General features: G+C 47.3%; 1 protein-coding gene and 1 non-coding gene across 3 annotated transcripts; both read left to right on the top strand.

Annotated features, from left to right (window-relative positions):
- The first annotated feature begins 21,403 nt into the window (after positions 1-21,403).
- On the top strand, positions 21,404-56,241 carry MICOS10 (mitochondrial contact site and cristae organizing system subunit 10). 2 transcript variants are annotated; one of them, XM_068968997.1, is made up of 4 exons: positions 21,404-21,525; positions 52,936-52,983; positions 53,955-54,054; positions 56,007-56,241. In XM_068968997.1, exons 1-4 carry the CDS (start codon positions 21,462-21,464, stop codon positions 56,167-56,169), a joined length of 375 nt encoding a protein of 124 aa, XP_068825098.1. In that variant the 5' UTR covers positions 21,404-21,461; the 3' UTR covers positions 56,170-56,241. The 2 variants fall into 2 exon arrangements, with proteins under 2 accessions (XP_068825098.1, XP_068825099.1); XM_068968998.1 differs by having other exon boundaries at positions 53,955-54,064.
- Positions 56,242-67,110: 10,869 nt separating this feature from the next.
- TRNAE-UUC (transfer RNA glutamic acid (anticodon UUC)) lies at positions 67,111-67,183 on the top strand. Its single transcript has one exon. It is a non-coding gene; the product is annotated as a tRNA-Glu (tRNA).
- Positions 67,184-71,000: the final 3,817 nt, after the last annotated feature.

The raw sequence follows: 71,000 nt of genomic DNA, 5'->3' as shown, positions 1-71,000 counted from the left end.
AGGAGATTTAGATATTCACTGATCACTGCAAGCAATCTCTAATAGCTACATCCTCAGTAAGTGCTCACATTAATTTATTTTTTACTATTTTCTATTTCTTTTCAACCTCATCAATTCCCCCACTCCTTGCTCTTGTCTTTGTTACGATTCCCTAGTCTCATTCCTTCACTCAAGGATTTCATGGAAAGTCTAACACAATCAACCTATTTATTAAGCTAAATTCAGACATGTATTATGCAAACATTTATTGAGCTATTACCATGAGCCAGAAGTGTCTAGGCACATGGATACATCACTGAACAAGAGTCACATGTCTTAACCCACAGCAGGTAGCATTATAGAGTTTAGACATGCTGCCTCACATGAAGTCCTCTTTATTGATTTGAAAGAAAGTGAAGTCGCTCAGTCGTGTTTGACTCTTTGAGACCCCATGGGCTGCAGCCTACCAGGCTCCTCTGTTGGCGAGATTTTCCAGGCAAGAGTACCAGAGTGAGTTGCCATTTCCTTCTCCAGAGGATCTTCCTGACCCAGGGATTGAATCCTGGTCTCCTGCCTTCCAGGCAGATGCTTTACCATCTGAGCCACAGGGAAGACCCCTTTACTGATCTAGAGAGAATCAAATTAATATTTGACAATATTAACTTCATATCAGCATATTGAACATAAGTCTATGCTGCCTTCCTGTAGAAGACCCTGTCTAAGGTGGGCTCGGGAGCTCTCCAATCCCACCCCTCCCCCTGAGAACTATCTTCTCTCGACGGGCAACGCCCATTCACAGTTCCGTGCTTTTCACACGCTCGCCCCTTTCCACCTGACAAACTCCGATTTGTTCTTTGGGGCCTGAGTCAAATGTTCGCTTCTGACGAATACTGTATATCACTTATATCTGGAATCTAAAAAGCACAACAGACTAGTGAACATGACAGTAAGGAGGCAGACACAGATATAGAGGACAGACTAGGGTTACCAGTGGGAGGAGGGGCGAGGAGGTAAGGAGTACAAACGATTAGGCATAGAATAAGCTCTAAGGACCTATTATGCAACACCAGGAATACAGTCCACAGTTTATAATAGCTATAAATGGAGGATAAGCTTTAAAATTTGGAAATCACCATAGTCTGCACTTGTAACATGGGTTATACTTCAATTAAAAATATGTCCACTTCCTCCACGAAGCCTCCTTAGATTCCCCCATGGTAGCTGCCTACTCTACTTGAGCCCTCCAGGGGACATCTGCTCATTTTCCTGATCAGCCCCAATGTCTTAGTTGTCCTTTTGGGAGTCATCCCCTCCTTGCTTTCAGTCCAGTGGGCTGATCTTAACCCTACCTCACCCCTCATTCCAAGGCTGAGCACATGATTAGGGCTAGCCAATCAGAGTATTCCATTCCCTTAGCCCCAGTCATTGGTTCAGGATGGACGTAACCCAAGCCTGACCAATGAGATTCAAGCCTGGGACTTTTTGTTTGAGCCAGCTCAAACTGGGTTTCTGTCCCTTGCAATCAAGACTTCGGTCTAGAACAAGCAATCTCTGAGTAGATTGTTTTCTCATCTCTCAGTTACCTTCTGTCTTTCACCCTACACTATGAAATAACCCAGGGCAAGGATAGGTTCTTTTTCATGAGATGACCTGGGGTCCAAATCCCTTCAGACAAATGGCAGTTGACATAGTCCTGGGATGAGACTGTCAATAGATTCTTGTCTGTTCTGTGTGAATGTGAACTGCTTGTGGCCCTTCTTCTTCTTTTATTTATGTTTATTTATTTATTTGGTTGCACTGAGGCTCAGCTGCAGCTCATGGGCTGGGTTGATCTGAGGTATGTGGGATCTTAGTTCTCCGACCAGGGATCAAACTAGCATCCCGTGAATTGCAAGGCGGGTTCTTAACCACTGGACCACCAGGGAGGTCCCTGGCCTATCTTTCTGGGAAGGATGGAAAAAAACACATTTGCCAGACTCGTGACCCCAGACTGCGCATCCGAGGCTGTGTTTATCGGCTGCAGCCACAGCCCCACATGTGGCGTAAGAGCTGCAATTTGGTGCCACTCCTTGGTGAAGTCTGCAGTAGCCCATAGTTGCCTTCCAGGCTCTCTCTGGGCTTTGTAGAGAACACACTGGTGAGCTCACCCATCACTGGAGATTAATCGCTCTCCGCTTTTCCTTGTCATTCTCCAGTGTGTCGGTAGCTTCCAGCAACAGTGATCCCACTCCAAAGTCTTTAAGACTCCTCATATCCCATTCCAGTTCACTACCAGTGAAAAAATTTTAAACCGCACCGTAATTGCAAGCCAGAGGCTCCTGCTGCTCCACAGCCGCCACTGGCAGGGTGTTTGTTGCCAGGCAACTAACGGGCGATCCAGGTCTAAAGTCCCATTTTCCTTTGCTTCCTGAGACCCCTTCCAGGATCAACGGACCTAGGCTGGGTTCTCTGTGAAGCGGATTCTAAGTCTGACATTTGCATGTAAGAAGTTTTGAGGAGAGAGGCTCTCAGGAACAAAACCCACGAGCGAGAGGAACGGAACTGGGCAGAAGGAGAGGCTGCACTCCGATGAAACTGCTCGCAGGGCTCCAGCAGAGTGGGGCTCCGGGGCGCAGCTGGGCCTTCTGATGAAATTGCTCGCAGGGCTCCCGCAGAGCGGGGCTCCGGGGCGCAGCTGGGCCTTCAGACTGGCCCTGCCTTGAGGCGAGGGGCCTCAGGAGTTACACTCCTTCCTGGATCGGTCACTGGATGCAAGATGCCTTTAGGAAGGGGGCTTGATCTTGGGCCAGGCGCCACCCCGTCTGTTAATGTGCCATGGTCCTGAACTGGGGGATTTGAGCCGACACCACTTCACCCTCTGTGGAGAGCCTGCATTTCCGTACGCACGTGCCCATGCTCCATGCCCACCTTACTTCTGACTTTTTATTTATCTTCAGTTTGAAGCACAAGTCATTTACAATGTTGTGTTGTTTCAAGTGTACAACAGAGTGATTCAGTTATATATAACTGAATGTATACATATATATATTCTTTTTCAGATGATTTTCCGTTATAGGTCATTACAAGATATTGAGGATCATTCCCTGTGCCATACAATAGGTCCTTGTTGTTTACCTAGTTGCAATTTTTTAAATATTTATTTTTATTTATTTATTTGACTGCTCTCTCTGCTTAGTCGCTCTTTGCAACCCCACCGACTGTCGCCCACCAGGCTCCTCTGTCCATGGAATTCTCCTGGCGAGAATACTGGAGTGGGTTGCCATCTCCTTCCCCATTATTTGACTGTAAGATCCAGGACTGGATCTTAATTGTGGCAAGTGGGATCTTTTAGTTGCGGTATGCGAACCCTTACTTCTGGCCTGCGGGATCTGATTCCCTGACCAGGAGCTGAACCCCTGGCCGCTGCACTAGGAGCAAGGAGTCTTAGCTACTGGACCATCAGGGAAGTCCGGGCCTATTTTATACGTCGTGGCGCATGCGTGTTAAGTCGCTTCCGTCGTGTCTGACTCTGTATGGCCCCATGGACCGTAGCCCGTCAGGCTCCTCTGTTATGGGATTCTCCAGGCAAGAATGCGGGAGCGGGATGCCATGCCCGCCTCCAGGGGAGCATCCCCACCCAGGGATGCGAGGCTTGCCTCTTCTGCCTCCCCCACTGACAAGGTGGGTTCTTTACGAGTAGCGCCTCCTGGGAAGCCCACACATAGTAGTATGTATCTGTCAGTCTCAGACTCCCCTCTTCTCTCCTCCCGCCACGTACGTTTTAAATACTAGCCTCTTCTCATGTTCAGATGCTAAACATGTCTCCTTTCAGTCTGTCATCTGTTAACTGTCTCAGTGTCATTTGTTGAGCAGGGTTCCTTAATCATGATATAACCAAACTAACAGATTGCCTTCCTTAAGGATTTGTCCCTATTGCCTAGGTTAAAAAGATATTCTCTTACAGTCTGCTTTTTCATTAATATATGTTGACCTTGACTATTTAGGTCTTTAGTCCTTCCAGAGCCCACCGTGCGCGTGGAGTGGGGTGTGGGCATCTGCGTTTCCCCCTTTCCTTCTGTACAATGACAGCTTTCCCCTCTCGTCTTGAACTCTCTGCTCTCGGGTTTCTGCTCTCACAGGTCTCAAGAGGCAACATCTGCAGGGAATCACTGACCTCTTGCCATTTGTACTTCTTGGTTGTTACAAAGTTCCCATTCATCCCGCCTCTGTGAAGAGCTAGGCTGTTTGGACCACCTCCCCCTCTTGCGGCTCTGTGTGTGCCCTTTCTAACTTATTATTTATCCGTTCTTCCTCTGTCTCTTCCTCTTCGTTCATCCCTAGGGTTTCATTGACTTAACTTCCTCTTGCAGCCCCGTATAATTGGTGCAATTTAAGGCTCTATCCTGGTCTTTGTATGTTTATCCCTTGTAATTCCACGTTCTTTGAGAAATTCATCCATTTTCAAGATTTTAATACCTTCAAGTGGGTGAGACCCATACTGGCAAATCCAGCCCTGACCTCTCTTGTGAATGCCAGTGACAAATTTCAAACTGAAAATTGGACTTTTCTTAGTCCATCTGAATTCAAATTAATCTTAAACGTGAAAGTGATTTTATGTGATTTGCCTATATTTTATATGCTTCCAAATCCTCCAACATTCTGTCATAGTGTCTTCCATAAACTAGGTCTTCACCATGTATTTATTCACTGCATAAGAGGATCTCTCATGTTTAGCTATATTAAAAGTCAAAATTAAGTATTTTTATCCACGGTTCAAAAGATCAGAGTCACATAAACTTTCAGAAAAAAGCTCAGCCTCAAGTCAGCTCATCTTCTTCCTTCGGGACATGAGTGGCTGTCTCCTGGTTGATCACATCCTCCTATCTTTTTAAAAATTTACTCACTTATTTTTTGGCTGTGCTGAGTGTTCTTCGCTGCATGAGGGCTTTCACTCGATGTGGTGAGCAGGGGCTCCTCTCTAGCCGGGGCGCACAGGCTTCTCAGTGCGGCAGCTTCTCTTGTTGCAGAGCACGAGCTGTCGGTGCTGTGACAGGCACTGCACTGAGTCTGTAGATTGCCTTGAGTTGCTCTTCAGTGGCTCGGTCATGTCCAGTATTCCAGCTCTTTCCGACCTCATGGAATGTAGCACCTCGGGCCTCCCTGTCCTTCACTATCTCCTGGAATTTGCTCAAACCCTTGTCCATTGAGTCAGTGATGCCATCTAACCATCTCATCCTCTGTCGTCCCCTTCTCCTCCTGCCCTCAATCTTTCCCAGCATCAGGGTCTCTTCTAATGAATCGGTTTTTCACATCAGGTGGCCAAAGTACTGGAGCTTCCGCTTCATCATCAGTCCTTCTGTTGAATATTCAGGATTCATTTCCTTTAGGATGGACTGGTTTGATCTCCTTGCGGTCCAAGGGTCTCTCAAGAGTCTTCTCCAACACCACAGTTCAAAAGCATCAATTCTTCAGCACTGTTTTCTTTGTGGGCCAACTCTCACATCTGCACATGACTATAGGAAAAACCAGTTTTGACTAGACGGACCCTTGTCAGCAAAGTAATGTCTTTGCTTTTTAATATGCTGTCTAGGTTGGTCATAGCTTTTCTTCCAAGGGGAAAACGTCTTTTAATTTCACGACTGCAGTCACTGTCCACAGTGATTTTAGAGCCGAGGAAAATAAAATCTGTCACTGTTTTCATTTTTCCCCCATCTATTTGCCATGAACTGATGGGACCAGATGTCATGATCTTAGTTTTTTGAGTTCTGAGTTTTAAGCCAGCTTTTTCACTCTCTTCTTTCTCCTTCATCAAGAGGCTCTTTAGTTCTTCTTCACTTTCTGCCATAAGGGTGGTGTCATCTGCATAATCTGAGGTTATTGGTGTTTCTCCCGGCAATCTTGATTCCAGCTTGTGCTTCTTCCAGCTTGGCATTTCACATGATGTACTCTGCATAGAAGTTAAATAAACAGGGTGACAATATACAGCCTTTATGTACTCCTTTCCCAATTTGGAACCAGTCCGTTGTTCCATGTCTAGTTCTAACTGTTGCTTCTTGACCTGCATACAGGTTTCACAGGATGCTGGTGGGTGGTATGGTATCTCCATATCTTATAGAATTTTCCATAGTTTGTTGCGATCCACACAGTCAAAGGCTTTAGTGTAATCAATGAAGCAGAAGTACATTTTTTTTGGAATTCTCTTGCTTTTTCTATGATCCAACAGATGCTGGCAATTTGATCTCTGGTTCCTCTAGCTTTTCTAAATCCAGCTTGAACATCTGGAAGTTCTCAGTTCACATACTGTAGAAACCTAGCTTGGAGAATTTTGAGCATTACTTTACTAGCGTGTGAGATGAGTGCAATTGTTTGGCATTGCCTTTCATTGAGATTGGATTGAAAACTGACCTTTTCCAGTCCTGTGGTCACTGCTGAGTTTTCCAAATTTGCTGGCATACTGAGCGCAGCACTTTCACAGCACCTTTTAGGATTTGAAAGAGCACAGCTGGAATTCCATCACCTCCATTAGCTTTGTTCATAGTGATGCTTCCTAAGGCCCACTTGAATTCACATTCCAGGATGTCTGGCTCTAGGTGAGTGATCACACCATTGTGATTATCTGGGTCTTGAAGATCTTTTTTGTACAGTTCTTCTGTGTATTCTTGCCACCTCTTTTTAGTATCTTCTGCTTCTGTTAGGTCCACATCATTTATGTCCTTTATGAGCCCATCTTTGGATGAAATGTTCCCTTGGTATCTCTAATTTTCTTGAAGAGATCTCTAGTCTTTCCCATTCTATTGTTTTCCTCAGTTTCTTTGCATTGATCACTTGGAAAGGCTTTCTTATCTCTTCTTGCTATTCTTTGGGACTCTGCATTCAGATGCTTATATCTTTCCTTTTCTCCTTTGCCTTTGGCCTCTCTTCTTTTCTCAGCTATTTGTAAGGCCTCCTCAGACAACCATTTTGCCTTTTTGCATTTCTTTTTCTTGGGGATGGTTTTGATCACTGCCTCCTATTTAATGTTATGAACCTCCATCCATAGTTCTTCTTTACAAATTAAGAATCTGAAGTGTCAAGTACCACCCTGAGGGCATCAAAGGAGCAGTTTATAGTTGACAACAGCTCAGAACTCAGACTCTCATGAAGGGAGGTTAGTTTTCACTTTTCAGATGAGGATTGAGGGGAAAAATGTCAAACGGGACTCATCCACCGTGAAGCCTTTCTTTTTTTTAAGAAAAAGAAATTGATTTATTTGGCTGCACTGGGTATCAGTTGCGTCACACAGCAGCTTTGGTTCCAGCATGCGGGATATTGCTCCCTGATCAGGAATTGAACGCAGGGCCTCTGCATTGGGAGCGTGGCGCCTTAGTCGCTAGACCGCCATAGAAGTCCGTCCCAGCATGATGCTTTCAAGCGTCCTGGGCAGTGTGTACACGCCGGCGCAGGGATGAGACTCCGAGCCGCCACAGCGCCCCGGTTTGCCTCGGGAGCCCTTCCAGACCCCCTGCTCACGTCTTCTCCTCGCTGCTCCTCGTTCACAGACTCCCTCTGTTCCGGCCTCTTGCGATGCGCCCTGTCCTGCACGCGTCCCTCCGTTCCCGCCCCTTGCGATGCGCCCTGTCCTGCACGCGTCCCTCCGTTCCCTAGATGTCCCTCCAGGCTCGACTCGCTCTCCCGGCCCTCGGCAACCTCACCAACCCAAGCCGTGGCTTTGCCCTCGGCCCTTCCCTCTCCTGCCTTGCTCCAGGGGTAGGAAGTACCCCGTCTGTGGGACGCTGGATGGGCCTCCCTTTCACCAGGACTGTGAGGGCCGTGGGAGCCGGCCAGGTTCAAGACGGCGGAGTAAAGCTCTTTCTCCCTACCCCATCTCTAAAAATCACTCAACAAGAAATGAAACGCAAGTGTGGCTTACGGAACCAGGAGACAACAGCAACCCCTAACCACAAGAGATGAAGTAGAATCAAAGCACCCCAGCCGGTTCTGACCACGGTGGACATCAGGTCACCCCCTGAAAAGTGTCAGGCTAGATCTTAACGACAGAGAGTTCGTCATATGCGTCTGTTTATTCCTGGAGCTTAGCATGGGACTGGCCAGATCAACTCCTCTTAAAACACTTGTTGAATGAATTACATCATTATATATATATATATATACATATATATATATATATATATATATATATATATATGTATATATATCACGGGCTTTCCATAGGAGACACTGGTTTGATCCCTGGTCTGGGAAGTTCCCCTGGAGAAGGAAATGGCAACCCACTGCAGTATTCTTGCCTGGAAAAATTTCATGGACGGAGGAACCTGGTGGGCTATACAGTCCATGGTGTTGCAGAGAATCGGACAGAACTGACTGACTGAGCACGAATATATCATATAAAAGCTATCAGCATATGAAAGCATATTTTTCTCTAAAAAGAACTGTTAAGAAATGTTTACTACATTGCTAAGTAGTTTACATTGCTAACTGCCATCATTTCTATTAGCCAGAGGGCTCTTCTAAACCCACACATTAAGGAAAAGAACTGTAAGCAATTCCCTTGTCTTGATGCTCAGCGTTTCATTGCTTCAAGTATTTTTCAAAACTCATAAAATCTGCTCTTTCATCAGCTCAGTTTTAGTCTTTCATAATCTTGACATAGGAACTTGGTTCCTGTGGAGGTCAGGACTTGACCACTGCATTCAGCCCGTTGCAATCATTAGGAACCAGGTAACAGCCCTGACATTTAATATTTAATTGTTTTTGATCCATATTAATTAGTCACAGATGCACACTAGATTCCTATTTAATTAAATACTCTTGGGAACACATTGTGGGCTCAGGGATTCTAACCACATCAAAAAAGGAAATGTTCAAGTTTAAAAGTTGAGCCCTAGAGACACAGGCATCCATGGAAAGGAAATTCCAGATGTCTCACAACCTCTCTCTATTCTCAGAATCAAACCTCCTACTTCCAGCCCCCTGGAATCTAAAAATCTTAGCATTTCTAATGAAAGCTCCCAGGCTGCAGCCTTCTCCACTGAGTCTCTCTTGGATCGTCAGTTTGACCCGCTCTCCTGAATCATCCCTGTCCACACACAAACATGAGTAACTTCTCCCAACCTAAGAAACCCGCCAGCAACTCCACCCCTTCTCAAGCTGTTGCTCCGTTCCTTTGTCCCTCCTTGGAGAGGCGCCTTGAAAAAACAACGTGCCCTTCCTGTCTCCAATCCTCCCCCTTTTCTCTCTCAAATCCACCGTCTTCACACTTTGGCTCTGGCTCCTCCGAGGAAATTGTCCTTGTCAGTGTCATCAAAGCAACTCCCTGATGCTAAATCCAACGGCCAGTTCTTCATCTCCATTTGACCCAGTTAATCATGTTCTTTTTCTTGAAACATTTCCCTCTGATTGGCTTCCAGAATACCATTCTTTTTGGCTTTCCTCCCACTGATAGCTATTCCTTCTCATTCTTCTTTGCTGGGTCATCCTCAACTCCACAGCCTCTGTTAGAATGTAGGGAGGGAGGGATAAATTGGTACACTGGGATTGAGGCATACACACTACCATATGCAAAACACATAACTAGTAAGCGCCTCCTGTAGAGCACAGGGAACTCTGCTCAGTACTCTGAGATGATCCTTGTGGGAATAGAATCCAAAAAAGAGCACGTATGTGTGTATGTATAGCTGATTCACTTTGCTGTATAGCAGAAGCTAACACAACAGTGTAAATCAATCAACAATTATATGTATTCCAATAAAGATTAATTCTGAAAAGGTGTTAAGGGTGCCACAAAGCTCAGTCCTTGGCTTTCCTTTCTCTCTGTCCATACTCTTTCCTTGGGTGATCTTAATTTTAACAACAAACAAAAAAATAATTTTTTTTTTTTTTGCTATACCATGACGCTTGTGGGATTCTAGTCCCCCAATGTTCTATTTCCAACACAATGATCAGAGTAGTCTTTGTCAGACGCAAGTGAAATGGTGTCACTCCTCTTCTCAAACCTTCTGATGTCTTCCCAGCTCACTCAGAAGAAAACCAAAGTCCTTGCCAGAGCCTACGAGGCTCTGTACCCTCTGCTTCCACCCCCCTGATACCATCTCCTGTCTGCACACACTCTCCAGCCACACTGGGCCTCTCACAGGGTCACGCAGGCCCCCACCCCAGGGCCTTTGCACGTGCACCTCTCTGTGGCTGCAAAACTCTCCCCACAGTTAACTTTCTGGTTTGATTCTCAGCCTTTCAGAGTTTTCCATGATGCCGGAGATGCTACTGTGCACTGGTGCCAAATTGAATTTCAGAGACAGAGTTTTGGATGAAGTAGAAAAGAATAGCTTTACTGCTTTGGTAGGGGGGGGGGGCGGGGCAAAGGGAAACAGAGCAGGCTCCTGGCCCCCGGAAACTGGGTGTCCAAACTCCTGAGGATTTGATGAGGAGCTTTATAGCAACAGTTCAAGATCAGGGCATGTCCAGGGCCAGCCCTCTTCTCCTCTGGCCTCAGATCATCTTCTTGGCAAGCTTTTCTGCTTCCTTTAATTTTGCCTCAGGTAATTTCTTGACTGCTCCTCCCTTGACTTGGGGCTGTCCTCATCGCTTAGTCGGTAAAGAATCTGCCTGCAAGGCAGGACGCTTGGGTTTGACCCCTGGGTCGGGAAGATTCCCCTGGAGAAGGAAATGGCAACCCACTCCAGTATTCTTGCCTGGAGTGAACAGAGGAGCCTAGCAGGCTACAGTCCATGGGGTCGCAAGAGTTGGACATGACTTAGCAATGAAACCGCCACCCTGGATTAGCAACTGTTTGAGTCTGCACTTCGGAACTCAGGGAAGGTCAAGAAGGCAGAAGGAAACCTATTTTCTACAAACAAGAAGTGGGGACTTGTATGCAGGAGGGCACAACGTCCTGCTCTGTTTCAACCTTATGTGGGAGAGGAGCAAAGAGTTGAAGGGGACCGGAACCATTCTCAAGTGGCTTTGAATGCAAAGTTAAGGAGCTAAGTGTTTATTCTATAGGCAAAGGTGTCCAAGTAAGAATCAAAGTCAAGTTTCCATTGAGAAATGTCTTCCAACTAGAACCTCTGAATCAGCATTTGCTCAGGGGCTCTAAATATGTCCCCAATGGGAGCAAGAAAAACCAGCATTAAAATATATATATATATTTATTTGTCTGTGTTGGGTCTTTGTTGCAGCCTTTGAACTCAGGTGTGGCATGTGGGGTCTAGTTCCCTGACCAGGGATTGAACCCAGGCCCCCGGCATTGGGAGCGCAGTCTTAGCCACTGGACCACCAGGGAAGTCCCAGAAACCAGCATTGTGACAAAGGAGCGAAAAAGCTTAGAAAAACATGTGTCCTTGAGAAGAATCTTCTAGGTCCTTTCAGGAAGTTGATGAGAGAAGGTGGTCTTCTCCAGAGTCTCTGCTTGAGAGCTTCTGTGCTTCATGATGTGGTAACTGGGGGCTTGGAAATGGGATTTGAAAACCAACAGGAAGAGCAGGGAAAAGTTGGCCTTCTCTTTTGGTGCTCTTGGGTCAACCCTACCTGGCTCAGCCTCTCCCACCTCTTGACAACCAATGTGGTGAGGTCAAGGAGGTCAGTGAATGTGGGAGCCACCACCCTCTGCTGGAGGGACTGGCCTCATCCCCAGTGTATCTCGAAATTCTGACCTGTATTGGGCTCCATGTCAACGGTTCTTAACCTTCTTTGAGAACCAGAAGAAAGCTACAGACTCAAAGGAAAAACAAATGTACTCATACATAAAGATTTGCATAGAGTTTCAGGGATTCATAGAAAGACCCTTTGGTGAAACACAGCCATCAACCTCCCAGGTAAAGCTGTGCCTTTAGAAGCAGACACAGCAGGAGTGCATGCTGTGAGCGCAGTCGTGTCCCACTCTTTGCAACCCCATGGACTGTAGCCCGCCAGGCTCTGGCCATGGAATTCTCCAGGCAAGAATGCTGGACTGGGTTGCCATTTCCTCCTCCAGGGGATCTTCCCAACCCAGAGATCGAATCCGCATCTCTTGTTGTCTCCTGCACTGGCAGACAGATTCTTTACCACTGCATCACCTGGGAAGCCTGGAACCTAAGAACCAATTTAGGGCTGAGACACTCTAGCTGTGAAACAGGAGAGAAATTTAGAGGCGACCCAGTCTACTTTTTGTCAAAAATGCCTCCTTTCTCCCCTTGTTTAGAAGTATTTTCTCTACCAAAGAGATTGCGTTGATCAAGAAAGCCTTTATGCACTCCCTAATCTTTTTTTTATTAACTCAGAAAACAGACAAATGATATCCAGTTACACAATAATGGATGTGTTCATATAATCCAGGTCAAAATCAAGGGGAACTTGACATTGAATTGGTCAGGGGAGCTCTGTTGTGGAAAGATGTTGGAATGATTTTGGTTGGTCCTTGAAATATCAATATTCAAGCTATGTTGATTACACCTATGCCAACAGTCACTCAGTTACATGCTTAGATCCAAACGAAATCGGTGATGCTATCTGTCTTAAATTCACGATCTCCTACACATTCATGTCAAATGCAGGTTATGGCAGAAAATGCACCTTCAATCACACGTTTTAAAATGTTCCTGCAGACTCACTCTAAGGTCAATTGAAAGAAATAATGAGCACAAAGCTGTGATTAAATCCGCCCTAGTTGTTATTCTTGGGCTTCACACTGGGAGCCTCTGGAGAGAGGAGAGGAGAACATGGAGCATCAGCTGAGAACCACTGAGTACCTGGAGTGGATAGTGCTGAGGAGGTGAACATGGAAAAGGCGTCATGCTTGCTCCCCCTGCCTTCATTCACTCAAGAAAAGTCATCAGATGGCTCTAATGTAGGAGACAGGAGAAGAGAATGGCAACCCACTCCAGCATCCTTGCCTGGAGAATCCCATGGATGGAGGAGCCTGGAGGGCTACAGTCCTTGGGGTTGCAAAGACTCGGGCACGACTTAGCGACTCAACAACAGCAATGCACCAGCCACTGCAGGTTACTGGGAACATAAATGATCATGAAACGAGGGAAGGCCTTGCTTTCGTGGGACTTACTATCTGGTGGGAGAAGCAGAGTTGGGTGATGGGGGCGGAGAAGGGAGGAGTAAATAAGCTCGGAAGGAAGCAAAGGAGGTGGGCAGAGTTAGGTAGAGAATGGAGGCGGGGCAAGGACCTCTCAGAGGTTTAGGATCAGGGTCCTGGCAGAAAACACATGATCCATTCCAGCTAGGAAGTGGAGGAGAGTTTGTAAAGTTACTATTTACTAAGCTAGAGGAATGGTATGGAGAAGACAATGCCATCAGACTCCAGAACTCTTGCCTGGAAAATCCCATGGAAGGAGGAGCCTGGTGGGCTGCAGTCCATGGGGTCGCTAAGAGTCGGACACGACTGAGCGACTTCACTTTTACGTTTCACTTTCATGCACTGGAGAAGGAAATGGCAACCCACTCCAGTGTTCTTGCCTGGAGAATCCCAGGGACAGGGGAGCCTGGTAGGCTGCCGTCTCTGGGGTCGCACAGAGTCGGACACGACTGAAGCGACTTAGCAGCAGCAGCAGCAGCAGCAGAGGAATGGTATAATACCCTGGGGTTAGCAGCAGTGGGAGCCCCCACGAGCCTTAGGCCGAATGGTAAGAGCGGGAGAGAGCTGATGGGGAGGGAGGCGCATGTGCTGGGAGCTGCTGTGTCTACATGGTCTCCAGTTGGTGGCAGAGGAGCCTGGCATCCAGCTCTCACGATTCCCAATCTAGTGTATTTCCCTGCTAGTTTAGATTCCTCGGGGTGTTATAACAAAGAACCATAGGCTGGCTGGCCCAAAACAACAGGAATTCACTCTCCCTTAGGTCTGAGGGCTAGAACTAACTCAAGGTGTCAGCAGGGTTGGTTTCTTCTTGGAGACGCTGAGGTAGACTCTGTTCCACGCCTCTCTCCTGGCTTCTGGTGGTTGCTGGCAATCCTCGGCACTCCTTGGCTTGCAGCAGAGAACTCTGATCTCGGCCTCCATCATCACATGGCCATCTTCCTTCTGTATCTACCTGTCGTTGTATGTATCTCTTCCTCTTCTTATAAGGACACTAGTCATTTTAAATTTGGGGTTCCCCTAATTTCATTATGATCTGATGTTAACTAACCACATCTGCAATGATCCTGTTTGCAGATAAGGTCATATTCTGAGGTTCCAGGAAGGACATGAATGTGATGGGGGAGACTATTCGTCCCAGTACACCTGCTTCAAAGGTAGAAAACGTTAAGTCTGCAAAGTGTCTCTGTCATCTTCTCTTCTCCTTCAGGGACCCTTTCATTTAATTTGAATCCCCCATTCCCGCTATATGTTCAGAACATACGGTCTGGTAGCTTAGTCGCTTAGAAAAGCAAGGATTACACCCATGAGATGTCACTACACACCTACCAGACTGGCAAGTATTTTAGAGTATAATCTGAAAAATCAGTTCTCGTGCCATGTAACCCAGCAATCACACTCTTTGCCACATATCCCGACAAAACTATACTTCAAAAAGATACATGCACACCTATGCTCTTAACAGCACTATTCACAACAGCCAGAACATGGAAGCAACCTAAGTGTCCATCAGCAGATGGATGCACAAGAAGATCTAGCGTACGCGCACAGTGGACGGTTATTCAGCCAGCAAGAGACCAAAACAATGCCGTCTGCAGCCACATGAACGACCCTAGAGATTACCATACCAAGTGAAACAAGCCAGATAAAGACGAACATATATTACTCACGTGTGGAATCTAAAAAGGGATGCAAATGAACTTATTTCCAAAACATAGACTCGAAGACATAGAAAACAAACATATGGTTACCAAAGAGGAAAGTGGGGAGGGATAAACTCAGGATTAACAGAAACACACTACTATATATAAAACAGATAAACAACAAGGACCTACTGTATAGTGTAGGGAGATATATTCAACAGCTTATAATAACATAAAAGGGAAATAATCTGAAAATAATTTTTATATATATAATTCCAGGGTATTAGGTTGTGGTGGTTTGGTTGCTAAGTTGTGTCTGACTCTTGCAATCCCATGGACTGTTGCCCGCCAGGCTCCTCTATCCATGGGATTCTGCAGGCAAGAATACTGGAGTGGGTTGCCATTTCCTTCTCCAGGGGATCTTCACAACCCAGGAATTGAACCCGGGTCTCCTGCACTGCAGGCAGATTCTTTACCGACTGAGCTATCAGGTATTCCCTGAGTATCAGGGAAGCCCCAGGGTATTTATATACATATAACTCCAGGGACAATTAGAACATATAACTCCAGCAACAGTTAGAACTGGACATGGAACAACAGACTGGTTCCAAATAGGAAAAGGAGTACGTCAAGGCTGTATATTGTCACCCTGCTTATTTAACTTATATGCAGAGTACATCATGAGAAACGCTGGACTGGAAGAAGCACAAGCTGGAATCAAGATTGCCGGGAGAAATATCAATAAGCTCAGATATGCAGATGACACCACCCTTATGGCAGAAAGTGAAGAGGAACTAAAAAGCCTCTTGATGAAAGTGAAAGAGGAGACTGAAAAAGTTGGCTTAAAGCTCACCATTCAGAAAACGAAGATCATGGCATCCAGTCCCATCACTTCATGGGAAATAGATGAGGAAACAGTGTAAACAGTGTCAGACTTTATTTTTGGGGGCTCCAAAATCACTGCAGATGGTGATTGCAGCCATGAAATTAAAAGACACTTACTCCTTGGAAGAAAAGTTATGACCAACTTATATAGCATATTCAAAAGCAGAGACATTACTTTGCCAACAAAGGTCCGTCTAGTCAAGGCTATGGTTTTTCCAGTGGTCATATATGGATGTGAGAGTTGGACTGTGAAGAAAGCTGAGCGCTGAAAAATTGCTGCTTTTGAACTGTGGTGTTGGAGAAGACTCTTGAGAGTCCCTTGGACTGCAAGGAGATCCAACCAGTCCATTCTGAAGGAGAGCAACCCTGGGATTTCTTTGGAAGGAATGATGCTGAAGCTGAAACTCCAGTACTTGGGCCACCTCATGCAAAGAGTTGACTCATTGGAAAAGACTGTGATGCTGGGAGGGATTGGGGGCAGGAGGAGAAGGGGACAACAGAGGATGAGATGGCTGGATGGCATCACTGACTCAATGGACGTGAGCCTGGGTGAACTCCGGGAGCTGGTGATGGACAGGGAGGCCTGGCATGCTGCGATTCATGGGGTTGCAAAGAGTCCGACACGACTGAGTGACTGAAATGAACTGAACTGAACTCCAGGGAAAGATTGAAGGCGGGAGGAGAAGGGGACGACAGAGGATGAGATGGTTGGATGGCATCACCGACACGATGGATATGAGTTTGAGTAGGCTCCAGTAGTTGGTCATGGACAGGGAAGCCTGGTGTGCTGCAGTCCATGGAGTCACAAAGAGCTGGACACAACTGAGCGACTTAACTGAACTGAATTTATATATATGTGTATATATGTGCTTCCCCATGGCTTGGTGGTAAGGAATCCACCTGCAATGCAGGAGATGCAGGTTCCATCACTGGGTCGGAAGATCCCCTGGAGGAGGGCATGGCAACCCACTCCCGTACTCTTGCCTGGGAAATCCCATGGACAGAGGAGCCTAGCAGGCAATGGTCCATGGGGTTGCAAAGAGCTGGACATGACTGAAGCAACTAAGCAGGCATGCATATATGTGTATATATTATGTATGTGTATATATGTACATATATGTACCTGGATCACTTTGCTGTACACCTGTAAATCAACATACTTCAATTAAAAAAGAAACACAAAAAATGAATTATGGATAGACAATAATGAGTACTATATAGCAATGAATTGAGAATGGGCTGTACATACAATAACATGGATAAATAATGAGCAAAAGAACACAGACTGTATAATTTTACTTGTGTAAAGTTCAAAACTAGGCAAAATTAAATCACATTGTTTAAGGATGCTTAATCAGACTACATCACTTAAAAGCAAGGAGGGACTTCCCTGGTGGTCCAGTGGTTAATACTCTGCAGGGGTCATGGGTTCAATCCCTGGTTGGGGAACTAAGATCCCGCATGCTTGGTGGGGCCTGGGCGGGGGGGTGGGGGGTGGGAAGAATAACACAGAAGTCAGAATAGTAGGTATGCTGGCCGAGGAGGGATATGACCTGGCAAAAGATACCCCAGAGAGAGGGCTTCTGAGGCGCCAGTAAAGTTGTTTTTACAATAATGTGTTGCTGCTGCTGCTACTGCTAAGTCACTTCAGTCGTGTCCGACTCTGTGCGACCCCATAGAGGGAAGCTCACCTGGCTCCCCCGTCCCTGGGATTCTCCAGGCAAGAGCACTGGAGTGGGTTCCCATTTCCTTCTCCAGTGCATGAAAGTGAAAAGTGAAAGTGAAGTCGCTCAGTCGTGCCCAACTCTTAGTGACCCCATGGACTGCAGCCTACCAGGCTCCTCCGTCCATGGGATTTTCCAGGCAAGAGCACTGGAGTGGGGCACCATCGCCTTCTCCGACAATAATGTGTTACAGTATATTTATGCTGTAAGCACGTTTCTATATGCTTGTTATATTTCACACATACACATGTTTCAAGAGAGAAAGTGGGGAGGACAGCACCTGGGCTTTGGAACCAAATGAGGAAACTACTTACTAGCTTTTCTGACTTTGAAAGTATTGCACAAGGGGCAAACAATACAAGAGCCCTCTTGGTGATGGTGGTGGCTCAGTTGCTAAGTAGCCTTTGACTCTTTGCACCCCATGGACTGTAGCCTGCCAGGCTCCTCTGTCCATGGGATTCTCCAGGCAAGAATACTGGAGTAGACTGCCATTTCCTTCTCCAGGAAGACCCTTCTTAGAAAAAGAATATATGAAACAAAAAATGCAAATCGCCCTTTAAGAAAGGAATTAGACTTTAATTGAAGGGGAACTAAAAAAAAATACTGGAATATAAAAGGCTTTTATTTATGCAGGTGCTGTGCTATAAAATATTTTAGTTTGTGTTGTTAATGAAACTGGATTTACAACCTAGTAAACCAAACAAAGAGCTTATGTTTAGTTGATTAACAGTTGGGGTTAAAATCTACTCAACTTTTTTCCACGTTTTTTCTATTCAATGTAAAACGGTATTGGTTCTCTTACTGTGAAATTGCTCTAATACAAGACTGTCTTTACCAATTTGAAAGGCAAACTTCTATCTTTGTGAAATTTGCTCCATACAACTGGGAGAAGTTCTAATGATGGTAATAATAGCTTGTACAAAGAATTCCAATTAGGAACCAAGCAATTCTTTAGGCAGTTTGTAGTTGCTAAAATGTTTGGACATGACACTACCATCCTTTGAGGACTTCCTTACTTTGTGATACAAGAACAGATTCCAGGGTCATCTGGAATTTTTCTGGCTTGAACCCTGAAGCCTCGGTTATTTTCCCAAGGTGACCTGGGTTCTTTAAATAGAGAATGGTATTTAGAAGCCAAGATCTAGGCTTGCTTATTGCTACTGGTGTATCGTTGTTTTTAGGCCCTCTCAGCAGACAGGATTGGGAAACACATAGGATCAGGAAACACACATTTCTGTATCTATCTCTATTTTTTAAAAGCACAGTTATTCTGCTGTGTCTGGTCTTCGGTGCGGCACACGAGATCTTCATTGCGGTGCGAGGATGCTCTAGTTATGGCACAAGGGCTTAGCTGCTCCATGGCAAGGGGGATCTCAGTTCCCCAACCAGGGATCCTTGCACTGGAAGACCGATACTTAACCGCTAGACCACCCTATCTCTATTAAATACAGTGAATTCATACTGATACTCTCAGTTCCAATCCAACAGCAAAAAAATATTTTCAAGCTTTTTCCATGTTTGTAACTCCCTGCTCCAGCACTGAGAAATCTATTTTTAATCATTTTGAGTATAACTAAATTTATATTGAGTGTATTGCTGAGGTTTTTTTGTAGTGATGTTCCTAAAAAAATTTTTCCCCCACTTGATCTTTTTTCTCCAAAAACTATAAAAACTCCAGAGTCTTCATTTATTTTATTCATTCAACCAACATCTGTTCATCAAACAAACACTATGTGTCACATAAGGTTCTAGGGCTGGGGATATAGCAGGGAGCAAACCATCATATTGGGAGAGGAACCGTGGAAAGAAAATAACAGATACAAACTAGGAAAAAGCTGCAATCTGAACCCAGACAGCCTGGCTCCAGAATTCATGCTCTACCATCTGCCTCTGATTGCTTTCGTAATTTGCTCTCGGCCTTCTACAAAAGTTTACAACCCTCTTGAATCCAATAAATGCGCCTGTCAGCTTCTAAATCTACACACTGCAGAGCCTTGTGCATCTTCCACGTTACCTGACGTCTCTGAGACTCAGTTTCCAAATCTTTGAAAATTAAGATACTAAAATCACTTGCTGTGAGGATAAATGAAATGAATTGCCCGGTGCTATGTGCAACACATCATAGGGATGCGGTGAAGTTAACTGTCCTTTTCAACACAAATACTGCACTACAAAGTTCCCCCAGAAAAGAGACTGTTTTCTCTAACTCAATCAATCATTTATATATTCATTCTTACATCCATTCAAAAAGCCGTTATTGAAAATCAATATATACTAGGCTCTCTGCTGGTCGTCAGGGATATAGAAATGACATAGGCCCATTCTCAAGGAGCTCACAGTCACATCCAAGAGTCATACAAACAATTACCACGCAATCTGATATGCTGCTCAGATGAGGACTGGATGAAGAGAGGTCATGGAAGAAGGCTTCCTGAAAGAAGGGGCCCCGTCACAGCAAGGACTACTAAAACAGTTCTGCTCTTAAGGATGCCAAGAACAAACGAAGAAGTCAATGAGTGAATTAATTCAATTCAGCTCAGAAAATATTTCTTAGAAGCTCCTATTGTCCAAGGCCTTGTGCTCTGAATTGGGAGTGTGCAGATGAGCAAGGGGCAACTCAGGCCTTTAAGGAGCTTCTAGTTTTAGAGGCAGATACAAATATCTATCAACAGGTGTTTCAGTACAATGTAGACTCCATGGGCCAGGTGAGCTCCTGCCGCAGTAGGGAGGTGGAGGGAGGCTCCAGGCTGTATTAGTGGATGCAGAGGGTCTCTAGGTTTCCTAAAATGAACTCACTGAAGCTTGAATATAACCAGTAGATGAATAGGGGTCATTGACAGCTTCCAATCAGAGGAATGAAAATGAAGTGTTAGTTGCTTGGTCGTATCTGACTCTTTGTGATCCCATGAACTGTGGCCTGCCAGACTCCTCTGTCCATGGAATTCTCCAGGCAAGGCTATTGGGAGTAGGTAGCCATTCCCTTCTCCAGGGAATCTTCTCGACCCAGAGATCCAACACGGGTCTCTCCCACTGCAGCCAGATTCTTTATCACCTGAACCACCAAAAGTGAAAGTGAAGTCGCTCAGTCATGTCTGACTCTTTGCGACCCCATGGACTGTAGCCTACCAGGCGCCTCTGTCCATGGGATTTTCCAGGCAACAGTACTGGAGTGGACTGCCATTTCCTTCTCCAGTGGAATCTTCCCGATCCAGGGATGGAACCCAGGTTTCCCTCATCGTGGACAGACGCTTTACCGCCTGAGCCACCAGGGAAGTCTGAACCACCAAGGAAGCCCCATAAGAACAAAAGGATCAAATCTGTATTTGCTGGTAGGCTAGAGGAAGGAAACGGGAAGGGAAAACTAAAGGACCCCGGCGAAGAGGCTGAATTATGAATAGGAAGGTTGATCAGGAGACAGAATTTAGCAATGCTTGCAATTACTTAGGGAGAATATGTACAGAGGATTGACGGCACTCCAATGAACCAACACTCCAAGCAGCTGGGAGAGGAAGCAACCGGCGACGGCCCTCTGAAGAGACGAGTCAGAGGAGGAGATTTAGCAGACTGGTGTCCTGGAGCCAAATGAATAAAGAGAAGGCAGCGACAAGGGGGATCAAGAACGAGAAAGCGGCTGCGTCCAATGCCGTGCAGAGGTCACAGGCGTCCCCTGGTTTGGCAATAAGTGACCTTTGCCTGGGCAATTTCTGTGGTAAGAGGTGACGGCGGGAGCTCCACGGCAATAAATGAGGGAACGTGGGAGGAGAAAAAAGCCAAGGTGAGGCGACGAAGGAAGAGACCCTAGCGCGGTGCCCTCACTCGCCCTGGGGAATTTCCAAGGCCGGAGTCGGGAGCTGGTGTAGTGAAAGGAACCTTCCCAGACAGGGCTCTGGATGCCGCCTAGGAAACCTGTCTGCCTCGCAACCCTTAGGTAGGCGCAGCTCCAAGGTCAGGGTCACCTCAGGCCTCTGCCACCCGTCACCTTGACGACCAACTGCCAAAAAAAAAAAAAAAACCGGAAATAACGGAAGTAGTCAGATCATCTCGCGATATCTGGTGCGCCGGCGCCGTCAGCCTTCCGGGCTTGGGACCGGCGGCCGGCTATCGCGAGACTTGCCTGGGGGCGGTGGGGGAGGGCCTCTGAGCGCGGGGCCCGACGGTCCGGAAAGCTGGAGCGGCTGCTGCTGGCGGGGGAACATGTCGGAGTCAGAGCTCGGCCGGAAGTGGGACCGGTGTTTGGCGGACGCCGTCGTGAAGATAGGTGAGGGGCTCCTTGTCGTGTCCGGCCGGCGCCGCCGGGAGCCGAGTCGTCGGCTCTAGGGCCCGCTGACTGGGAGGGTGGAGGAGAAGCCCCGCGAGAGGTCCACTCGCGGGGTGAGAGGTCAGGCCGTGCGGCCTGCTCCAGCCACTCAGGCCGGGGCTCGGGGCCCCCCGGGGCCCAGGTCACTTGAGCGGGCTGGGGAACACGGGCCACAGGAGCCTGGGGACGCAGCCCGAAGTGGGAGGGGTGCAGCTGCAGCAGCCCCGAAGAAGGGGGGGTCGCGTCGGCAGGCGGCCGGACAGTTGCGGGGAAGCGGCGTGTGCAAGGGCACAGGGGCCAGGGGCTGGGGGTTCTCCCTGGGGTCACGGCTCTCTGAGGCCACGTTCCTCCCCTGCTGAATTAAAAGTGCCTGCCGAGAAGGTCATCTGCAACCTTTTGTAGATTCTGCCAGGCCTCACGTGGGTCGCTCCCATTCCCAACTTGGAACCTGACTTATCAGCCTCGGAGTAGTTTGAGGCCTGAAAGCGGGGACATGAGTGCTGTTCATCTGGAAGGAGAATCGACTCGGAAAGTTAAGAAGCCGATTGGTCCCTTTTGAGCCCGTCGTGTCTCGTGTAGCTTTTCACATGCGCTCCGTGACGACACAGACTAAAGTCAGTGCTCGGAGGGGAGAGTTCAGTCGCTCAGTCGTGTCCGACTCTTTGCGACCCGGTGAACTGCAGCACGCCAGGCCTCCCTGTCCATTGCCAGCTCCCGGAGTTTACTCAGACTCAGGTCCATCGATGCCATCCAACCATCTCATTCTCTGTCGTCCCCTTCTCCTGCCTTCAATCTTTCCCAGCATCAGGGTCTTTTCTAAGGAGTCAGCTCTTCGCATCAGGTGTCCAGAGTATTGGGAGTTTCAGCTTCAGCATCAGTCCTTCCAGTGAATATTCAGGACCAATTTCCTTTAGGATGGACTGGTTGGGACTTGGAACCTGATTTATCAGCCTCATAGTAGTTTGAGGTTAGTGCTGGTCATCTGGAAGGAGAATTGACTTGGAAAGTTAAGAGGCCGAGTGGTCCCTTTTGAGCCCGTCTTGTCACCTGGTGTAGCCTTTTAACATGTGCTCCGTGACGACCTGGACTGTGAAGTCAGACTGTGAAGTCAGTGCTGGGAGGGAAGAGGAGAACTTTTGCTGAGTGCCAGACTCTGCTCAGTGTGCAGTGAAGGAATGTGATCAGGGCCTGGTGGTGGTTTAGTTGCTCAGTTGTGTCCGACTCTTCGTGACCCCATGGACTTTAGCCCACCAGGCTCCTCTGTCTATGGGATTTCCCAGGCAAGAACACTGGAGTGGGTTGCCATGCCCTCCTCCAGGAGGTTTTCCTGATCCAGGGATCGAACCCGGGTCTTCTGCATTGCAGGCAGAATCTTTACCAACTGAGCTATGAGGAAAGCCCATTGATTAGGGCCCAATCAATGGCAAAGTTGGGAATTTAACCCAGGTATTTTGGTTTCACGTCCCATGCTTTTCTTCAATACTTTTATTACCTGAATTTGATATTTTTGTATGAAAATCTTAAAGTGTATTTAAGAGGATTTAGGATTGTGCTCTTGAATGAAAATATTGGACAAGAAGTAAAACTGTAAGCAGGAATGTTTCCTGGTTTATTCACTGTTGTAGCTTCAGCCCCCAGAAGAGTGCTTAATAAACTATGTTGAGAATGAGTCAGTAAATGAATTTATCGCAGCTTTCAGTTCACCACTTAGCAGCTGTGTGATTTGGGGCAAGTTATTTAACCTCTCTGCTTCCTAATTTGTATTGAGTAAGTTGGCCATAATATTATTACTGTCTTACAGAGCTGTTTTGAGGATTAAATGAGTGAGTTTATGTAGAGGCTTAACTGTGAAATGGGGATTAAGACAGATTTACCTAAAAGGATGCTGAATGTTGAAGGACAGAAAAGTATACAAGGTATTTGCGCAATGCCTGGCACTTACTATGTAGTCAGTAAATAGTGATAGTAATAATTGTTGATGTTAGTATTATGCCACTGATGATCAGGCTTCTCAGGTGGCTCAGTGGTAGAGAATCTGCCTGCCGATGTAGGAGACGCAGGAGACGCAGGAGACATGGGTTTGATCACTGGGTGGGGAAGATCCCCTGGAGGAGGAAATGGCAGCCCACTCCAGCGTTCTTGCCTGGAGACTCCCATGGACAGAGGAGCCTGGAGGGCTACAGTCCACGGGGTCGCAGAGTTGACCCGACTGAGCGACTGGGCATGCACACACACTGATGATCACCTGGGGCGGTGAGTAGTGTGTGCCATTCGTGAGCGGGACGTTGTGGGAGTGGAGGCATACCAGGTGGAATAATTAAATGAAGCATGAAGTGACGCTCAGCTGTGTCCGAGTCTTTGCGACCCCGTGCACTATACAGTTCGTGGAATTCTCCAGGCCAGAATACTGGAGTGGGTAGCCTTTCCCTTCTCAAGGGAATCTTCCCAACCCAGGGATCGAACCCAGGTCTCCCGCGTTGCAGGCGGATCCTTTACCAGCTGAGCCACAAGGGAAGCCCAAATGAAGCGTGGTGATGTGTAATTACATATGAAAATTAAAATGAGTTATTCCAATTCTTTGTGTGGAGCTGTTACTATAAATCAGGTAAGTGCAGTGGTAGGTTGGGAGAGATGGGCCTTTAGCAGAGCTTTGGATAATAACTTGGATAGTTAGGGGGAGTGGAAGAACTTGTGCAAATGCTGGTTAAACGTTTATGGAGGACGAAACAGGGACGGAGAGGTTAGGTGGCTAGAAGTGAGGAGCTGGGGTTAGCTCCCTGGGGTTCTGATTGCAGCACCCACTCCTCCCTAGAGAAGGCTGGCTTGAGTGGAGTCAGAATTGTGAAATCTCATAGGGAGATTCTACTTCTTGAAGCTTTTTGAGTTGCCTTTGGCTTTTTCACATGCATTGTGCATATTCACCACCTCTGTCTTAAAAGTGTTACTTTCTGCTCCCAGGGCTCAGTAAGTTGAGGCTGGTGGGCGGCCGTGAGCTAGTTAACACGTACATACTGAGCTGTGGGCCAGCCAGTGGGCAAGTAGAGGAGCAGAAGGCATTTCACTGCCCTTAACAGGGAACTGATGTGATGTGAATGGAATTTTGGTATGATTGTTCTGGCAGTGTTTTATACAGAACAAATCAGAGTAGAGAAGGCTGCAAATATGAAGTTAAAAGTCTGAACTGTTAGACCAGAAAAGAGTGGGTATATTCGGGAAACTTCACAAACTTTTCCTTCCATTTATGGAATGGAGATAGTAATACCCACCTCCTAGGCCAGCACAGTGCCAGGTACATACCAGAGACTTAATGTTGTTTTCTTTATCTTCTCTCCAACTGGGTTAACTTTGTCACACTCCGTTTCTTATAATAAGGATGACTCCAAGGTTAGAAGTTGGTTGATGTCATTGATCAGAAATTGGAAGTAAAGCAGGAGGGGTGCGTGTGCGCCTCACTCCACTCAGTTACATCTGGGTCTTGGTAACTGATCGTGTGAAGTGGCAGGAGAGCCTGGAGGGAGAGGAAGAGCTCGCAATTTCGGTGGTTTTTCTCCTTACATGGTTTGAGAGTGATAATGAGGTTGAGAGGAGGTTTTTTTAAAAAGGATTTTACTTACGTATTTTTGGCTGTGCAGGGTCTTTATTGCTGCGTGGGCTTCTCCCCAGTTGCGGTGAGCAGGGGCTGCTCTCTAGCTGCCGTGTGCGGGTCTCCTCCTGCAGTGGTTCCTCCGGCGGAGCCGGGCTCGCGGTCGTGCGGGCGTCAGTTTCGGCACGTGGGCTCGAGTTCTAGAGCGCAGGCGCAATAGTTGTGGCGCACGAGCTGAGTTGTTTCGCGGCAGGTGGAGTCTTCCTGGATCAGGGGTCGAACCCACGTCTCTTGCACTGACGGGCGGACTCCTTACTACTGAGCCGCCAGGGAAGCCCCACGAAGAGGTTTTTAATTTTGACGGAGAATCAGAGTTCAGATTTTGAGGCGCTACCCCTTAAGGAATGGACTTCGAGTAAGGGCACATGAGCAATGCAGAGTGGAAGTGTAATTCTGGGAGGCTTCCGTCCAGAGGATTGAGACTAGGGGAAGAACGCTCTTCTGCCGTGAGTGTTTTAGTTCTTATTCCTATAGGCAGCGAGATTATAGAACTCTTGAAACCTCTTTGGCAGCCTGCTTTTTTGGTACTTCAAAATGGAGATGGAGACTCAGGGAATGGCAGCCTGCCATAAGATAGAGGTTTGGTAGAAGACGTAGGTAGGGAAGAAGGGCCAAGGCAGGCTTTCAGCTGCATGTGGATAATTTCGTATTTTCTGCCTTGAAAGGGACTGAAGGGAGGTCACGGTGAACGGACAGCTCCCTTGGTGAGCACTGCTCCGTTTGGCACCTTCTACCTAAGTATTTTCAATCTATTCCCACTGGTTTGCTGGAAAATGAATGTTTTATTGTTTAAAAAAAAAATTTTTTTTTTGCCATGAACTGTTGTTGCTTTTATCTGTTTTTATTGGAGTATAATTGCTTTACAATGTTGTATCGGTTTCTGCTTTACAGCGAAGCGAATCAGCTATGCGTGGGCTAGTATCCCGGCCCTCCTGCCCCTCCCTCCCCCAGCCCCACCCCCCGGGTCACCATCGAGCCCCCAGCGAGCGCCCTGTGCTGTGCCGCAAGTTCCCACTAGCTGTTTTACACAGAGTAGAGTGAAAAATCGGAGAAGGCAGTGACACCCCACTCCAGTACTCTTCCCTGGAAAATCCCAGGGATGGAGGAGCCTGGTGGGCTGCAGTCCTTGGGGTCGCTAAGAGTCGGACACGATTGAGCGACTTCCCTTTCACTTTTCACTTTCATGCATTGGGGAAGGAAATGGCAACCCACTCCAGTGTTCTTACCTAGAGAATCCCAGGGACAGGGGAGCCTGGTGGGCTGCCGTCTCTGGGGTCGCACAGAGTCGGACATGACTGAAGCAACTTAGCAGCAGCAGAGTGAAAAATGACTGTTTCCATTGCTCATGTGTAGCCTAGATATTGTACAGCTGAATTAAAGAGCTCTCGTAAGGATGTACTTTAGGCACAGGTTTTTTTTTAAAAAAAACTATTCTTCAAGGATTTACTCTAAACCTTGAGTAATGTTCTTATATAAATTGTCCTATAGTAAGAGCTACTTTTTTTTATAAATACCCCCTCCCTTTCCTATCGTAGGGAAAACAATTTTATTTCTCCCATATTCTGGATGTAAAATACCTATTTATTTGTGTATAATAGGAGTGTGTGGGGTAGAAAATTTCTAATGCGGTTTGACCTGGTGTATTGAGCCTGTTGACTCAAGGAAGCAACACACACACCTCCCTGTAACAGACGCAGTAGGCCATTGTTCATTGCACATCTGTTTCTGTCTTCTTTCTCATTCCTTTCTTTCCCTTGCTCCCTCTCACGTTTTTACCTTTCCCGTTGGCTTCCACGCTCGTTCCCGGTACTGCCACCCATATGCATTGTCTAGTGTATCCATCGCATCACCAGTTTTTCTTAATAGCTCGTATCACCATCTGAAATTTGCAGTCTGTTTCTTTATTTGATTGCCCCCCACCCTAGAATGTAAGCTTCACGAGAGTCAGAGGCAGTTTTGTTCACTGTTGATCCCCAGCCCCTGGCATACAGGAGGCATACAATAATTACTGTTAAGTGAATGACATGCATTGCTGAAAATTTTGTAGACTCTATTCTCTGCCCATACTTGCTACCCAGTATGTTTATTAACTGAATGAATTAGCTCTTAAATTTTAAAAGTCCAAGTAAAGTTGATTTCATATGAATTTCTGCCAGTTCACACTTGGATCACATGTGCTTGTACTCTTGGAACTTTCACCAACTTTTACATTTCATTTGCGCATGTAAATTAGTGTCAGTAATCTTAATAATGAGGTAGTGTTAGGAATATTCGGGACTAGTCAGCGTAGAAACGTAAACCAGAGAGCACTTTTTTATTTAAACAAGGAGAGGGTGGTGTTGGTTTAAGTGGTAGTGCCAAAGCCTTATTGCAGGAAATGAAAAGGGAGTGAAGAATATTACATTTTATGAATAGCATGTTCCGTTAGTTTTGTGTGAATGCATCATTAACAGTTTTTGCTAATTTCATGGATTTATTTTTAAGTTTTATCAGATTTATTGAATGCTCTGGTTTTCTTCTGCACTTGGCTCACGGGCTGTGGCATTTGTTTTTCTTGTACATTCTAAGTGGTTAGTCTTGTGTGCGCCCTCATAAATAAGACACCCGTTTTGCTGGTGAGCCTGGCAGGCATGCACAGTGCTCACATCAGAGTCTCAGTAGCTGTGGGACGCCCTCACCTTGCGCCTGTCGCTCTCGACTGGACAGGAGGGTCTGTTTTCTTTTTCCCAGTGAAAGTGAGATTCTAGGGGATGAGAAAAATCAGGGTTATGAGATGCATGGAGGTCCTTCCTTGCAAGCTGAGAATTTCTAAGGCCTGAAAGTGTAAGGCATGGCAGCGTTGTCGTTGCCCTCAGGCCTGTTACAGCTCACTCTAGAGCGCAGAAGGCTGCGCTGGCAGACTGTGACCTCGTGACCACGTTGATGTCCGTGCGACAGGGGCCAGGGCCCCAGATTTGCTGGGGAAGCTCTGGGTTAAGTCTCCTTCCGGCACTTCATGATGCATTTGGAGGCCAGACTCCTCTGTCCACGGTATTTCCCGGGCAAGAATACTGGAGTGGGTTGCCGTTTCCTCCTCCAGGGGATCTTCCTGACCCAGGGATTGAACCTGGGTCTTCTGCATTACGGGCAGATTCTTTACCATCTGAGGCACCAGGGAAGCCCATATGGGGCCCTGTGGAATCCTTAGCCTGCCTTGAAAAGCTGTCGCGCCGGCTGTGGTTCCTCCTCCCCGCCATTTCACCCCAGTGTGAGAGCAGAGTAAGGAAGATGTAGTGCCTAGTCCAGTGCGGGCTGGGAGCCCGGGAGAGGACGGAGACGCCTTGCCTGTGAAAGAGGTTCCCCAGCACCCTAACTTTCCCGAAAGAGGTTGTCCTGGGAGGCCGGGGGTGTTACGCACAAGGAAAAATGCGCGCTGTGGACCTTTATAGGCAGCCCCTAGAGTGTATTCCTTTTAATGGACTGTGATAGCCTTCACATACTTTTCCTTTTCTTTTGCTTGATTTTTTGCATTAGAAATGAAAGTGCCATTGAGGACCTCTCTGTGCCTTAGTCTCCTCAGTTATAAAGTGGTAGTTGTTACAGTAAGGATCAAGTGAGAGAACCTTTGCAGAGCAGTTGGTACATTACCTGTGCTTGATAAATACTTGCTGCAGGCATTGAATGAAGGATAGCAATCATAACTTATAATGATGATCACATTTGCTCTGAGTGTGAACACTGCGGGTGGTATGGACGTCTGACAATCGGTATTTCAGTATATATACGTAATAGTAATTATTAATGTGTATGTCCCCAAACAGTTTAATACCAGGCATTGTGGAACGTCCCACCCTTCCTGAGGAATATGAAAAGCAGGTGGTGACATTGGAGTTCAGTCTTACAGAACATGTAGGTGTACAGTAGGCGGAATGGGTGGAGGTCTGTATTTCAGGCCTCAGAAGCTGTCCAGGAAAAGTCTCAGAGGAGAGAGAGGCTTTGGCTCCTTCCGGGAATGATGATAATGACTGCCGTTTATTGAGCACTTGGTGTGTACCACAGAGTGTGAGAAGCTTGTAACATTATCTCATTTAATCTTCATAATGTTGTGAGGTGTTTTCCCCTAATTTTTTTTATTGTGACAAAATGCATATAATGCGATTTACCATCTAATGGGACAGGTAAATTAGGAGTTTGAGATTAACATATATACATATTACTATGTACAGTATAAACAACAAGATGTTACTGTATGGCACAGGGAAATATATTCAATATCGTGTAATAACCTATAATGGAGAAGAATCTGAAAACACACACATATGTATAAAACTGAATCACTTTGCTGTATACCTGAAACTAACACATTGTAAATCAACTATGCTTCAATAAAAAAAAATTTTTTTAAATAAAAAACTTGAAGTTTACCATCTTAAGCATCTTTAAGTGTCCCATTCAGTTCAGTTCAGTTCAGTCGCTCAGTCGTGACCCCATGAATTGCAGCATGCCAGGCTTCTCTGTCTATCACCAACTCCCGGAGTCCACCCATTCTCTCGTCCATCGAGTTGGTGATGCCATCCAGCCATCTCATCCTCGGTCATCCCCTTCTCCTCTTGCCCCCAATCCCTCCCAGCATCAGTCTTTTCCAGTGAGTCAACTCTTCACATGAGGTGGCCCAAGTACTGGAGTTTCAGCTTCAGCATCATTCCCTCCAAAGAACACCCAGGACTGATCTCCTTCAGAATGGACTGGTTGGATCTCCTTGCAGTCCAAGGGACTCTGAAGAGTCTTCTCCAACACCACAGTTCAAAAGCATCAGTTCTTCGCTGCTCAGCTTTCTTCACAGTCCACCTCTCACATCCATACATGACCACTGGAAAAACCATAGCCTTGACTAGACGGACCTTTGTTGGCAAAGTAATGTCTTTGCTTTTCAATATGCTGTCTAGGTTGGTCATAACTTTTCTTCCAAGGAGTAAGTGTCTTTTAATTTCATGGCTGCAATCACCATCTGCAGTGATTTTGGAGCCCAAAAAATAAAGTCTGACACTGTTTCCCCATCTATTTCCCATGAAGTGATGGGACCGGATGCCATGATCTTAGTTTTCTAAATGTTGAGCTTTAAGCCAACTTTTCACTCTCCTCTTTCACTTTCATCGAGAGGCTCTTTAGTTCCTCTTCACTTTCTGCCATAAGGGTGGTGTCATCTGCATATCTGAGGTTATTGATATTTCTCCCGGCAATCTTGATTCCAGCTTGTGGCTTCCTCCAGCCCAGTGTTTCTCATGATGTACTCTGCATATAAGTTAAATAAGCAGGGTGACAATATACAGCCTTGATGTACTCCTTTCCCGATTTGGAACCAGTCTGTTGTTCCATGTCCAGTTTTGACTGCTGCTTCCTGACCTGCATGCAGGTTTCTCAGGAGGCAGGTCAGGATGGTATTAAGCGCATTCCCCGTGTTGTGCAGTCAATACCGTCGTCCGCCTCCACGATGCTTCATTGTGTGACGCTGGCCCTCTGCCCAGTCACCGGTGGCTCCTCTCAGCCCAGCCCCTGGCAACCGCCACTCTGTTTCCTGTCTCTGATCTTGACTCCTAACTACCTCGTGTCACTAACTAGAATCTTACAGTCTTTGTCTTTTTAAGATTGGCTTATTGTGGCTCAGAGGTTAATGCGTCTGACTCCAGTGCGGGAGACCCGGGTTCGATCCCTGGGTCGGGAAGATCCCCTGGAGAAGGAAATGGCAATCCACTCCAGTATTCTTGCAGTATGGGAGACCCAGGTTCAGTCCCTGGGTTGGGAAAATCCCCTGGAGAAGGGAATGTCTTCTACCCTCTCAGTATTCTTGCGGGAGAATTCCATGGAAAGAGGAGCCTGGCAGGCTACAGTTCGTGGCATTGCAAAGAGCTGGACATGACTGAGCGACTCACACTTTGACCACTTCACGCTAAAGTGCTGCACTCAGTATGTCAGCCAGTTTGGAAAGCTCAGCAGTGGCCACAGGGCTGGAGAAGGTCAGTTTTCATTCCAGTCCCAAAGAAGGGCAGTGCCAAAGGATGTTCAAACTAGGGTCCAGTCGTACTCATTCCACATGCTAGCAAGGTTATGCTCAAAACCCATCCAAGATAGGATTCAGCAGTACATGCACCAAGAACTTCCACATGTACAAGATGGGTTTTGAAGCGGCAGAGCAACCAGAGATCAAATTACCAACATCTGTTGGAGTGTGAAGAAAGCAAGGAAGTTCCAGAAAAGCATCTACTTCGCTGACTATGCTAAAGCCCTTGACTGTGTGGATCACAACAAACTGGAAAGTTCTTAAAGAGATGGGAGTACCAAACCACCCTGCCTGTCTCCTGAAAAACCTGTATGTGGGTCAAGAAGCAACAGTTAGAACCAGACATGGAACAGCTGTCTGATTCTAAACTGGGAAAGGAGTATGTCAAGGCTGTGTGTTGTGACCCTGCTTATTTAACTTCTATACAGTGTACATCATGTGAAATGCCAGGCTGGATGAATCACAAGCTGGAATCAAGATTGCCGGGAGAAAGATCAAGAAGCTCAGATATGCAGATGATGCCACTCGAAAGGCAGAAAGAGGAACTAAAGAGCTTCTTAATGAGGGTGAAAGAAAAGAGTGAAAAAGCTGGCTTAAAGCTCAATATTCAGAAAACTAAGATCATGGAATTCAGTTCCATCACTTCATGGCAAATAGATAGGGAAAAAAAAAGGAAACAGTGGTAGATTTTATTTTCTTGGGATCCAGAACACTGCAGATGGTGACTGCAGCCACAAAATTAAAAGACCCTTGCTCCTTGGAAGGAAAGCAGTGACCAGCCTAGACAGCACATTAAAAAGCAGAGACATCACTTTGCGTACAAAGGTCCATCTAGTCACAGCTATGGTTTTTCCAGTAGCCATATATGGATATGAGAGTTGAACCATAAAGAAGGCTGAGTGCTGAAGAATTGATGCTTTTGAACTGTGGTGTTGGAGAAGACTCATGAGAGTCCCTTGGACTGCAAGGAGATCCAACCAGTCACTCATAAAGGAAATCAAGCCTGTATATTCATTAGAAGGACTGATGCTGAAGGTGAAGCTCCAGTACTTTGGCCACCTGATGCAAAGAGCTGTTTCGTCATGCTGGGAAAGATAGAAGGCAAAAGGAGAAAGGGACAGGACAGGATGAGATGTTTGGATAGCATCACCAACTCGGTGAACATGAATCTGAGCAAACTCGAGATAGTAGCAGACAGAAAAGCCTGTGCTATAGTCCATGAGGCCTCAAAGTGTCGGACACAACTTAGTGTCTGAACGACAGTAGCAGTTCTATTTTGAAATGTTTGAGGATCTGCCATACTATTTTCCAGAGTGACTGTACCATTTTATATTCTTAGCAACACTGCACATGAGTCCCAGTTTCTTCACATCCTCAGCGATACTTGTTTTCCTTAAAAAATTTTTTTATAGTAGCCATCATAATCAGTGTAGTGTAGTATCTTATTGTAACTTTGATTTGCATTTCTCTAATAATTAGTGATGATGAGTGTATCTTTTCATATGGTTACTGGCCACTTGTGTATCTTTGGAGAAATGTCTGTTTGAGTCCTTTGTCCATCTTTTTTTTTTTTTCTTCTTTGTCCATCTTTGAATTGTTGTTATTCCATTTAGGATTTCTCTATATATTCTTATATTAATCCCTTATCAGATCTATGATTTGCAAATATTTTCTCCTGTGTATGTGGGATGCCTTTTGCCTCTGCTCTTATCTTTTGGTATACAAAATTTTAAAAATTTTATGATGTCCAGTTTGTCAGTTTTTCTTGGTTGCTTTTGGTGTCTGAGCAGCAAAAAACCCCTCTATTTCTCCTCTGCTCTCATACTCACGGCTGTTCTAATGTCGGATGTACGGGTATTCCACACCAGGCTGTTCTCTTGACACTAGCTGGGTGTTCCATAACACAATTCAATTTTGACACTAACAAGACAGTACAGAGCCTCCAGGCTCAAGGCTTAAGTCCCCTGAGAGTCTCACTTCAGATGCCAGTCACAAGTCCAGATTGTTACCAGTGCTTTTGACTGGCTGTGAATCAGAGGTTCCCGTGCTTCCCTCCTCGTCATCAATAACTTGTTAAGAGTGGCTCACAGAACTTGGGAAAACAGTTTACTTAACTAGGCTTCCCTCATAGCCCAGGTGGTAAAGAATCTGCCTGCAATGCAGGAGACCTGGGTTCGATTCCTGGGTCAGGAAGATGCCCTGGAGAAGGAAATGGCAACCCACTCCAGTGTTCTTGCCTGGAAAATCCCGTGAACAGAGAAGCCTGGTGGGCTACAGTCCATGGGGTTACAAGAGTCGGACACAACTTAGCGGCTAAACCACCACCACTAGATTACCAGTTTATTACCAGGGATACTAAAGAGTACGAATGGACAGCCAGTTGAAGAGATGCCTTTGGCACGGTCCCGAAGGGTCCCAGGCACAGGAGTTTCTGTTTCTGTCGAGTTGGGTGTACCTCCCTCCTAGATGCATTCACCATCCTGGAAGCTTTTAGAACCCCATACTTTTTGGGTTTTTCAGACGCTTCATCATGAAACCATGATTAATCATTAACTCAGTCTCCAACCCTTCTCCCCTTCTTGGAGGCTGAGGGGTGGGGCTGAAAATTCCAGGGGTGGCCTGGACTTTCTGGTGGTCAGCCCTCATCTTGAAGCTATGCAGGAGCCCACCAAGAGTTGCCTCATTATAGCAAAAGACATGTCTATCGCCCAGGAAGTTCTGAGCAATTAGGAGCTCTCTGCCAGAAACTGGAGGCACAGACCAGTGTATTTATATATATTTTACTATGATTTCATATCTCAGAAATCATTGCCACATCCAGTGTTGTGACACTTTTGTCCTATGTATTTTTTTGCATGTGGATATCCAATTTTCCCAGGACCATTTGTTGAAAAGACAGGCCTTTCCCCACTGAATAGTTTTGGTACCCTTGTCAAAAATCATTTGACCATTTATGTTCTTGTTGTGATCTGTAGCCCATGGAATTTTCCAGGCAGGTATACTGGAGTGGGTTGCCATTTCCTGCTCAGGGGGTCTTCCTGACCCAGGGATAGAACCCACGTCTCCTGAATCTCCTGCATTGTAGGCAGACAGATTCTTTTACCCCTGGGTCGCCTGGGAAGCCTTGACCGTGTGTGCAGGGGTTAATTCCAGGCTTTCTGGTCCATTGATCTCTCTGTCTTTATGCCAGTACTACACTGGGTTGGTTGGTGGTTTTGTTTTGACTGTGCTGTTTGACTTGTGGGATCTTAGTTCCTCCACCAGAGGTTGAACCCAGGCCCATCAGGGAAAGTGCTAAATCCTAACCACTGGACTTCTAGGGAATTCCCAGTACTGTGCTGTTTTTGTAAGTGTGGCTTTGTAGTAGGGCTTCCCAGGTAGCTCAGGCGGTAAAGAATCCGCCTGCAATGCAGGAGACCTCAGGTCAAATCCTGGGTCAGGAATTTCCCCTGGAGAAGAAATAGGCTACCCACTCCAGTATTCTTGGGCTTCAACTGATGGCTCAGATGGTAAAGAATCTGCCTGCAATGTGGGAGACCTGGGTTCAATTCCTGGGTTGGAAGATCCCCTGGAGGAGGGCATGGCAACCCACTCCAGTATTCTTGCCTGGAGAATCCCCGTGGACAGAGGAGGCTGGTGGGCTACAGTCCACCGAGTCTCAAGAGTCGGACATGAATGGGTGTCAAAGTACAACACAACACAGCTCTGTAGTAAGTTTTGAAATCAGAAAATATGTCTCCTGGTTTGTTCTTTTTCAAGATTATTTTGGCTGTTCAGGGTCCCTTGAGATTCCATATGAATTTAGAATGGGTTTTCTGTTTCTGTAGAAAATGTTGAACGTTTGCTTTCAGAAAGAGCCCTGCAGTAGCTTGAGGAGAATGAGTTGGGAAGGGCCGGAGAGTATACTATTGCAGATTCTTGTCATAAGCGACGCGATGAGAGGTTAGAGGAGCTTAGATCCAAGATGGGGGCAGGAGGAATGAGACAGGCGATGGCGGCAGCGCAGCAGCAGCGTTTACAGAACTCGGTGTGGCGGTTCACGGGCCGGAGTCGGCAGGGCTGGCGGCAGACCTGTGTGAGTGGAGAACGGGGCTGCGGTTGACAATCAGGAGAGGCAGGAGGGGAGCGAGCCCGAGTAACATTTTGCAGTTAATTTATTCCTGATACGGCTTAGATTTGCCTCTGGTTACATGCAGCTCCGTCAACAGAGATGGAAGTTACTGCTGTGTCATTGTTCATCTTCATGAAAAGAAAGGTTTTGGCCTTGTTCCTTCCTTGCTAAGAAACTATTTAGGACAGTAAATGGTTTAGGAGCTGAGCTACTACCTTAGAATTATTCAGCAGTTTTGTGTGTTCATCTGATAATCAAGTAAAAGTGTAGTTAATTGTTTAAGACCATTTTAATGTTAAAAAATATACTGAAAGAAGCGATTGGATAGTCATGGAAAAAGAAAGCAAATTATTGTTTTTTTTAAGTATCAGTTCATCTGATAAATGTGGGTTACCACAAAATATTGGTGGCTCACCAAAAAGTGCCTTTTGGTAGCTTGTGTTTGCAAGCTGATCCCTCTCCATTTCATGGAGTGATATCAGTTAGGCTAAACTAAAATACTTCAAAGGCTTTTGATTGTTTATAGGTTTGGGTTTCAAATTAGTACATGTTAATTGTTGAATTAGCAGTCATATTTTGTTTGTTATATGTATTTCTAAACAGTGTTTGGAAGCAGGAATCCTTTTTCCATTTGCGGCAGGATTATGAACAATGGAGCGTTGTGATCTTGCTAGAGGAGAATTTTTTGTTAGTATTGTAGAGTAATGTAATTAGGCCCTATATGGAACTCGAAAACAGATTTGAATTTTTGTTCTGGCTGTGGTTTTATGCTTTCCTAAAATGTGGCCTGAAACAGTTTATTAGTAAATATGCTGAATTGCTTTTTCTGGCAAGTGCATTTCAGTATCGAATCCAAGTAAAAATACAAATATTTACTTACAAAAGTCGTTTGGTGTGGTGATAATTTCACCGTGGCCATTGACCCACTAGTGAAATGTTAGGACATTACTAGATTGGATCCTGTTTATTTAAAGGCCAAGAGAGGGGAGAAGAGAGGAAGCTAACATTGAGTACCTGTTATGTGCCATCAGACTTGGCATGCCATCATACCATCCTGTTTTTACTCTCCTAGCAGTTCAGTGAGGAAGTTTATTTATCTCTTGTTCCAGCAAGAAAAATAATGCTCAAAGGTACTTGTAGAAATTGAGAGATTCATTCAAAAAATCCATATGACAATGTAAACAACCCAAAGCAAAGCAAAGAGATTTTTTATTTTTGGCTGTGCCAGGTGGCATGGGAGATCAGGGATTGAACCTGTGCCCTCTGCAGAGAACATGCGGAGTCTTAACCACTGGATAGCAGGGGAAGTTCCCGAAGCGATTTTTTAAAGAGAAACAGTTGGAAGACTAACATCACCTAATATCAAGACTTACTGTGAATCTTGAGTAAACTGGGCGGTGTGGTGTTGGAGAGAGGGATGCACATGTAAATCAGTGAGGTCAGCTGGTGTCTAGGAGGAGACCCGTGAGTGTGCGATCGGCTCATTGTCTGTGCACTTGGGGCTGTGCCAGGTCTTGGCTGCTGCGCGGGGGCTTTCTCTGGCTGTGCCATGTGCGCTGAGTTGCTCCATGGCACGTGGAACCCTCGTGGGCTAGCGGATTCGTCACCACTGAGCCACCAGGGACGCCTGGTCAATCTCATTCTTGACAAAGATGCCAAGGCAGTTTAATGGGGAAAGTAAAAGCTTTTCAACAGGTTGTGCTAGAGTAACTCTGCATCCATATACAGGGAAAAAATATACCTCATGATCGAGATCATACATAAAATTTAACTTGAAGATCACAGAGCTAAAACTAGATAATTCTAAAAGAAAGCATAGGAGAAAAATCTTTGTGACCTTGAATTCAGAAAATTTTCTTTAAAAAAATTTTCTTAGATCACAGTAAGCAAAATCACAAAGAAAAAAATTATATGCTGACTGATAATTTTAAACTTGCTCTTTGAAAGACATTAAGAGAACAAATAAGTTGCTTGTTTCAGAATAAATAAAGAATTCTTAAATTTCATTGTAGCAGTAAGGAGATAATTCATTTAAGAAAATTGGTAAAATGTTTGAAAAGATTCTTCACAAAAGAAGTTATACTAATGGCAAAAAAAGAAAAGAAAAGAAGTTAACATTAATGGTGTGGGGATGTGCAAATTAAAATCATAAATAAGATACCACTATACACCGATTAAAATAGTTTAAAAGACTGATAACATTAAGGGTTGACTAAGATATGGAGTAACTGGAATTCTTGTGTACTATTGATGGGAAGGTGTAATGGCAAAGTCATTTTGTAAAACTGGTAGTTTCTTATAAAGTTAAACATACCATCCACTCATTCTACTCCTGGGTATTTATTTACTCAGGAGAAGTGAAAACAAGTTCACAAAAAGTCTGGTATATGAATGTTCCTAGCAGCTTTATCCATCATACCCCCAAGTGGAAAGAACCCAGATCTCCATCAACAGGTGAGTGGATTAGCAAATGTGAACCATCCGTAGAATGGACGAGTCACTAATGGAAAGGAACATACATACAAAACCTTGTATCCAGCAACATGGATACATTTCAAAATCATTATGTTGAGTGAAATCACACAAAAGAGTATGTATTGCATGATTCTGTTTCTGTATAAAATTCTAGAAGATACAAACCAGTCTGTAATGACAAAGTAGATAAGTGGAAGAGGGTAGAGAGAAGGCTGGACTGCAGAGGGTCACAAGGAAACGGGGGTGATAACCAAAAAAAAAAAAGTGAAATGAAAGCCAAAAGATGAAATATACCCAGTGTTTGTGCAGATGTAAGCAACCAGAACCTTCTGACTCAGCTTGTGGGGGTATGAATCAGTGTGAACACTGGAAAACTGGCGGTATCTCCTAATGCTAACTCTGTTCATCTTATGACAGCAGCTCCATGCCTCGGTGTGTGCCCAGCAGACATGCGTACGTGTGTTTACCAAGTAACTTATACTAGAATGTTCATAGAACTCAACTAGGCATAATAGCACCCACTGGAAGCTACCCAAACGCCCGTCAACAGAATGGGTTAGTAAGTTGTGACTCTATGTAATTGAATATAGCAGTGATGATGAACAGACTGTATCTGTTCACAACCAGTGGTGGGCCAGAGCACATGCTCTGAGACTGTTTATGTACGTTTAAAACCAGGCAGAACTACCCTGTGCTTTGAGAAGTCAGAGTCTGGTTATCCTCAGATGGAAAGTTTGGACTAGGAGAGCCCAAGGCAGACTTCTGGGGGTGTTGGGTATCTTTTGTTTCTTGCTCTGGTTGCTGGTAACATGGGTGTGTTTAGTCTATGAAAATTCATTGAGTGGTACACTTAATTGCGCAGCTTTATGTATATATGTTATAGTTCATGAAAAGCTTTAAACAGACATGTACTGTCACAGAAAGGTGTCCTGATAATCGTAAAGTGAGAAGTGTAAATTTTAGACCATCTTGTGTGATAAATGATCCCGCTTATATAAATGGAATGGTAAACAGTAAACTTAATCCAGATTACCTCTTGGGAGTAATAATGGTGCTTGGTGGGGAGAATCATTAGCTTTGTTGTAGTTACACGATGTTGCTTCAGTCTTGTCTCTTTGTGACCCTGTGGGCCATAGCCTGCCAGGCTTCTGTGCTTGGGATTCTGCAGGCAAGAATACTGGAGTGGGTTGCCATGCCCTCCTCCAGGGAATCATAATGTAAGCAAATAAACAATGAGAACAGTTTCTGTTCAAAATATTATTTATTGGGCTGAGTTGGTTCCTGTAATTGAGGATTATGAATTTGTTGTTCAGTTGCTCAGTCGTGCCTCTGACTCTTTGAGACCCCATGAACCACAGCACACCAGGGTTCCCAGTCCTTCACTGTCTCCCAGAGTTCGCTTAAACTCATGTCCATTGAGCTGGTGATGTCACCCAACCATCTCACCTCTGTCGTCCCCTTCTCCTCCCACCTTTAGTCTTTCCCAGCGTCCAGGTCTTCTCAAATGAGTCAGCTCTTCGCATCAGGTGGCCAAAGTGTTGGAGTTTCAGCTTCAGCATCAGTCCTTCCAGTGAATATTCAGTAATCTTTAAATAAATATGTTAAGTCTAGTTTTGTGTTTAATAGAGTAGTTTAAAGTGAAAATCTCTCTAAGCTTCTCACTAACTTTGAAATTACATTCAGTTCAGTCACTCAGTCGTGTCCAACTCTTTGTGACCCCATGGGCCACTGCACGCCAGGCTTCCCTGTCCATCACCAACTCCCAGAGCCTACTCAGACTCATGTCCTTTGCGTTGGTGATGCCATGCAACCGTGCCTATCAATGACCTTTCTCCTTGATTGACAGGTTAATGGGCTTTGCTCTTGTTGGATGTGATATCCCATTGTTGGCTTTCTTTGGTTGGCCCCACTTGAATAACTTCAGTACATCCATAGACTTATAGAACTATCGATTATTAGGGCTGGTAGGAACTTTAGGAGTTGATTTGGTCTAGTGTTTTATTTTTATTTATTTGTTTATTTTTGACTGTGCTGGCCCTCTGTTGCTGTGAGGGCGTTTCCCTGTGGCGGCGCCCGGGTCTCATCGCGGGACTCCTCTTGTCATGGAGCGGGGGTTGCAGGGCGCCAGGGCCCCCGCAGTCACGGCTCCTGGACTCGGGGGTGCGTGCCCGGGCTTAGTTGTGCGTGTCCACGACATGTGGGGTCTTTGTTCCCCGACTGTCAAGTGAACCTGCACCCCCTGTGTTAGCAGAAAGGTTCTTAACCACTGGACCGCCGGGGAAGTCTTGAGAAAGCGAAGTGCTGTTTAGATAGCGGGATAGAAATGAGAAATAAGGGAAGAACAGAGTTTGCTTGTTTTGGCAGCACATACACGTGTGATGCAGGGAAGATTAGCATGGCCCTGAGTGAGGGTGGCTCACCAGTTCACGGAGCGCCCCATCTTCTGAAAGAGGGGGAGGCACAAATTAGGAAAAAATGGAGGAGAATGTGCGATAGGAAAATATGGTCGGTCTTAATGGATGACGGGGGTGAGCTGTGTCTGGGAGCGAGGGCGGGCGGGTGGGGGCTCACAGTGTGGCCCAGGTGTTTGTCTAAAATCAGAGCCCACCATCAAGTTGCTTCAACTGTATCTTCAGGTAGAGTTTTAAACCTTGCTGCTTAATAGTTAGCAGTGTGTATGGGAGGAATCGAAATGCATCTCATCATTTTTTACTTCAATTTTCTTTATCCAACCTAGACCTGTATTAGGTTGCTTCGGATAACTTGTAATTATTGTAACACTGACATAATTGTTGATGGATTTGCAGATCTACTTTGCTTTGGCAGATGTTTATGAGTTAGAACAAATGTTTCTGATTGTCAGAACCTGCGCCTATAAAGTACTCAAATTCCTGTTTGACAGGTGGGTTTTCAGTGATCAACTGAAGCAAATGATTTGAGCAGCATAGTCCACTTTTTACTGGGAAGGTAGTCCTAAGAAAGCTGCTAGTTTCTTGGCATCATTTCAGGTGACTAAATTGAAGTTAACGAGTTGTAGGAGTTTTTGTTTTAACCATTTCCGCATAAGCCTGTATGTGAGCTCACAATATCCCTCTCTAATTAGAAGTAAAAACAGTACGTTACCGCTCTAATCTTATGTTGTCCTGACATCAGAATAAATGCTACTAATCATATGCTTTCTCAGAGGAGATTGGCTGTGAGCATTGAGAAAAACCCCAACGTTTTTCCCCTTGTTCAGCTGCAACTTGAAATTCATTTTCTTTCAGCTCATATCTTTTGGAAGACTTTTCTTCTTCACTCAGTGTATGAAAACTTAAATTTTTATTTCTTAATGTATGCAAGTCCAGTGATTTGGAGAGGTGTATTTATGGAGCTTTGTAGATTACTGATGTCTTTAAGAAAGACGGGTGTTGTTCAGTCATTGAGTCGTGTCCAGCTCTTTGTGACCCCATGGACTGCAGCACGCCAGGCTTCCCTGTCCTTCACTATCTCCTGGAGCTTGCTTAAACTCATGTCCATCGAGTCGGTGATGCCGTCCAACCGTCACATCCTCTGTCGTCCCCTTCTCCTCCTGCTGTCAGTCTTTGCCAGCATCAGGGTCTTTTCCAGTGCGTCAGCTCTTCACATCAGGTGTAGAATACCACTGTAACAGAAAGTCAGCTGGGTGCTGTTTCCTAAACCTCATAGTCTTGGCCACCCTGAGAGAACCAAATTGAACAGCAAAGAAAAAGTTGTTTGCTCATGGAAGGCCCTGGAATCCAGGCAAGTCATTCCCACACTTTTGTGAATGCTGATCTGGGATAGTAGTCACCATTGGCACCAACAGTATGTTAAATGCAAAACCATTGGTATGTTTACAAAATAGTTGACCCCCGTTTCCATCTCTGTGTATCTCTGTCCATGACTTAGCTAAGGATTCCTTAGCTAAGAATCATCATTAAGTGTGGTCACTCCCACTTCTCAGAAATCCCTAAGCCCTGGTCAGAGTCCTGCTTTAACCTGTCCTGCTCACCTTTAGTACTGGCTCTCTCATTTCTGCTAAGCATGGAGCACACAAAGGAGAGAGGGGTGCTGAGGAGAGACTGAAGCATGTAAGAACACAGTTTTCAGGCAGAGGGCAGAGAGGAGAGAATCTGAGCCTGAACCTAGCTCCTGCCTGGGTTGCTGTCTCTGTCTTTGATGGACTTTTTCAGATCTGTCCTCATTGCTGAGTGGGCTGTTGTAAAGTACACATCTGATATGTTGTTTCCCTGCTGAGTTTCTGTCACTGTTTCTCTGTGGCTTGTAATAGAGACCAAGATCCTTCAGTTCAGTTCAGTCGCTCAGTCGTGTCCGACTCTTTGTGACCCCATGGACTGCAGCACACCAGGCCTCCCTGTCCATCACCAACTCCCGGAGCTTAGTCAGACTCATGTCCATTGAGTCGGTGATGCCATCCAACCATCTCATCCTCTGTCGTCCCCTTCTCCTCCCGCCTTCAGTCTTTCCCAGCATCAGGGTCTTCTCAAATGAGTCAGCTCTTCACATCAGGTGGCCACAGTATTGGACTTTCAGCTTCAGCATCAGTCCTTCCAGTGAATATTCAGGACTGATTGCCTTTAGCATGGGCTGGTTGGATCTCCTTGCAGTCCAAGGGACTCTCAAGAGTCTCCTCCAACGTCACAGTTCAAAAGCATCAATTCTTCGGTGCTCAGCTTTCTTTATGTTCAAGATCCTTAGTTTGTCATCAAAGACTGTCTTGCTGCATCTCCCACCTCACGCATGGTCATTTGGCAACCAGGAGCTCCTTGAAGTCTTCCTCTTGTCGCCTTCTCTCCCACTCCCTCCTCTAACCCTCTGGGTGGCTTGGGTGCCCTTCTCAGTGCCTCTGGCTAGGTCCAGACTTCAGATTCTCTCTTCTCTTCCATCTGCATGAAAGATGTGACCCTACATACTTTGGTCTCTCCTCAACACCCGTCTCCCCTTTGTGTATTCCATGCTGAGCAGAAACAGCACCTTGTGTTTCCTCGTTGTACCTTGTACATTGAGTTTCTAATTATCCGTTGATTCCAACAGTAGACCATGAACTTAGTGTGGAAACTTATCTCCTGGGGCCTAGCGTAGTGCCTGGCACACAGTGGGGGCTCAGTTCCTGTAGTGAAGGAAAAGCTGACGCAGAATGTTGGCTCAGATGAATTTTGGAAGGTTGTTTCATCTCCTTTGGTTAAGTCATGATGATTATCATGGTTTTCACGTCTCTGAGGAGGCCAGAGGAACGTGGCAACTGAAGGCCAGGTCTCTCGAGTCGGACGGCCTGGGTTCCAGTCCCAGACACGTGACCTGAGGCACGTTACTTCACCGTTCTGTGTCTCAGTTTCCAAGTCTGTAAAATGGGGCTAATAAGAGAAGCTTATTAAATGTGAAGGTTAAATGAGATAATTGAATCCTGACTTCTAAGTGCTTAGCAAATACTCTTCACTTTATTTGATATCGTTTGGTGTTCATGAAAACATTGTAGATATTGCATTTGTATAAGTCAAGTTATATTCTAGCTTTATTAAGGGGATTTTGTATTAAAAGGTTATTTGATGACTTTTAAATAGCACCAGTGTTTTTATAATTATCCAGGTAGAAGTTCTCTGCATTTTCTTTGACAGTCTTCCCCAGTGCACCCCCCAAAACCCCAGATACACATACACACACTTAATCAGTTGTTAAATCCTGTAAATTTTGCCAACAAAATGTCTCTTCCTTTCCAAGTAATCCTGCACACCTTAGTCGGATGACTCTTCCTAAAGCATAGCCTTTTTAAAAACTCTTCAGGGAAGCCCAGCCTGTTGGATTAAGTGCCGTGCAGACTCCTTGGCCCACCTCCTGGTGCTTCAGAGGCTCTGTCCCTCTCCAGCCTCACCTCCTGCTCCCAGGGGCGCACCTAGAGCTTCGGCGTGGCGGCCCTCCCCCATCTCTCCACTCGAGCCCTGCTTTTCTGCAGCCACTAGGTGGGGAGTGTGTCCCCCCGCCTTAGCTCTGGCTGTTGAAAGTCTACCATTTAAGGCAACTGAAATGCCACCTCTTTCTTGAAGATTTAAAAAAAAACAACAGCAACTTCTCAGCTACACGTGTCCCTGGCTTCCTGTGGACCGGCAGCACTGTCCCTCTCTGAAAGACAAGATTGGCTTTTGATCACTTTTCTGGGTACCTAACTTGTTACTCCTTCCTGAGCCCAAGCTTGCCAGGGAAGAGACTGTCTTATTTCTTATTCTTGTTGAACCCAGTATTCTTCTTTTTTTTTTTGCCAAGTTTACTTATTTATCATTTATTTTCATTGGAGGCTAATTCCTTTACATTATTGTGGTGGTTGTTGCCATACATTGACATGGATCAGCCATAGGTGTACAGGTGTCCCCCATCCTGAACCCCCTCCCACCTCCCTCCCCACCCCGTTCCTCAGGCTCGTCCCAGTGCACCAGCCCTGAGCGCCCTGTTGCGTGCATGGAACCTGGACTGGCGATCTCTTTCACATATGGTAATATCCATGTTTCAGTGCTATTCTCTCAGATCACCCCACCCTCGCCTTCTCCCACAGAGTCCAAAAGTCTGTTCTTTACATCTGTGTCTCTTTTGCTGTCTGGCATATAGGGTCATTGTTACCATCTTTCTAAATTCCATATGTATGCATTAATATACTGTTTGGGTGCTTTTCTTTCTGACTTACTTTACTGTATAATAGGCTCCAGTTTCATCCACCTCATTAGAACTGATTCAAATGTGTTCTTTTTAATGGCTGAGTAATACTCCATTGTGTGTATATACCACAGCTTTCTTATCCGTTCGTCTGCTGATGGACATCTAGGTTGCTTCCATGTCCTGGCTATTATAAACAGTGCTGCGGTGAACATTGGGGTACACGTGTCTCTTTCAATTCTCGTTTCCTCGGTGTGTATGCCCAGCAGTGGGATTGCTGGGTCATAAGGCAGTTCTGTTTCCAGTTTTTTAAGGAATCTCCACACTGTTCTCCATAGTGGCTGTACTAGTTTGCATTCCCACCAACAGTGTAAGGGGGTTCCCTTTTCTCCACACCCTCTCCAGCATTTATTGTTTGTAGACTTTTTCATAGCAGCCATCCTGACCGGCGTGAGGTGGTACCTCATTGTGGTTTGGATTTGCATTTCTCTGATAGTAAGTGATGTTGAGCATCTTTTCATGTGTTTGTTAGCCATCTGTATGTCTTCTTTGGCGAAATGTCTGTTTAGTTCTTTGGCCCATTTTTTGATGGTGGACCCAGTGTTCTTGCCCTTCAGTGCTCAGTAAGTATTTGTTCTTGAAATGCTTTTTATGGGAGCAGAATACATTTATAATTACTGTGTGCAATGCACTGTTCTTCCCAGCTTTTTACACATTTTATGTTGTTTCATCCTTGCTCTTCTCCCCCAGGTATAGATAGGCACTGTTAGTATTCCTGTTTTCAGTACAAAGAAGCTGTTGCCTAGAGAGGGTATATAATTTGTCCAAGGAAGGGACACACCACTAGTAGGGAACCAGTATTCTCAATCCTGTTTAACCTGTTTTACCCCCAAATCTACATAACACTATAGCTGAAACGTAACCACTGTGTATCCACTACCTACTTTTTAAAAATAGCACTACATACTCCAAGAGAAAAGAAATTGATCCCTAGTGCTTTCTACCTAATAAATGCTAATAAATATAGGTTAAGTAAAGGTATAAGGAAAAGAAACTATTGGTTCTTGTTTCTCTGTTGATTTTTCATTTGGATCAAGAAGGAAGCCACGTAACAGCCATCACGATGCATACACGGGACGCCATGAAGCCTTGAGTTTCCTGTCGACTGTCCCAGGGATGAGACGCCAGTTCCTGAGGGCTGTGGGAGGGAAGGCGCTTCTCTCTCCAGCCAGTGCCCAGAAGGAAGCGCCTCCCAGCTTGACTTGGTGCCTGTTTCTCCTTGATGCTAAGTAATTTGGGGGAGTTGTTGTCACTCTTGATAAATTGGACATCTGTGGTTTCTGTTGTTTTCTTGAGGGATTAAAGAGTCACACAGTCATAAATTACCCATGCAAAGCACTACAATCCAGAAAATCCAGAAAAACACTTTGTTGTGCTATGTAACAATAGACAGTCTCCCTGCAGCTCTTCTGACCGACCTCTCCCTGAGTTTTTTCTCTGCCAGTAGAAAAGAGCCACACAGCGTGGGTTTGTACTCTCTCTTAGCTGTGTATTCTTGGGCAGCTCGCTTAACTCCGTTCTTACGTTGCTTCCTCTTCTGTAACTCAGGATCATAGTACACCTCTCAGGCGGTTCCGTGGTTCGTGTGGAGTAATACCTGGAAACGCTGGTACGTCAGTGCCTGCTGCTGCTGCTGCTCGCTTCAGTCGCGTCCGACTCTTTTCGACCCTCTAGACGGCAGCCCACTGGGCTCCTGTCCACAGGATTCTAGGTGAGGACGCTGGAGTGGGTGCCGTTTCCTTCTCCATCATCAGCGCCGGCCGCTCCCTAAATGTTAGTGCCTCAGAAGTGTTAGTCACGCAGTCGTGTCCCACTCTTTGCAGCCCTGTGGACTGTAGCCCACCAGGCTCCTGTCCATGCAGTTCTCCAGGCGAGAGTACTGGAGTGGGTTGCCATGCCCTTCTCCAGGGGAGCTTCCTTACCCAAGGATTGAACTTGGGTCTCCTGCATTGCAGGCAGATTCTTTACCGTCTGAGCCACCAGGGAACCCCAAAGCACCCCTTCCCCCAAAAAAATCCAATGCAAGGCATCTACAGTCCATGGGGTCGGTGACAAAAGAGTCAGATACGACTTAGTGAGTAAACAACAGCGGTGGCATCTTTGATTGTGTTTTGAAACTTGGTAATTCCGCATTTTCCTCAGTGTCCCTTTAATCATTAGTCATCAGAGCTGCTTGTTTTCCCGCATCCTCTGCCCACATGTGAATAAATGATCGTTTCTTTTGTGCACTCTCAGAAAGCCATACAGCTGTCGGAATTCTGAAGGCTGGGTCGTGTGCTGTATGCTCTCATTTAAAAGGACCCTTAATCGCGAGTCGGCCTCTCTGGGAGCAGCTCACCAGTGCTGTGAGGGCTTCCACATGTACCTTCCTTGTCTTCACTCCTTCCGGCCACTGCTGTACTTGTTCTGCTCAGAATCCTGGCAGTTGATGTCCACCCTAGAGGCTCCTACAGATGCTCTGGCCTCTGTGTCGTCTGAGAGGCCAGGAAGGCTAAGGCCGTGCAGTGGCCACCTTCTTAGCCTGTTTCCCACACACCGTGCGGCAGTGTTGCCGCGTGAGAAGCTGATGAACACAGACCACATCTCCCATCTTGGGGCCGTTGGCCTGGCACACTTTCTGGGTTAATTCACATGACTTGGCATTTACACGTGGACACCTGGGACAATCTGTCTTTGCCTCAGAGGATTAAGTAACACAGTTTGGAGTTGACTTAAAACTGTTTTTTCCCCCTCATAAATTGGGCCCTGAGCATCTTTCATAAATCAAGAATGTTTCTTGGAAGTGTAATTCTCGCTAAACTCAGTCCCAAGGGTACTTTCCTATAAAAGCGCATTTTTGTTTTTTTCTGTCATAACGAATGCATTTGATGATTGTAATAGAAGTGTAATAGAAATGAGTGTTATAGAAACATGATTGAACAGGAAAGAACACCCATTATAAATAGGTCAGTTTGATATTAATCCATGTGCAAAGCATAAATATAGCTTTATTAAACACAAGACAGCTCTAGGAAAATGTTGTATTTTAAAGCAACATGTTCTAGTTCAGCAATGAGTCTGAAGGAATCCCCTATTTTGTTTAAAAAAAAAATGTATTACTATAAACAGTTGCTAATGCCTGTGAAAAAAAAGTCAGCTATGCAAAGAGTGGATAAAAAAGATTCCAGTCTTCAGCTGTGGTTCACCCACAGTGCGATCTTCCTGTGGAGTTGTGTTTTAATGGAGGGAATAACTCTTACGTTTCACTTTTGACATCTTTTGAGTGTGTTCTTAGAGAGATAGCAGACCTTACTACCGTTTACTGAAGTCTGCGTCAGACTGCAGATACCTTACATTTTCCTAAGACAGCGATGGTCGCAGACGAGCACGCTGCGGGCAGGCGAGGCCAAAGTACTCACCCTGAGGTCAGAGGGCTGGCCAGTGAGGACGCCCAGGGCTCCGAACTGGACCTGCCTCCCAGCAGCAGCAGCACTCTCACGTCACACGCAGTGGGAAAGTCAGTCTCTCAGATTTTGGAAGCTGTATCTTTTCTTTCCGTCATTTAAGAATAAAGTTGTTTGGCATATGGCTCCTAGACTCTTAAAAGCTTGCTTGTAATTGCTATAGCTTCTCATATTGATAAACTGCCAGTTGAATATGGTACTTAAGTGTTTGCTATTACATCGTGACACGCTATTATACAAAGTAAAATGGTAGATGTAGACCAAAGATTTAGCATGGATAGACTGCACACTGGACTTAGGAACTTAGGAGCTCTGTTTAAGATGCTGAGAAGCTGGAGTGAGATCTTAGTTGTCTAGTCAGTGATTGATAAATAAAAGGTCTTAGTCTTCTTTCCCCCATGGTCAGTTTTTCATGGACATGTTTTTTAAGTGACTTTCTGAGGATGTTTTTTTTAATGCTTCCCCAGCAAATTCCTCAATTGCATGTTCGTTGACAGTTAGAACTTTTACAAAGTCGATTCCATAGGGACCTTTATTTCTCGAACTTGTTCTGCTTAGGGACCAACATCCAAAGTACATTTCTGGGATTTCCCTGGCGGTCCAGTGGTTTAGATTCCATGCTTCCACCGCAGGGGGCCTGGGTTCAGTCCCTGGTCAGGGAACTACGGTCCTGCCTGCCTTGTAGGATAGCCAAAAAAAAAAAACAACCCCAAAACATTTATACCTCAGGACTGCAGTCAGATTATGCGGCCCGCTGCTTAATCCTTGCTAGTTGCGTTTGCTTTCTCAGGGTTTCAGTGATGTCAAGCTTCGTGCTGTGTGGCATGGTGACTTGTCCATGTGTCACAGTGATGGCCGTCAACATAGATTCCCCCCCCGCCCCCCACACACACATGGGGCTTGGGGTGTGCACTGGTATACTGCTGTTAGTTGTTACTCTTTTAAATTTGTTATAAAATCCACTTGGGCATATGATGGGGCAGTATTTTTTTATGTAGTTAGTGGAGTGAGTTCTCTGTTGTTTGGTACTAAAATAGTATCAGATGAACTGTTAAGGAGTTGCTTCTTTCCAAAAATGTGTGTTTATCTACTGGCCCGTTTTATGATGTCCTTTTGGGCACTAAACGTGCATTAAAGGGCCAGGTTAGATTGATTCGGAGCAATTTCTTTTTGAAAGAATTTGTGCCAATTCTTTTTCCTCTTCAAAAGAAATGGTTTCAGAGCATGGGCTTCTTGCCTAATGTCAATTCCATAAGGCTTCTCTGTTTTGGGGTGGTTTTTCTTTCTGCCTTGTTCGCTGACTTCCCCTTGGTGGACTTTGCCATTAGGAAGACGTGTACCTGCAATCAGGCATCTCTTTACTTTAGAGTTATTCGTCATTCCAGGCAGCATGGGCCAAAGTAACAGGCTTAAAAGGGGAGGCAGAGTTATGTAAATTTTATTCACAGTTAAATATTTGCTTCCAGGGGAGGTGAAAAATGCTTTGTGCTTTTTCCTCTGGCTTTTTTCTTCTAAGAGAACTTGAAATGCAACAACAAAAAAGAAGTGGCCAAAGGCCGAGAGAACTCTCCTCTTTTTCCATGTTGGTTTGTTTTTATCGTAAGACAAACCTTTCATGTTTTATTGTTATGAAGTTTAAACCTGGCCTAGAGGTGCCAATCTTTAGTGGAAACAGCTGCGGAGTTGGTGTCCCCTGATCAGGTGGGACTTTCTTTGAAGCAACATGTTGCCTTTTAAAAGAAAATTGAGCATGTGAGAACTTGAACCTGCGAAATTCATCAGCAGTTCCACTATCGTTTATCTCTTAAATAACCGAGATAGCTAACTGAAAGTAAAACGTTGGCATTTAAACATCAACTTCTGTGTTATTTTTTCTGAAGGGAACAGACTTGGTATTTTGTGTCTTAAAAATATAGAAATGGAGAAAAAAAAATCACTCGTAAGAATGGCAGATGTTGCAGCTCAGCTTAGGAGCATAGAGTATACTTCCGCTTCCGGCTAGTCTGAACCGTGATTTTGATCCCAGTTTATATACTTTCAAGTAAATGCCTTTAATAGAGCTTCCCTGGTGGCTCAGATGGTAAAGAATCTGCCCGAAACGCTGGAGACCTGGGTTCAATCCCTGGGTCAGGAAGATCCCCTGGAAAAGGACACGGTCATCCATTCCAGTACTCTTGCCTGGAGAATTCCATGGACAGAGGAGCCTGGGGTCGCGAAGAGTCAGACACGACTGAGTGGCTGACATACACACACCCACAGCCCTTTAATAGTAGCAGAATTGAAGTGGTCAGGCATGTACCTGAGCTTAAATGAAGTCTGGAGAGGAAAGGTGTTCTCCTCCATCCTGGTCGGCGTGAAGCCTGCCTCCTCTTAGTGTCTGAGTGATGACCGGCAGCAGCGGCTTCAGCATCGCTCTCGATCTGCTGTTAGGAGAAGCTGAGTGTCAGAGAGCTTTCTTTCCTTGGGGCAAAACAGACAGGCATGGAATCAGAGGGACAAGGGAAGTGCTGAAATATTTTCCTTTTGGGCTTTTGATTTGTTTGCCAAAAAATTGCCTTCCAGATGGAGAAGACCAAACGCTCTGATTGTGAGCCATTGTGTTTGTACTGGCCTACCTCCCCATCCCACTGCCTGGTTTAAAATCTGTGGGCCAGTCCAAATTCTTTACCTCATTTTCTAGGACCAATTTACTGTCTTACTCATCTTCCAGCTGCAAGGGGGTGAGGAAAGTTACTTTGAAATGGAAGCCCATGCCATTTTAGAAAACCAGGCCGCAGCAGACTCTTGCTGGGGAGCGTCAGGCGCGATGGCTGCGTCTCTGAAGCCCTTGCAGCACCCCTTCCAGGTAGACTTGTGTCTGTGACATGTGCGGCAGGCGCAGCCTGGGGATGGATCTGGACAAGCCCAGCTGGCCTTGTGTGGGCTTGTTGCTGCCCTGGTTGCCTAGCGTCCTGGGCTGTCGCATGAGAGGCACACTTTGGTTTTGGCTGAATCCTGCTTCACTGGCAGTAGGAATCTCGATGCTCCAGTTTCCCTTGGGAGGCATCCATTGCTCAGGGGTTGGCACTGGGGAATCTCGTGGCTTTGCAGTCTGGCAGACTCGGGCCCAGTTCACTGCTCTTCCACTGACTGAACGTGTGCTTGAACAAGTCATCTTCGGCATCTGGAAACTGGGGGATGGAACCATGTCAGGCTGCTGTTTGGTTTACAGGAATGTTTGGTGGAGTAGGGAGGGAATGCTGGGTGTTCATGGGAGATACTGGTGTTTGTCCCTCTCCTTTCTCTGTATGTCAGCCTGGAATAGGTTAGCCACTGTGGCCTGTGAACTGACAGGTTCTCCATCGCTTCATTAAACTGCATGGGAATTGGGATGACATGAGAGATCTTCAGGTGCTGCATTTTAAAGCTGGGCAACAGTACCTAGTGCAGGGCCCGTTGGACAGTACAAAGTAATGGTTTTTAACTAAAATTCACATTTTTATAGGATACAGTCATAGGAAGGAAATGCATCGTGGCCACATGTAGAGGGTAAGAGAGGATTATCAGAACTCACTCTGGGTAATAACATAAACACTTTGATCAGGCCAGCATCAGCGGGATTGTTACACAGGTGAAGCAAAAAAGGTGTGGGCTAGCTTACTTGCTTAAGATGAAGCTCTCTCTGTTTGGAGCAGAAGGGTCGGGTTTGCTGGCTGAGAGCACTCTGAGTGTTGACACCACCTAGCCTGCATCCACAGCTGGACAGGGAAGAGGCAGGTGAATCGGGGCCGTTATGTGGGCCTTAATTGTGAAGAAGCTGGTCAGGGCTCTGTTGGACCATGGGGCAGACACATAGTCAGGAACATCAGGATACTCTGAAAAGCCTGAAAACAATTATCTGTCAAGTCTGAGGAAAAAACAGGCCTTGGCTCTCTTCCTTGGCATGTGTAACATTACTTTTTTGATAATGGAAAAATAAGCTTATCTCAGAGCTTGGGACATGTGTCTCTACAGTATGTGAGATGACTTTTTTCCTGAAGTGTTACCACAGGTAAATGTTTTTATTTTAATTGTTCTGCATTCATTTAAAGCGTGCCTTATTAAAAAAGTATAGCTGGCGCTCAAATCTGTGATCATAGATACTATTTAAGTTGAAGTTGAATTTATATAATTAAATATATTCATTAATGGTTTTTTTTCTTTTTTAAAGAAAATAAATTATGACCATATCAATAGAATGACCAAGGTTGAGAAAGATTGGTCAAAATGAGGATTTAGCCTTTTTTTTTTTTTGGCCCCAAGCTTAAGATTCCTGTGAAGTTTGATTTAAAATTCGGTATTTAAAATTTTTTTTTCCCACCAGATCATTAAAACAGGGTTGCATTTGTTTTTTCATCTTGAAAGATGGTGGTTAAAAGTGCCCCGTGAGTCAGCGAGGAGAGGGGATTGGCGTCCACGCTTGAGGGCGTGCTTTCCCCCTGTCTGGACACTCTGACTTGTGACAGCAGCTCCTCTGGATCACTCCTTTCCATCTTCCTCAAAACGTCGCCATCACTCAGAGTGCTGGCACAGCCCGGGGAGCTTCCCGCTGAGGGCTTTTACCTGACATGCTGGCCGTGGCGTGCCTGGGGAAGGTGGCGCGGGAGCCCGAGGTGCTAGAGGCTGTCTGCAAGCCGTGCAAGAGGATCTTTTCAGAACTGTCTCCTGGCTTGTCCTCCCACCCCTTGGACTCGTCTAGACAGAATGAGGGAGAAAGTTCTTATCCCCTGGTGGGGCAAAGGGGACCACAGGTGTAGACAGAGCCTCTGATGACAAGAACGAAGTTAGAAACGAGAAACTCGTCTCTCTACCAAGTTAAAAAAAATCTGTCTTGTAGATGTTCACATTTATGAAATGTTCCTTTTATTTTTGTCAAGTTACTGTTAAGGTGTTTAACATGTTTTTCCTCCCTCTTTTGTAGGTGCTGGCTTTGGATTAGGACTTGTTTTCTCACTTACCTTCTTTAAAAGTAAGTGTGCCTTCTTACCTGTGTGCCTGACACCCTCGGACATGCGTGCCCACGGCAGGGGCACTGCTGGAGGTGCGGCCCCCTGGCTGCCAGGACCCGTGTATGGGTTTAGGTAGGCCACTGTAAAGTGAACTAGACAGAGACTGTAGGCGCAGAAGAGGCCAGAACTGGGTGGGCATCTCCAGAATTCCCCGGGCACTAAGTCAGGGTGCCTGATAGCTCAAATATGATATCATTAAAAAAAAAAAAGCCTGTACTTTATGTCAGTGAGTCGTTTGGCCAAATCTACACTCTCAAATAATTCAAATTAGTTTTATTTTTTCCTAAAGCAGCTTGAAAACAAAAGTCCTGCTGGTAATAAAAAGAAGTGGACCTGAAATAAATAGGCTTTTTGGCCAGAAATTCTCCTGAGCAAAGGACAGGCAGTGTCCCTTTCATTCGGTGGAAGAACTTCTGAAGTTTGGCTGTTGAATAGAAGCTATAGGGGTCACTTTGACCTCTTTCCACGAGGAGCTGGTGGGGAAAATGCAGCTGGAGAATCCCCGTGAACCAGTGCTGGTGTGGAGTGATCATCTACGCATTAGCTCAAGTGAACCTTGTGACTTAGTAGAATCCAAATACGTAAATGTTGGTGAAGTTCTTACGTACTTTAAAAATTCAAAGACCTTACTGGTGTTGTTTATGATAAGTTTTAAGAGTTAGTTGAAATGAGCAGATAGTTAGAACTGGCATAGGAACGTTAACAGGCTCAGCTGTGTCTCCTGTTTTCATTTGTGCCACTCACTAAGACTTCAAGCCTGGCCCCACAGGCCCTTAATCGACACCCTCCCCTGGGCGGGTGGCGAGACACTGACGGAAGCGTGGTGTGTGCTGAATGCTCACTGACCCCTGGGCAGATGTGTTCAAGCCAGAGGAAAGCTTTATTCTCTCCTCACGGTCCCCTCTCGGGGTTCTCCTTCTCTGCTCACCAGGAAGGACGTGGCCGTTGGCCTTCGGCTCTGGAATGGGGTTCGGGATGGCTTACTCCAACTGCCAGCACGACTTCCAGGCGCCATACCTTCTGCATGGAAAGTATGTCAAAGTATGTACAGAGGTGACGCTTCTCTTTCTTCCTCCTGCCTCCTCACAGAGCTCTTTAGAGCGCAGATAAATAATAAATACGATAAATGATAAATAAACTGAGGTCTTTGTGGCACCACTGAGCTCATAAGTGAATCATCGACTTGAATCATGGCACAGTAAAGCAGATCCTTATCAAATTCTCCTTTCTGTAGGCAGCACTTTTGTTCAGGATCTCAGAGTGCTCGGTAAACATCTCTCACACATTCAGGCTAAACCTAAAGACTTCTGAACTCAGTTGTGCTTCTGCTTTCTCCTGAAGAGGGCACGTTCTTGACTGTGAGTCCCGCCCGATTCTGCTGCAGTCTTGTCTACAGATGGATTTTAATGATGCAAATAGGATGCGGAAGTTTAACACAGGCCTCAAGTGAAGGACATACCACGTCTCCTAAAGTTTCTGTGCACAGCAGCCTCCGGACGGAGATGCTGTTTGTTTTTGTATCCTCAGGGCTTGGAACAAAGTAGGTGCTCAAATAAATGTAAAATGAGTGAAGTAAGTTGTGTATCTTATTAGACGCGCTGATGGCCTCGGGCCTCAGGCTTACTAAAGCATCACCGTTACACAGCACCACCTTCATGAAGAACTTCTTCTCGGGATGTGCAGAGCCGTCTGCCTTCTTGCTTAACCTTGAGCTAGAATCACTGGTCTGGGCCGCAGCCGGGGCCAGGGGAGAGACCCCAGAAGCCAGGACACCCCCATGTGTGCTTTCTGGGTGCTCTGGAGTTCTTCCCTTCTTTTCTCACTTAATGAGGGTGGTAATTTCTGCCTACGGGATCGCTGTGCAGATTAAATGTGAAAATGTCTTCAAGCTCTGAGGTGCTATATAAACGGAAATATTGGTTATTACAGTGGAGGCCAGCCAAGATAGGGTGACTGACTCGTCCATTGTTCCACCGTACTAACAAGCAGGGCAGAGAATGGGGTACAGATGAGCGTCCCAGCTTGGTAGCCCCTATCTGAGAAGGTGCATAGACTGCCAGCTGCCCACTGGCCAGCCTGTGCGGGCCTGGGGAGGGGACTGGGAGCAGGGGAGGCGGGACAGCCTCGCACTGGCAGGCCCTCAGTCGTCATGACCCAACCCTGCGGCAAGGCCAGGGTGGCTGCCCGGGGGCTCGTGTGGGCGGAGGGCAGCTGCATGGCACCAGCGCCGACCACGGGCAGTTTCCCTGGTCCCGGCTCCTCCCCTCTCGGCCGCAGCTGAGTCTGGAGGAGAATGGAAAGAAACAGGGAGAGGAGCTTTAGGTCTTTTAATTGTTTGAAATGTTTTCATTATTCCAAACAGTTGTCATGGATAAATGGCTCAGGGTGATTATATGTGTGTGTATTTAATGGCTGGGAGTTACTGTGGAAAATGCTGTTAGAGGTTTTACAGCCTCGTGCGTGCTGTTCCAGCGCGGCCTGTAACTTTTTCTGAACTGGAGTCTGTGCCTCGATGTTGTCAGCCTCTAGTCTCTGAAGAGAGGAGCAGGACCGCGGCTTGGGGCTTTTCCAGTGTAGTCGTAATATGAGGTGATGATTGCTGAGCGCCTGCTACGCCTCGTGGGCCATCCCGGGTGCTTTATCTTTCTGTTCCTTCTCTAGACCTCTCCCAGGAGGTCTGCGACGGAGGTTTGATGACCCTCGTTCAGCAGATGAGAAAACTGAACTTTACCGAGGTTAGGAACTTGCCAAAGCTCCCAGCGTTAGTAGGTCGTTTGATTGCAGGGCTGCACTCTCTCCAGCCACCTGGGGCCCGTCCTTTTGGTGGGCGTTAGCCTGGTGGGCTACAGATGGTCCTCTTGTGAGTGGGACACGTTCCAAGCAGATGCCGGTCGGGCCCTGTGTGCCTGCCCCACAGCGGCAGGTTAGAGGGGCTCGCCAGAAGGCCGAGCGTGCCTGCTAATGGAGTGCCCTTCCTTTCCAGGAGCAGGAGCAGTGACTCACACCTGAGAAACACCCCAGTGGGAGGGCAGGAGAAACCGCGTCTATTCCTCAGGAACACTGAAGCGCCCCGGAGTGAGCCGGCACTCTCCGTAACCGCGTCACCAGTAATGCTTTCAACTCCAGCACACTGTGTACGTGTTTGAAACCAAGTCTGTTTCTTGTTTTGTATTTTCTCTCTGGAAATTGCAAGGAGATGGTCTTAAAATAAATAAATTAAACTAAAATCGGCAGCCCAGCGCATGGCCTGCGTTTCTTTGCCTTTGGTCTGTGAGCAGAAGGAGTCTGTCTGAACTGCCAGCAGCTGTAACCGCCTGGCCCCAGCCTCTCTCAGCGCCTTCCTGGAAGCACAGCCGTGGTGCCTTCCTCCCCGCTCGCCCCGTGAAGTGCAGTTTTCAGCACTGCTCCCACCTCATAAACCGGAGCTGGGAGAGCGCAGGGTGTTGTCCGAGGAAGACGATGAGCGTCCAGGGGAGCCGCGCTTGCTCTGGCCGTTAGTCTGTAGAGCCGGCGTGTCGTCCTGACCACTGGACCCGGCCGGCCCGTCTCGGCCGTGTCTGCTGTGCTGGGGTCAGGCAGCCGGCCGTCTCGGCAGGTAGGGAGCCTCACTGTGCTGGTGGCTCACCCCATCGACATCACAGTTCCTCTTAACTTCAGGGAGCTCGGCGCCCCCTGGCTGGGCCTCGGCACTGGGGGCTTTGGCCCGGGGACTGGGGAGAGGTCTTGGTTTGCACGGCTGGCCGGAAGGCCGCGTTTGGGGTTGATTCCATCTTCGTGTAGCTCCAGGAGTCCAAGGGCAGAAGGGCCACTGCTGCTGCCCCTCTGTGAGTTTGTCCCTTTGGTTTCACCGGAATCAGGGAGGCTAGACACAAAGCGGGTACTGTAGCAGATTGTTCTGAGAACATGCAGAGCCTCAGAAGTCAGGCTTCCGTATCTTATTTCTCTCTATTAATGAAATTAAGATGGGGAGGACTTGATCCCACTTGTCCCTTTAAATGTTGACTGACCATCTACGGTGAGCTCAGTACTGTTACAGGCAGTGGAGATAAATGGACGAAAGGCAAGACACAGGCCCCTTCGAGGAGCTGAGAGTCTGATGCACAGGCAGACTCTCGTGACGTTGGAGGAGGAGGGGTATAGACAAAGGGCAGCCAGAGCGAAGGACGGCCTGGCAGAGGAGGACGGAATGTGCAGCTGGTTGGACCTTCCAGACAGGAAGGGAGGAAGGTAGCTTTTGCAAAGGCTCAGAATCACGGCAGTGTGTTTTTTTGTTGGGGAGCCGCCAGAAAGTCAGTTTCACCAGAGTGTGCAGGGTCCGGAGAGGTGTGGGGCACGGAGTGAGCGTCAGGGTAGAGTTGGGGTCTCTACCAATGGGGAACGCTGATTAGACAGTTCTTGCAGGTATCACAGTGAGCAGATTTAAGGCAGAACCACCTCCCTGCTTCCTTCTTCAGCCTTCACCCCAGCTCCCTTCCCAGAAAGGTGTGCTGCGCTCTGGACCACAACAGGCAGCAGAGGGCCCACCAACTGTCCAGGCTCCTCTGCTCTCTGCTCTTCATTTCTGTGGGTCAGTTGACGCCCGCGGATGGGTTGGACGCCAGGACTGTGGGATCTCAGCTGCCGCCTGCCACAGCCATTCTGCTGCGTCTTGCTTTGCCCTTGTCATTCCGTGATTGAGCGTGATTCCGTGATTGATTCCGTCGCTTCACTCCTGTCTGACTCTGTGATCCCCTGGACTGCAGCCTGCCAGGCTCCTCTGTCCTGGGATTTTCCTGGCAAGAATACTGGAGTGGTTGCCCTCCTCCAGGGGATCCTCCCGACCCAGGGATCAAACTTGAGTCTCCTGCATTGCAGGCAGATTCTTTCATCTCTTAGACTTGTCATCTCCATACTTGCTTTAAAAGTTACTATTTCCCCCGTCCCCCCAATCTTCCCCTCTTTATTCAGGCAGAAAGAATAACAGATCCCCTTTCCAAAAAAGACAAAAAGAGAAAACACGCCCACTAATTCTCCAGATATGCCAGGAGAAAACGGAGAGGAAATGGACGCTGGAGTCCGACTTCTCTCTCTTTCTCATTAGTTGTTGGGTTTTAGGCATTTATTTGCATGGATCCCTTTGCCCGGCATCTTGGAAACACCACCCGTGTGTTTTGAGAGACTGAGCTCTGGGGGGCAATAGTTCTGGGCAAAGGCCAGCCAAGGGACGCACTGGCTGGCTGCTCTCCCCGCAAAGCACTTTGCCTTCCCGCCTGGTGGCTCTGAGCAGAGACTGGCCTCACGCACACTGCTCCATCTTGTCCCGTCTCCCTGCCCCCGTCAGATCAGCCTGCAGAAAGTCCCAGCACGCTCGCAAAGGCTCACCTTCTGTTCCACTTAAAGTTTCCTTAGAAATCCACGTCCCCTGGGGCCCTGTTCCCCTGTGGGCTTGTGAAGCTTTGTTTCCCGCCTGCCCTCCTGGAACCAAATACCAGGGAAGCCGTGGGTTTGGGGAGAGAGCGGTGGGGACCCCGCTGGGCCCAGGACACCAGGACAAAGCTGCGGCGCCCCAGAAGCGGCCCGCCCTGCCAACATACACAAACACACGCGGTCTGAGCTTGATGCTCTGTGATTGGGCCCAGAACAATATGTATTTTGAATTCATTTACGTGAATGACTTAGGCGTTTGAGGACCCACTGGGGGAACCTTTATCAGGCTGCATTGGCCTTGTGCAGAAGTCTGTCTTTGTTCTGAGAAGTGGCCTCGGAACACACCCTCTTGAGCTGTCTCCTGGATTGTCATCCCCTCTCCCGTTTCAAAAGATGTGCGGATGCAGTCTTGAAATCCTGCCTGCAGGAGAGGCAGACATTGAGAATGAAGGAAATAATCTATGTACTTACTTCTGCTTTTCCTTTTCCCAAACCTCACTGTTCACTTTTTTTTTTTAATGTAACCAAGCCGTAATTACATTTTACTTGTCGTGGTTCAATCTGATTGTATTGTTGAAGGACTATTTTTGAACCTGTCCAAATAAACTCTGCCAAGTCTCCCCACAAGGATGTAACAGGGCTGGAGCAGCCTTCACCCCGAGTGGCGCTGAGACAGACCATCTCCTGTTGCGTGCTTTCTGATTACAGAAATGTCAAGGGCTGGGAGGGAGAAAGTGGGAATTCTCAGTACCGAAAGGAATGTTAAATTTAGAATCACCAGCTCATCTGGAAGCCATCACCACTCTCTCTAAGTGTGCCGCAAGCACCATTTCCCCTCGGACACCACCAGGGGTGATGTCAAGCTTAACAGACCTGGGCAGGAGCGGGGCGAGCGGGGCAAGCAGGGCTCGCCGAGCAGCCTCAGCCTCTTGCGGGGTGAGTGTGAGTCAGGGTGACCGCTAAAGCGGTCAGGCGCCACAGAGGCGGGGCAGGGGGGAGGAAGAGGCGGGGCTTACACGAGGAGAGCGGTAGGGTTCCCAGTCTAAGACCTGGGTCCAAGTTCCTGCTCCACCACTTAGCTGGATGTGACTGGGAGTCGGGGCGGGAGGGGGGGAGGTTCCTCAGTCTCTTCAAACTTGTTTCCTCTTCAATAAAGAGGAAAAGGTCATCTCTACCTTATAGACACGGGGGGTCAAATGTATACCTAACAGGAGTATCCAAAAGTGGGTGCTGCTGTTTGAATCAGTACAGAGTGCATGGTGTTACTGGTAGGTAGTCAGGGGGCTGTTCTAAAATGCTGCTGCTGCTGCTGCTAAGTCACTTCAGTCATGTCCGACTCTGCAACCCCATAGATGGCAGCCCACCAGGCTCCCCCATCCCTGGGATTCTTCGGGCAAGAACACTGGAGTGGGTTGTCATTTCCTTCTCCAATGCATGAAAGTGAAAAGTGAAAGTGAAGTTGCTCAGTCGTGTCTGACTCCTAGCGATCCCATGGACTGCAGCCTACCAGGCTCCTCTGTCCATGGGATTTTCCAGGCAAGAGTACTGGAGTGGGGTGCCATTGCCTTCTCCGGTTCTAGAATGAAAAGGGCATAATCCTTGGGCTCAGGGAGTTGGTTCTTAGAGTGAGGTCTGAGGGAGAGAACAGGTATCTCCGATGAGTTCCTGCTAATAAAGAGGCTGAAAATTGCTGGAAAACAACGCATCTTCATGCACCAGTATCCGTGTCTTCATCGCTCTGCTCCACCGAGACACTCCCGAACAGGAAAAGCCTCCTGAAACTCCACCCGGGCTTCTCAAAGACCAGAGTCACTGAGCACACGGCCTCAGTGCTAGACCAAGAGGCGAAGGAGGGAAAAGGCCACTGAAGAAATTCAGTGGGAAACCAAGGCCTCCAGGAGCTTCTGCTCTGGTAGGAAACAGGACCGCATTCATCCTGATTCCGCATTCCGGGTAATTGGCTTCAGTTGTGTGATCCTCACTTAAGGGCGCTCAGAGCCAGTAGACATAAGTGAAGGGAGACGATGTCAGGAATCCTGGAGGAATTCAGGAGTGGGCAGAAGCTGAGTCTTTAATAGGGAAGAAACTGGGACTAGAAAAAGGAGCTCATTATCAACTGTCAGTCATCTTTATTCCTGGTCTAGCCAGTCTGAGCCTGGCAGAACGTAATTTGATCACTTCAAACGAATATATAATAATAGTTTGTATTTATTGGGCACCTGCTCTGTGCTAGTCATTATTCTAAGGCTTTCTGTACATTGTGATGCTTACTTTTTACAACAATCCTGTGAGAGAAATACTATTACATTAATTTTATAGATGAAGAAACAGGATAAGTTCACTTGTTCAAGGATAAACAGCTAAGAGGTGATACAGGCAAGATTTTTACCTGATTCCAGAACCCAAACACTTAACTGCTCTGCTATGCTGGTTGAAAGCTCTTTAAACTGGAAAGGGTCATACATAAATAAACATGATGTGATACAAACCTGATGGAATTAGTTGAAAGTAATCAGAGTCCTCTGCATATCTGAGGTTATTGATATTTCTCCCGGCAATCTTGATTCCAGCTTGTGTTTCTTCCAGTCCAGCATTTCTCATGATGTACTCTGCATATAAGTTCAATAAGCAGGGTGACAATATACAGCCTTGACGTACTCCTTTTCCTATTTGGAACCAGTCTGTTGTTCCATGTCCAGTTCTAACTGCTGCTTCCTGACCTGCATACAGATTTCTCAAGAGGCAGGTCAGGTGGTCTGGTATTCCCATCCCTTTCAGAATTTTCCACAGTTTATTGTGATCCACACAGTCAAAGGCTTTGGCATAGTCAATAAAGCAGAAATAGATGTTTTTCTGGAACTCTCTTGCTTTTTCCATGATCCAGCGGATATTGGCAATTTGATCTCTGGTTCCTCTGCCTTTTCTAAAACCAGCTTGAACATCAGGGAGTTCACGGTTCACGTATTGCTGAAGCCTGGCTTGGAGAATTTTGAGCATTACTTTACTAGCATGTGAGATGAGTGCAATTGTGTGGTAGTTTGAGCATTCTTTGGCATTGCCTTTCTTTGGGATTGGAATGAAAACTGACCTTTTCCAGTCCTGTAGCCACTGCTGAATTTTCCAAATTTGCTGGCATATTGAGTGCAGCACTTTCACAGCATCATCTTTCAGGATTTGAAACAGCTCAGATATGCAGATGACACCACCCTTATGGCAGAAAGTGAAGAGGAACTAAAAAGCCTCTTGATGAAAGTGAAAGAGGAGACTGAAAAAGTAGGCTTAAAGCTCAACATTCAGAAAATGCAGATCATGGCATCCGGTCCCATCACTTCATGGCAAATAGATGGGGAAACAGTGGAAACAGTGTCAGACTTTATTTTTTTGGGCTCCAAAATCACTGCAGATGGTGATTGCAGCCATGAAATTAAAAGACGCTTACTCCTTGGAAGAAAAGTTATGATTGACCTAGATAGTATATTCAAAAGCAGAGACATTACTTTGCTGACTAAGGTCCGTCTAGTCAAGGCTATGGTTTTTCCTGTGGTCATGTATGGATGTGAGAGTTGGACTGTGAAGAAGGCTGAGCGTTGAAGAATTGCTGCTTTTGAACTGTGGTGTTGGAGAAGACTCTTGAGAGTCCCTTGGACTGCAAGGAGATCCAACCAGTCCATTCTGAAGGAGATCAACCCTGGGATTTCTTTGGAAGGAATGATGCTAAAGCTGAAGTACTTTGGCCACCTCATGAGAAGAGTTGACTCACTGGAAAAGACTCTGATGCTGGGAGGGATTGAGGGCAGGAGGAGAACGGGACGACAGAGGATGAGATGGCTGGATGGCATTACTGACTCGATGGACTGGAGTCTGAGTGAACTCCAGGAGTTGGTGATGGACAGGGAGGCCTGGCGTGCTGCGATTCATGGGGTTGCAAAGAGTTGGACACGACTGAGCGGCTGAACTGAACTGAACTGAATCAGAGTCAGTGTCGTTGAGTTTAAACTGATAAGAACAAGTTGATCCAATTTGAAATTAGCTATATTTGTTAAAAATAATAACTATGTTTATTAGTCAGAAATACAATTGTCAAGAAAGGAGGTAGTCTTAAAAGAATAAAAACAATATAATTGTTAATCAGCGCTTCAGGTCAGTATTATTGATGAGTTTTGCTAAATCCTTGCACGTGTAATAAAGCATCATGCTTTTAGTCATTGATATATCTTAACAACTAGAAACACTTTTGAATTCGTCTTGTTTTTGGCTGTGCTGGGTCTTCGTTGCTATGCATGGGCTTTCTATAGTTGCGATATGTACGCTTGTTGCAGAGTGTGGGCTGTATGCATGGAGGCTCAGTGGTTGCAACTTGTGGGCCCTGGAGCACGGGCTCAGCAGTTGTGGCGCCTGGACTTAGTTGCCCCAAGGCATGTGGAATCTTCTCGGACTAGGGATCAAACCCATGTCCTCTGCACTGGCAGGCAGATTCTTAACCATGGGACCATCAAGGAAGTCCTCAATTCGTTTTTTTAGAAGACATTATTTGTAGACAGTAACATGCACCCCCATCACTAGGTAGAAGATGGAAGCCCTTTTACTAATGTGTAGTGGTGATATTCTGGAGAAGGAAATGGCAACCCACTCCAGTGTTCTTGCCTGGAGAATCCCAGGGACGGGGGAGCCTGGTGGGCCGCCGTCTATGGAGTCGCAGAGAGTCGGACGCGACTGAAGTGACTTAGCAGCAGTAGCAGCAGCAGTGGTGATATTCACTGCCTTTATGGTTTACTTTCAAGGGGTTAAGTTTATTTTTATAAGCTTTGATTTTGATTCTGTTTTATACTTAGAGAAGAGGGGGAAATAATGCAAGGAACTCCTTTGTGCCCTTCACCCTTGTTTACCGGTTGCTCACATTGTTTCTTTTATCATTCTTGATGTGTGTATGCAGAGTATCTTTTTGAGCAGAAGTTGGAGATATGCCCTGCTGGCTGCTGCTAAGTCACTTCAGTCGTTTCTGACTCTGTGCGACCCCATAGACGGCAGCCCATGAGGCTCTCCCGTCCCTGGGATTCTCCAGGCAAGAACACTGGAGTGGGTTGCCATTTCCTTCTCCAATGCATGAAAGTGAAAAGTGAAAGTGAAGTCACTCAGTCGTGTCCGACTCTGTGCGACCCCGTGGACTGCAGCCCACCAGGCTCCTCTGTCCATGGGATTTTCCAGGCAAGAGTACTGGAGTGGGGTGCCATTGCCTTCTCCGGAGATATGCCCATCTACCCCTAAATACTTCAATGTATGTTTTCTAAGAATAAGGATATTTTCACGGAGCCATGGCACAGTTATCAAAATCAGGTGATTAACATCCGTACGACAGTATCTAACCCATGACACACGTTCAGACTTTGTCAGTTGTCAGAACAGTGTGCAGTCTGTCTGCCCCCAGCCTCGGGTCCAGCGCAGCATCATGCGCTGCACTCCGGTCTCCCATCTCGTCCTTTAATCCAGAACAGTTCGTCAGCCTTTGCTCTTGATCCTGACAGTTTTGAAGAGTGCAAGCCAGTTATTTAGTGAAGTGTTTCTCAGTCTGGGTTTGTCTCGTGCTTCCTCGTGATGCGACTCAGGTTTTGCCGTTTTGGCAGAGATGCTTTTGAGTCCTTTTCAGTGCCTCGCGCCAGGAGGCACCTGCTGTCCGTTTGTCTCAACATTAGTGATGTGAACTTCGGGCACTTGGTTAAAGTGTTTGCCTGGTTTCTTCCCTGTAAATCTGTTATTTTTCTCTTTTGTAATTGAAGCATAAGTTATGAGGAGATACTTTTGAAGCTGCTCCTTATCAAACGATCAGAGTTTTAGCATCCGTGGATGGTTCCCCAAGTTCACTATTCCTTATTATTTGACATTCTCTGAGGAAAGAACTTTCTCTTCTCCCTCATGTATTTGATCGTTAGTTTATATCAGCGTGGTCTTGTGGGTCCTCATTAAATTGATTATTATAATCCATCACTGTCAATATTTGCTATTCAGGTTGTCCAGATTTGTCGAACAGGAGCTCTTTCAATCTGGGGCCTGTATCTTTTGACACCTAGTCCATTCTTTTCTCTTATTTGCTTTGCCCCAGCCAAGGAGCCAGCCGTTTCTCCACACGGCCCTCGTTCCTTTCGGAGGAGAGTGGTGGCTGGGAAGTGGGCTCAGTGAGTGTGCTGGCTGCGGTCGGTGTGCCCTTGCTCCTGGGCCTCAGCAGGCGGCGCTGTGGAGTAGGGTGTGCGGTCCCCGCCTCTTCTGCTCCTTGCCTGCCTGTCTTCCAGGGTCTGTCGTTCCTTGCTTGTCCATCTCTTGTCTGTTGCCCGTCTCTCGAGACCTAGAGTACGTTGTCATTATCACTGTATTTATGGAATAGTTTCGTCCTTAGTGTGTTTCAGTTAGGAAGTTGCGTTTACTGTAACCCCTAAATTAACTGGCTTTTTAAGTGGGTGGCCCAGTGGGCATTTCCACGGGTCCGTGACTTGCAATTGGAAGAAAGGCTTCCCCAGATTCTGACCGCAGAGCATCCCCTGTTCTCAGCCGAGCCGCCTCCCTGGGTCGCCGTGTGAGCGTGAGCAGGCCGCGTGATCGCTCTGGGCCTCCTTGTGACCGTCGTCACGGTCCCTGCCTGCCACACGGTATGCGTGTGAGGTCAGGCATTCTGTTGCTGAGGGGAAGAGTGAAAAAGCGGAATGCGATTCTCTTATATAATCAAGTATGTAACAAATTACGATCAAAAGGCTCGCCCCCCTTTCCCCTGGAGGGCAGGCCATTGTGGTATCGCCTGACGACTCTCACAGGAACTAGGAGAAGGCCCACTGAGACCCCCTCTTCTCCACGGACAGCTCCCTGGGGGCTCAGCTGGTCACGAATCCGCCTGCAGTGCGGGACACCTGGGCTGGGAAGATCCCCTGGAGAAGGGAAAGGCTCCCCACTCCAGTAGCCTGGCCTGGAGAATCCCATGGACTGTATCGTCCAAAGAGTCGCAAAGACTTGGACACGACCGAGCAACTTTGACTTTCACTTTTCTCTCCATTGTGGACTTTATGGATAAAACCCAAGTTCTGCTTTTTTGTTTTTCTTTTTTAGCCAGGCAAAGTCCTCTTATCAAGGAGTAGCGAGGTAATTCTAGGTCTTCCCTTAGCCTGTATAGACACCTTGAAGAGCAGGAGGGAGAGCCACGGAAGGTGAGACACAGGACGTGTCCATCAGCGTCCACATCTCAGAAGGTTTCTTGACTCCTCTCCCTTGGCCCCAGAAAGCAGCCATGCTTCTTCTTGGCCCAGACCTGCGATCTGTAAAGCCTCGGTTCGGCTGAGGAAGGGGGCCCTCGGGGGACGGTTCTCACCCTGCCAGGATCTCTGCCCGCTCTTCCGGGGGCCTCCCGCCTTCAGCCCCTCCCCCTCCTGTCAGGCTGACTCAGTCTAACGCATGCTGTTTCCTGTTCACACGTTCCCAGTGGCTTCCCAATAATGAGCAAAATATCGTTCCGCATGTCTTAGCCTAGCACTGAAGGTCCTTCACCACGTGGAACCCACCTGGCAATGCAGGAGACATGAAAGTCGCGGTTTGATCCCTGGGTCCGGAAGGTCCCCTGGAGGAGGGCACGGCAACCCTCCCAGTGTTCTTGCCTGGAGAATCCCATGGACTGGGGAGCCTGGCGGGCTGCAGTCCATGGGGTCGCACAGAGGCAGACACGGCTGCAGCGACTGAGCACGCACATGCCTCAGTCTCCTCATCTGTAAATGGGAGCAATCATGCTGATGCCCGTCTCAAAAGTTACCGCGGGAGCGCACGAAGCTCCTTTCGCGCGGTGCTTGGTGTAGAGTCGTCTGAGACTGTATTATTATTGTTGCCCCCTTTGCATCCATTCTCCACCTGGCAGCCTGAGTGCTAAACTGGATTGTGTCCATCCTCCACTCACAGCCTTCCGGTGCCTTCTCACCCCATTGGATAAAAAGCCAGAGTCAGCAAAATGGACTCTGGGACCGTCTCCAATGCCAGCCTGCTGGGGCCAGCCTCACCTGCCCATCCACCAGCTCCCTGTTTTTCTGTGCAGCCTTTCTGTCCCCGCTGTGCGTGAGCATGCTGGCTGTTCCCACTCTTCCCCCAGGGTCCCCACAGCTCGCCCCCCTCACCTCCTTCCAGGCTTTATTCAGCGGGTCCTCCTTAGGGAGGTCGCCCCAGACTGCTCTGGGTTTTGTAACCCTCCCCTGCCCCGCCCCGCCCCGCCCTGCCCCCGCCCCCACCCCACTTCTCTGCGTTTCCTCTCTAGCCTTTATCACAGCCCCACAGATTGTATCTTGCCCGACATATTTTGTTGGTTGTCTGTCTCCTCCCACCAAAATGCAAGCTCCCCATGGGCAGATATCTTTACCGTTTTGGAGAGATCTTGTTTTGTTTGGTTGGAGGCTTTTTGTTTTTTTCTTTTTTCTAACTGCCACATCCTTAGTGCCTGAATAGAGCCTGGCACATAGTAGGCACTCAACGAATGCTCATAGAAAACCGGAATGTCACTGTTACCTCTGTCTCAGTCGTGCCGGTTGTCTACTCCCGAAACACGTTTTTCCTAGGAGTGACGAACGCATTCAAACAACATGCATTTATTTCACAGGCCATCAGTATCCCTTTTGGTGACTTCCCAGAGGAGCGCTGTTAAGAAGGATTCCAAGGCTGGGACTTCCCTGGTGGTCCGGTGGCTAAGACCCTGCACTTTCCATGCAGGGGGCCCAGGTTCAATCCCTGGTCAGGGAACTAGATCCCGCATGCCACAACTGAAGATGCCGGGTGCCTCAGCGAAGGCCTGACACGGCCAAACACACAAATATTTAAAGAAAAGAGAAAGCACGCTGAGGCTGCTTCTGGGCCAGCCCAGAAAATGTGTGTTGGCAGCGGCTGCTGTGGTGCTCTGGAGCTCTGAGGGGCACATGTCTGTCCAGTGCAGATCAGTGTTTCCAGGTGCTTTCCTTCTGAGTGTGAACTGCTTCCTCAGCCGGCCCAAGTCCTGCTCACGCCTCGAAGCCCTTGTATAAACTCTCATTCCTCCAGCAAGCCTTTCCCAGGAAGACCAGCCCCCCGAGGCTACCGCCTCCTCTGAACCCTGTGGCCTTGTGCTGGGCAGCTTCCTTGTCAAAGAACTTTTCCTCTGCCCTCTGCTTCCCAGCTCTGTGTGTCTGCCCTTCTTCCTTCCAGGGCAGGTTTATGCTTTACTCTGTCTCCAGTTCCCGGTGCTGTGCTAGACACTTAGTAAGTGGTCAAATACATATATGTGTAATAATATGTATCAGTTCAGTTCAGTTGCTCAGTCATGTCTGACTCTTTGCGACCCCATGCACTGCAGCACACCAGGCCTCCCTGTCCATCACCAACTCCCAGAGCTTGCTGAAACTCATGTCCATCAAGTCGGTGATGCAATCCAACCATCTCATCCTCTGTCGTCCCCTTCTCCTCCCGCCTTCAATCTTTCCCAGCATCAGAGTCTTTTCCAGTGAGTCAGTTGTTTGCATCAGGTGGCCAAAGTATTGGAGCTTCAGCATCAGCTCTTCCAATGGATATTCAGGACTGATTTCCTTGAGGATGGACTGGTTGGGTCTCCTTGCAGTCCAAGGGACTCTCAAGAGTCTTCTCCAACACCATAGTTCAAAAGCATCAATTCTTCGGCACTCAGCTTTCTTTATAGTCCCATCCATACGTGACTACTGGAAAAACCATAGCCTTGACTAGACGGACCTTTGTTGGCAAAGTAATGTCCCTGCTTTTTAATATGCTGTTTAGGTGGGTCATAGCTTTTCTTCCAAGGAGCAAGCGCCTTTTATGTATTGTTTTGATCAAGACTTTTAAGGATGTAAATACCAAACTCCTTCAAATCAGCTTAAGATTGTAAGACACTGGAAAAGTTCAGAGAGTCCAAGGAAAGGTGAATCTTGAGGGGTGAGAACCAAGCCCTCGTCAGCTCCTTCAGCAGGCAGCGTTCTCTAGAGTCCTGTCCCTAACGCGATTCGGCTCACCAGCCCAGTCCCCGCACCTCCCAGTTCAGGCTCCGGAGAGACAGGACTTGACTGACCCGGCCCGGGTCAGCTATGTCCCTGGGCCACGCTCTGGCCAGGAGGACAGGCTCGTGGGGAACACACTTGGCCGCTGGCGTTCTTTGTGCTGGCCGGTGGATGTGGTCAGAAGCCAGGTCCCTGGCAGCGGGGCCGCACAGATGCCCACGTGGTGGTCTTTTGCGCCTTCTCTCTCCAGTATCCGTGTTCCTAAGCCGGAGGATTCTTCAGTGAATTTATCTGGAGCACAAAAACCTTGAGGGAAAAAAAAAAAAACAAACAAAACAACTGTTCTGTGGGATGTTAAATGCTCACAGAAGGACCACCTCTTGAGGAGAGAGAAAATTTCTTCTCCTACTCCCTGTGGATATGTGTGGGCAGCTGGAAGCCGAGATGGAAGAATGGAGAAGGAACTTTATAAAAGAATGGATGTGCCTAACACTGCCCAGCACCCCAGCCCGGTTCTCCGCGCTGACCACAGTGGCAGGGCGGAGGATCCCAGGCACGAGGCCCTTTCTGGAGAGCCCGGCTCTGGGGTGTCAGTTGGAGGTGGGGGGGGGGGGGTTCCTCGGGGGTCCGGGAACCCCAGCTGAGGGGACCTGGGGGTATGATGGGGGAGGAAACAAACAAGCAGGAAAGTGAGAGGCTGGGGGTCACTCCCATCACCCCGGTGCTGGCATTTGGGCCACACTCCAGGTGGCATCGCTGTCCTCATTATTACGATGAGGACACGGCCGTAAGCACCACTGGAGTGGAAAAGGGACCTTCCCTGGGGTCAGAGCGACGTGAGTTTCCATATCCGCTTTGAAATTCCCAGGACTGCTGCCTCCTCTCTAGCCCTCCCCTTTTCTCACCCCCCTTCTCAGCCTCGGCCCCTCCTGTTGAGTTTTGGTTTCCTACCTTCCTACAAAGGGCGTCTGGCATTTCTGCACTCATCTGGGGCCGGGTCCACACCTCCCAGGCCCCCAGCAGCTTTCTGGGGGCAGACCCCAGAGGGCGTCACACCATCACCACCTTCCTCCTTCTGTGAGCCCACGGCGGGACACAGAGTCCTCCCAAATCCCCAGCCCCGGGGGCGAGCCCAGAGCCAGGCGATCTGATTTTGCTCTCGGATCTGCTGCCGACTCGCCCAGGGAACCTCAGCACATCCTCTGCGTCTGTGAGAAGGGATAATGCGACTCTAGCAGCTTTCCCTTCCTCCAGGCCAGCTGGGGCCAGATGCCAGGCTCGAGTCTCCACGTACACGTCCCTCAGCGAACTCTCCCTGTCAGTGTGAGCCTGGGCACTGCTAAAACTCCTGTTTCGCTGATGAGGAAACTGAGGCTCAGGGCATGCATTCCCTGGCTGAGGTGAGAGAAAGCTTGGCGCTACAGCCTGGGTTTGATCCAGGGACTCTGACTCCCTGCACAAACCTCCCTAAAATAGCTTTCATTTTCTGGGGCGTGTGCTATTTTCCAGGAACCGTGCCGAGTACTTCGTATCCATCTATCTCGAGTCCCGGCTCCTTCTCATCATAATCTGCCTCAAGCGTCGCCTCTTTGCTGTGTCTTCTGAGTCTCGTCCCTCGCCCTGGCTTGGTTAGTTCCTCTGTGACACTTGGATTATGAGAAACCCATTCTTCTGCTTATGTGTACCTGCTCTGGCTCCCAGTGGCAGAACTGAAGCTTCCTGAGGCCTGCGACCTCATTGGTCCGGCCCGTTGCTGTGGCCCTGGCACCTCTGTGCCTGTCTGGCACATAGTCGGCACCCTGAGTATTTGCTAAATAAGTCAGTGAGTCCCAGCAGTTCTATAGAGGACATGCCGTTACCAGCTGCGTGTTGCAGGGAAGGAAATCGAGGCCCAAACAGGAAACAACTTGCAGAGACGCTGGGTGGTGGAGCAAGGATGCAAACCCAAGCAGGACGCCTCCAGAACCTTCCATGATTCCTCCACGGCCCCTCCCACCCACACACTTGGACACACGGACACCCTTGGTCTTTATCTTGCAGGAGATGGAGGGACCATGGCTCTCCCAGGCCCCAGTACCAACCTTCTGAGTCGGCGGGCCAGCCTGGGAAGGAGGACCCTGGCTCGCTCTCCCTCTCTCTCCGGGAAAGCGCAGGGCTTTGGACCCCTGTCGAGGCCAGGCTGACGGGATTAGAGGAAACAGCTGTCCCAAGCCCGTGCCCTGTGGGAGGGAGCTCACATTCCCGGGACTCCGGGAGGGGGGCAGCTCCCCGTGGCCCAGTCACATTCCAGGTCGGTCATTTTCCTGAGCCCAGATGTCTGCTAATGAGCTGGGGAGAGAGGCTTTCAGCCCTCTACCCCAGAGCTGGGCCCCGCATTACCTCGGCCCCAAGAGGCTGGCCCAGGGCCAGCAGGCTCTGGCTGCAGGCCCGTGCCCGGTGCCAGCCAGGCCTGTTGGGGCAACTGGTGCGTGGCTGCCAACCAGGTGCATCTCCGCATGCTTGGAGACTCTGACGTGACAGGTTCTGCCTTTCCCACTGGGGCCCAGCACCCTGGGTCCTAGCGGTGCCCGAGGCAGTTA

The sequence above is a fragment of the Capricornis sumatraensis genome, chromosome 3, assembly GCF_032405125.1.
Source record: "Capricornis sumatraensis isolate serow.1 chromosome 3, serow.2, whole genome shotgun sequence".
Taxonomy (NCBI): domain Eukaryota; kingdom Metazoa; phylum Chordata; class Mammalia; order Artiodactyla; family Bovidae; genus Capricornis; species Capricornis sumatraensis.
The sequence above is the reverse complement of the archived record's forward strand: the minus strand, read 5'-3'. Positions and strand labels throughout refer to the sequence as shown.

What these genes read in the sequence shown, in the direction of transcription:
- MICOS10 (XM_068968997.1), top strand. Translation starts at nt 21,462, where the DNA reads ATGTCGGAGTCAGAGCTCGGCCGGAAGTGGGACCGGTGTTTGGCGGAC. An exon ending in GGACGCCGTCGTGAAGATAG is followed by an intron (nt 21,526 to 52,935) that starts GTGAGGGGCTCC and finishes CCTCTTTTGTAG; the next exon opens with GTGCTGGCTTTGGATTAGGA. An exon ending in CTCACTTACCTTCTTTAAAA is followed by an intron (nt 52,984 to 53,954) that starts GTAAGTGTGCCT and finishes TCTGCTCACCAG; the next exon opens with GAAGGACGTGGCCGTTGGCC.